General features: G+C 42.9%; 1 protein-coding gene across 2 annotated transcripts; it reads left to right on the forward strand.

The window, feature by feature from the left end:
* Nucleotides 1-12,511: 12,511 nt before the first annotated feature.
* LOC112214231 (monocarboxylate transporter 2) lies at nt 12,512-32,011 on the forward strand. Of its 2 annotated transcripts, none has more exons than XM_024372832.2 (5): nt 12,512-12,766; nt 24,779-25,030; nt 29,044-29,187; nt 29,545-30,354; nt 30,785-32,011. In XM_024372832.2, the coding sequence occupies exons 2-5, from the start codon at nt 24,814-24,816 to the stop codon at nt 31,057-31,059; spliced, it is 1,446 nt and encodes a 481-aa protein (XP_024228600.2). In that variant the 5' UTR covers nt 12,512-12,766; nt 24,779-24,813; the 3' UTR covers nt 31,060-32,011. The 2 variants fall into 2 exon arrangements, with proteins under 2 accessions (XP_024228600.2, XP_042167380.1); XM_042311446.1 differs by lacking the exon at nt 12,512-12,766 and adding an exon at nt 16,906-16,924.
* The last annotated feature ends 40,078 nt before the right edge of the window (nt 32,012-72,089 follow it).

The following is a 72,089-nucleotide window of genomic DNA, read 5'->3' on the forward strand; positions in this document are numbered from 1 at the left end:
ACCTGCTGGAGCGTGTGCTACGGGTGGGTGCTGTTATGGTGATCAGTGAGCTGAGATAAGGCAGGGCTTTACCTAGCAAAGACTTATAGATGACCTGGAGCCAGTGGGTTTGGCGACGAATATAAAGTGAGGGCCAGCCAACGAGAGCATACAGGTCGCAGTGGTGGGTAGTATATGAGGTGTTGGTGACAAAACGTATGGCACTGTGATAGACTGCATCCAATTTACTGAGTAGAGTGTTGGAGGCTATTTTGTAAATTACATCGCCGAAGTCAAGCATCGGTAGGATAGTCAGTTTTATGAGGGTATGTTTGGCAGCATGAGTGAAGGATGCTTTGTTACGAAATAGGAAGCCGATTCTAGATTTCATTTTGGATTGGAGATGCTTAATGTGAGTCTGGAAGGAGAGTTTACAGTCTAAGCAGACACCTAGGTATTTGTAGTTGTCCACATATTCTAAGTCAGAACCGTCCAGAGTAGTGATGCTGGACAGGCGGGCAGGTGTGGGCGGCGATCGGTTGAAGAGCATGCATTTAGTTTTACTTGCATTTAAGAGCAGTTGGAGGCCACAGAAGGAGAGTTGTATGGCATTAAAGCTCGTCTGGAGGTTAGTTAACACAGTGTCCAAAGAAGGACCAGAAGTAAACAGAATGGTGTCGTCTGGGTAGAGGTGGATCAGAGAATCCGGAGAAAAGATTCTGCCCGAGAATTGAACCCTGTGGCTCCCCCATAGAGACTGCCAGAGGTCCGGACAATAGGCCCTCCAATTTGACACACGGAACTCTGTCTGTGAAGTCGTTGGTGAACCAGGCGAGGCAGTCATTTGAGAAACCAAAGCTGTTGAGTCTGCCGATAAGAATGTGGTGATTGACAGAGTCGAAAGGCTTGGCCAGGTCGATAAATACAGCTGCACAGTATTGTCTCTTATCGATGGCGGTTATGATATAGTTTAGGACCTTGAGCATGGCTGAGGTGCACCCAAGACCAGCTCGGAAACCAGATTGCATAGCGGAGAAGGTACGGTGGGATTCAAAATGGTCGGTTGGCTTTCGAAGAGCTTAGAAAGGCAGGGTAGGATAGATATAAGTCTGTAGCAGTTTGGGTCTAGAGTGTCTCCCCCTTTGAGGAGGGGTTGACCGCGGCAGCTTTCAAATCTTTGGGGAACTCAGACAATACAAAAGAGAGGTTGAACAGTCTAGAAATGGGGTTTGCAACAATTTCGGCGGATAATTTTAGAAAGAGAGTGTCCAGATTGTCTAGCAAGTTGCTGTGGGGGGTGCAGGGCTGTTGACTGGGGTAGGGGTAGCCAGGTGGAAAGCATGGCCAGCCATAGAAAAATGCTTATTGAAATTCTCATTTATTGTGGATTTATCGGTGGTGACAGTGTTTCCTAGCCTCAGTGCAGTGGGCAGCTGGGAGCAGGTGCTCTTATTCTCCATGGACTTTACAGTGTCCCAGAACTTTTTGGAGTTTGTGCTACAGGATGCAAATTTCTGTTTGAAAAAGCTAGCCTTTGCTTTCCTAATTGCATGTGTATATTGGTTCCTAACTTCCCTGAAAAGTTGCATATCGCGCGGGATATTCGATGCTAATGCAGTACGCCACAGGATGTTTTTGTGCTGGTCAAGGGCAGTCAGGTCTGGAGTGAACCAAGGGCTATATCTGTTCCTGGTTCTACATTTTTTTGAATGGGGCATGCTTATTTAAGATGGTGAGGAAAGCAGTTTTAAAGAATAACCAGGCATCCTCTACTGACGGAATGAGGTCAATATCCTTCCAGGATACCCAGGCCAGGTCAATTAGAAAGGCCTGCTCGCTGAAGTGTTTTAGGGAGCGTTTGACAGTGATTAGAGGTGGTCGTTTGACCCATTACAGATGCAGGCAATGAAGCAGTGATCACTGAGATCCTGGTTGAAGACAGCAGAGGTGTACTTGTAGGGCAGGTTGGTTAGGATGATATAAATGAGGGTGCCCGTGTTTACGGATCTGGGGTTGTACCTGGTAGGTTCATTGATAACTTGTGTGAGATTGAGGGCATCAAGCTTAGATTGTGGGATGGCCGGGGTGTTAAGCATGTCCCAGTTTAGGTCACCTAACAGTACGAGCTCTGAAGATAGATGGGGGGCAATCATTTCACATATGGTGTCCAGGGCACAGCTCTTCACACACCTGTATGCCATTATCCCACACTATTTAGTTCAGTTCTTTGCACTCCATCACTGTGAGGTATTGTGTGTTTTGCGCTACATGTCTTTCAGAGCTCTGGTTTTCCTGTGATTTACTGCTCCCGTGTATGATAGTTTTTGCCTGCCTCAGGAAAGACGCCTTTGGCCTATTCCCTGCCTGTACTTTAGCCTGTACTTTAATCGGATTTCCTGTTATCTACCTATTGCCTGATCTCCCAGACTACGTTAGACTACGTTACTAGCCTTCCTGTACTGTTGCCCTTTTGGACCCCCTGTGTATGACCTTCTGCCTGCCCCTGGACCCAGCTACCTGCCTCCTCATGTGGTCCTTTGCAATAAACACCTGCAGTGCCCTGCGCTTGAAACCAGCTCTCTGTCTCCCCTAGTGTTCATTACACCCAAGCCTAAAAAAGCCCAAATGATTGTGCCATTATCCGTATACATTTTCTGTATGATATAGGTTACTGCCCATTATTATTATATATATATATATATATATTTTTTTACCTTTATTTAACTAGGTAAGTCAGTTGAGAACAAATTCTTATTTACAATGACGGCCTACCCCGGCCAACGCAGGTCCAATAACGACCCCCCCTATGCACAATAGAAAAACATAAAAGCTAATTTATGTAGACAGATATATGCTCTCTTGGGTAAATTAATTAAGTTAGCTTCAGTAGGCTAATATTTTTGAGTGTGAACTGTATTACTGTACTGTATTGTATTATATAGATTGGAATTACGCACATCGTTCAAAAAATGATAAAGCAGGGAGAGAACATGAGATTCTGGTGCAGCACATGCGGCCTATAGGATAGCGAATTTCATTTGAAATATAATAAGGCCTAATTGTGTAATTAGTAGGCTGACGCATATATACAGTTGAAGTCTGAAGTTTACATACACCTTAGCCAAATACATTCAAACTCAGTTTTTCACAATTCCTGACATTTAATCCTAATAAAGATTCCCTGTTTTAGGTCAGTTAGGATCACCACTTTATTTTAAGAATGTGTAATGTCAGAATAATAGTAGAGAGAATTATTTATTTCAGCTTTTATTTCTTTCATCACATTCCCAGTGGGTCAGAAATGTACATAGACTCAATTAGTATTTGGTAGCATTGCCTTTAAATTGTTAACTTTTGTTTAACGTTTCAGGTAGTCTTCCACAAGTTTCCCACAATAAATTTGGTGAATTTTGGCCCATTCCTCTTGACAGAGCTGGTGTAACTGAGTCAGGTTTGTAGGCCTCCTTGCTTGCACACACTTTTTCAGTTCTGCCCACAAATTTTCTATAGGATTGAGGTCAAGGCTTTGTGATGGTCACTCCAATACCTTGACTTTGTTGTCCTTAAGCCATTTTGCCACAACTTTGGACGTATGCTTGGGGTCATTGTCCATTTGGAAGACCAATTTGCAACCAAGCTTTAACTTCCTGACTGATGTCTTGAGATGTTGCTTAAATATATCCACATAATTTGCTTCCCTCATGACGCCATTTATTTTGTGAAGTGCACCAGTCCCTCCTGCAGCAAAGCACCCCCACAACATGATGCTGCCACCCCTGTGCTTCACGTTTCGGATGGTTTTCTTCAGCTTGCAAGCCTCTCCCTTTTTCCTCCAAACATAACGATGGTCATTATGGCCAAACAGTTCTATTTTTGTTTCATCAGACCAGCGGACATTTCTCCAAAAAGTATGATCTTTGTCCCTGTGGGCAGTTGCAAACCGTAGTCTAGCTTTTTTATGGTGGTTTTGGAGCAGTGGCTTCTTCCTTGCTGAGCAGCCTTTCAGGTTATGTCGATATAGGACTCGTTTTACTGTGGATATAGATACTTCTGTACCTGTTCCCTCCAGCATCTTTACAAGGTCCTTTGCTGTTTTACTGGGATTGATTTGCACCAAAGTACGTTCATCTCTAGGTCACAGAACGCGTCTCCTTCCTGAGCGGTATGACGGTTGCGTGGTCCCATGGTGTTTATACTTGCATACTATTGTTTGTACAGATGAACGTGGTACCTTCAGGCGTTTGGAAATTGCTCCCATGGATGAACCAGACTTGTGGAGGTCTACAATGTTTTTTGATTTTCCCATGATGTCAAGCAAAGAGGCACTGAGTTTGAAGGTAGGCCTTGAAATACATCCACAGGTACACCTCCAATTGACTCAAATGATGTCAATTAGCCTATCAGAAGCTTCTAAAGCCATGACATAATTTTCGGGAAATTTCCAAGCTGGTTGAAGGCACAGTCAACGTAGTGTATGTAAACTTCTGACCCACTAGAATTGTGATACAGTGAATTATAAGTGAAATTATCTGTCTGTAAACTATTGTTGGAAAAATTACTTGTGCCTTGCACAAAGTAGATGTCCTAACTGACTTGCCAAAACTATAGTTTGGGGCGGCAGGGTAGCCTAGTGGTTAGAGTTAACCCACTGTTCCTAGGCCGTCATTGAAAATAATAATTTTTTCTTAACTGACTTGCCTAGTTAAATAAAGGTTAAAAAAAAAATAATAATAAAAAAAATATATTAAAAAAATTGTGGAGTGGTTGAAAATGAGTTTTAATGACTCCAACCTAAGTGTACAGTGCCTTGCGAAAGTATTCGGCCCCCTTGAACTTTGCGACCTTTTGCCACATTTCAGGCTTCAAACATAAAGATATAAAACTGTATTTTTTTGTGAAGAATCAACAACAAGTGGGACACAATCATGAAGTGGAACGACATTTATTGGATATTTCAAACTTTTTTAACAAATCAAAAACTGAAAAATTGGGCATGCAAAATTATTCAGCCTCCTTAAGTTAATACTTTGTTAATACTTTTAAACTTCTGACTTCAACTTTACTTTTCATAATATTTCCACTAATGTTATTAGCCTACCCCCTCTTTCTCTATTGTTGCTTCATTCCTTCCTCGCTTTCAACAGTTAAATTAAATATGTTTCATTGTCCTTATCTTAATCATTCTAATGACTTCTCTTTACGAAGATTGAATGGTTATGGGTTTGAATAAATAACTGCTATGGCCATACCGCCATTGAGTGTTCACTCTTCTGTCATGTTCTATTGGCTGCTGTATTTAACATTTAGAAAAAAATAGCTTGTGTCCGTCTTCGAATAGTCTACTGGTATAAGAAATGCAACACAAAAAAAATACCCAGCAAGCTATTCCAGTCTAGCTTTTCTTGCATGGGACTCCAAGAGCTAAGGAGTATTTGTTAAGGAGAGGCCAGAGGCAGAGACTATAAGTTAGAAGCTTATTGTGCATAACCCATAAATAATTAGGCAAATATAAGGCAAATACTGCATTGAATGTATTACCTGGTAGAGGTAGGCAAGGATGTCTACAGTGCATTCAGAAAGCATTCAGACCCTCTTGACTTTTTAAACATTTTGTTATGTTACAGCCTTATTCTAACATGGATTAAATTGTCCCCCCCCCTCATCAATCTACACACAATACCCCATAATGACAAAGCAAAAACGGTTTGCAAATGTATTAAAAATAGAAAACTGAGATATCACATTTACATAAGTATTCATACCCTTTACTCAGTACTTTGTTGAAGCACCTTTGGCAGTGATTACAGCCTCGAGTCTTCAGGGGTATGACGCTACAAGCTTGGCACACCTGTTTTTGGGGAGTTTCTCCCATTTCTTCTCTGCAGATCCTCTCAAGCACTGTCAGGTTGGATGGAGAGCGTCGCTGCACAGCTATTTTCAGGTCTCTCCAAAGGTGTTAGATCGGGTTCAAGACCGGGCTCTGGCTGGGCCACTCAAGGACATTCAGAGATTTGTCCCGAAGCCACTCCTGCGTTGTCTTGGCTGTGTGCTTAGGGTTGTTGTCCTGTTGGACGGGGAACCTTCACCCCAGTCTGAGGTACTGAGCACTCTGGAGCAGGTTTTCATCAAGGATCGCTCTGTACTTTGCTCCGTTCATTTTTCCCTCGATACTGACTAGTCTCACATTCCTCGCTGCTTAAAAATAACCCCACAGCATGATGCTGTGGGGTTATGATGCTTGGCATTCAGGCCGAAGAGTTTCATCAGACCAGATAATTTTGTTTGTCATGGTCTGAGAGTCCTTTAGCTGCTTTTTGGCAAAATCCAAGCGGGCTGGCATGTGCTTTTTACTGAGGAGTGGTTCCGTCTGGCCAATCCACCATAAAGGCCTGATTGGTGGAGTGCTGCAGAGATGGTTGTCCTTCTGGAAGATTCACCCGGAACTCTGGAGCTCTGTAAGAGTGACCATCAGGTTCTTGGTCACCTCCCTGACCAAGGCCTTTCTCCCCCGATTGCTCTGTTTAGCCAGGCGGCCAGCTCTAGGAAGAGTTCCAAACTTCTTCCATTTAAGAATGATGGAGGCCAGTGTGTTCTTGGGGACCTTCAATGCTGCATAAATGTTTTGGGTACCCTTCCCTAGATCTGTGCCTCGACACAATCCTGTCTCAGAGCTCTACGAACAGTTCCTATGACATCATGGCTTGGTTTTTCCTCTGACATGCACTGTCAACTGTGGGACCTTATAAACTGTAGACAGGTGTGTGCCTTTCCAAATCATGTCCAACCAAGTTGTAGACACATCTCGAGGATTATCAATGGAAACAGGATGCACCTGAGCTCAATTTCGAGACTCATAGCAAAGGGTCTGAACACTGCTGTAAATAAGTTTAAAAAACTTTTTTTTACTATACATTTGCAAAAATGTCTAAAAACCTGTTTTTGCTTGTCATTATAGGGTATTGTGTGTAGATTGATGATGGATTTGTTTTAATCTAATCCATTTTATAATAAGGCTGTAACTTAACAACATGTGGAAAGAGTCTAGGGGTCTGAATACTTTCCGAATGCACTGTAATTTTTATATGAACTCAGCAAAAAAAGAAATGTCCTCTCACTGTCAACTGCGGTTATTTTCAGCAAACTTAACGTGTAAATATTTGTATGAACATAACAAGATTCAACAACTGAGACATAAACTGAACAAGTTCCACAGACATGTGACTAACAAGAATGGAATGATGTGTCCCTGAACAAAGGGGGGGGGGGTCCAAATCAAAAGTAACAGTCAGTATCTGGTGTGGCCACCAGCTGCATTAAGTACTGCGGTGCATCTCCTCCTCATGGACTGCACCATATTTGCTAGTTCTTGCTGTGAGATGTTACCCCACTCTTCCACCAAGGCACTTGCAAGTTCCCAGACATTTCTGGGGGAATGGCCCTAGCCCTCACCCTCCGATCCAGACGTGCTCAATGGGATTGAGATCCGGGCTCTTCGCTGGACATGGCAGAACACTGACCTCCCTGTCTTGCAGGAAATCATGCACAGAACGAGCAGTATGGCTGGTTGCATTGTCATGCTGGAGGGTCATGTCAGGATGAGCCTGCAGGAAGGGTACCACATGAGGGAGGAGGATGTCTTCCCTGTAACGCACAGTGTTGAGATTGCCTTCAATGACAACAAGCTCAGTCCGATGATGCTGTGACACACCGCCCCAGACTATGACGGACCCTCCACCTCCAAATCTCTCCCGCTCCACAGTACAAGCCTCGGTGTCACGCTCATTCCTTTGACAATAAACATGAATCCGATCATCACCCCTGGTGAGACAAAACCGTGACTCGTCAGTGAAGAGCACTTTTTGCCAGTCCTGTCTGGTCCAGCGATGGTGGGTTTGTACCCATAGGCGGCGTTGATGCCGGTTATGTCTGGTGAGGACCTGCCTTACAACAGGACTACAAGCCCTCAGTCCAGCCTCTCTCAGCCTATTGTGGACAGTCTGCGCACTGATGGAGGGGTTGTGCGTTCCTGGAGTAACTCGGGCAGTTGTTGTTGCCATCCTGTACCTGTCCCGCAGGTGTGATACTCAGATGTCACCATCCTGTGCAGGTGTTGTTACACGTGGTCTGCCACCATGAGGATGATCAGCTGTCCTTCCTGTCTCCCTGTAGCGCTGTCTTAGGCGTATCACAGTACGGACATTGCAATTTATTGCCCTGGCCACATCTGCAGTCCTCATGCCTCCTTGCAGCAAGCCTAAGGCATGTTCACACAGATGAGCAGAGACCCTGGGCATCTTTCTTTTGGTGTTTTTTTCAGTCAGTAGAAAGGCCTCTTTAGTGTCCTAAGTTTTCATAACTGTGACCTTAATTGCCTACCGTCTGTAAGCTGTGAGTTTCTTAACGACCGTTCCACAGGTGCATGTTCATTAATTGCTTATGGTTCATTGAACAAGCATGGGAAACAGTGTTTAAACCCTTTACAATGAAGATCTCTGAAGTTATTTGGATTTTTACGAATTATTTTTGAAAGACAGGGTTCTAAAAAAGGGCTGTTTCTTTTTTTGCTGAGTTTGAAAAGGGCTATATGTGAATTGGATGCAATTGCAATGGAGTTGATGGAGACAGAGAAAGACTGTGAGAGAGAGTGTGCACTGATTTTAAGCAACAATATTCAAGTGAGAGGCTGTTTTAAAACTCTGCAGCTGCAATAAAAAATATATATATTTACAATTAAAAAACAAGGTGACCCCCGAAAGTCAGATGGAGATGTGTAAATTAGAAGCGCATTCGGTCTTAATATTACTGTAGTACAGGCTATGCTGCAGCAAATGTAGGCCTATCTGTCACAAGAAAAAAAATTACCATGATGAGATGATTGATCTACATGCATTGTGAACTGCGCTCCATACTGAGATGGGTCTGTCCCCACCCTGAGTGTTGATTCATCAAGCAGAGGCCACATAGAAGCTAGATTTAGACATTGCATATCATTGAACAGTTCCATTTCATGCCATGCTGCTCATATAAATAATATATTATAATTTACCGGTTTCTTGCAGTTATTTATCCCGGTAAAGGGGAGTGGTTTTGGGTGGTAAATCTCGGTAACCGGATTCCCGCCATTCAACCCTACCATTGGCCTAGTGGTGGAATCCCTGAGTGGTTTCCTTCCTCTTGAGCAACTGCGTTAGGAAGGACGCCTGTATATTTGTAGTGTATTGATACATCATCCAAAGTGTAATTAATAACTTTACCATTCAAAGGGATATTCAATGTCTGCTTTTTAAAAAATGTTTTTACTCATCTACCATTAGGTGCTCTTATTCACGAGACATTGGAAAAACTCCCTGGTCTTTGTGGTTGAATTTGTGTTTGAAATTCAGTGCTTGACTGAGGGACCTTACATATAATTGTCTGTGTGGGGTAGAGAGATGAGGTAGTCATAAAAAAAATCCCACTATTATTGCCCAAAGAGTGAGTCCATGCAACGTATTATGTGACTTGTTAAGCATATTTTTTTTACTCCAAACTTATTTAGGCTTGCCTTAACAAAGGGGTTGGATACTTAAAGAGATTTAAGATTTCATTTTTTTAATTTGTAAAAAATTATAATGGGGCATTGTGTTAAGGCCAGTGACAAAGAAATCTACATTTTATCCATTTTAAATTCAGGCTGTAACACAATAAAATGTGGAGCCAAGGGGTGCGAATACTTTCTGAAGGCACTATAGTACTTTTGACTACCTGTGTTATTATTTTCTGTTTATTCCTTGTGTTATTATTATAATTATTGTTATATATAATAGATACAGTATCAGTCAAATGTTTGGACATACCTACTCATTGCAGAGTTTTTCGTTATTTTTACTATTTTCTACATTGTAGAATAAGTGAAGACATCAAACCTATGAAATAACACACATGGGAATCATGTAGTAAGCAAACAAATGTTAAACAAATAAAAATATATTTTAGATTCTTCAAAGTAGCCACCCATTGCCTTAAAGACAGCTTTGAACAACCTTGGTATTCTCTCAACCAGCTTCACCTGGAATGCTTTTCCAACAGTCTTGAAGGAGTTCCCACATATGCTGACCACTTGTTGTCTGTTTTTCCTTCCTTTTCCGTCCAACTCAACCCAAACCATCTCAATTGGGTTGAGGTCAGGTGATTGTGGAGGCCAGGCCATCTGATGCAGAACTACATCACTCTTCTTCTTGGTCAAATAGCCCTGACACAGCCTGAATAGCCCATATGTGTTATTTCATTGTTTTGATGTCTTCACTACTTTTTTACAATGTAGAAAATAGTACAAATAAAGAAAAACCCTTCATCGAGTAGGTGTGTCCAAACCTTTGACTGGAACTGTACATATCTCCCTGGCATATTACATAAATTATGCAGCAGCATACAATACATTTTTGGACTTTGTGGTGCTGTGCTCACTTCCTTACACACCACTCATTGTTGAATTTGCAATTTCCAACTTGTGTAATGTTTACGTCCAATGGCCGATGAGCACCGATAGGTTTTATCTATAATTTCTCTTCATTATTTATCTTCATATGACAAGGATTGAAAAAGATTTGCCAGTAGATCAACTTGATTCATGATAAAAGCTACTGTACATATAACGTGATTTCATGTTATTTTATCTGTGGCCAATGACCTTGAGCCTTCTTTGATGTGCACTTCTAATGTAACTCTATGTCAGCACCCAAATGGCTAGAATTTTTGAGGTCTCTTAGACTTCGCGGTGACGTAGTTTCCCCATGAGTGATAGAACACTGAGTCAATCACAACGCAATGCTATGTATTTTCTGCTGGCTTGCCCCACCAGCACAGAAAGCACTGAGCTGGGCTGAAGCACCTGCATTTTGGAGCTGCCTTACTCAAGAAAACAAAAAAGAGACCATGTTTGTATGCGGCTTTATTAACTCAATGATATACACTACCGTTCAAAAGTTTGGGTTCATTTAGAAATGTCCTTGTTTTTGAAAGAAAGGCACATTTTTGTACATTAAAATAACATCAAATTGATCAGAAATACAGTGTAGACATTGTTAATGTTGTAAATGATGTAGCTGGAAACGGCTGATTTTTAATGGAATATCTAAATAGGCGTACAGAGGCCCATTATCAGCAACCATCACTCCTGTGTCCCAAAAGCACATTGTGTTAGCTAATCCAAGTTTATCATTTTAAAAGGCTAATTGATCATTAGAAAACACTTTTGCAATTATGTTAGCACAGCTGAAAACTGTGGTGCTCATTAAAGAAGCAATAAAACTGTCCTTCTTTAGACTAGTTGAGTATCTGGAGCATCAGCATTTGTGGGTTCGATTATAGGCTCAAAATGGCCAGAAACAAAGAACTTTCTTCTGAAACTCGTCAGTCTATTCTTGTTCTAAGAAATGAAGGCTATTCCATGCGAGAAATTGGCAAGAAACTGAAGATCAGGTAAAACGCTGTGTACTACTCCCTTGGGCGAGCAGTTTGCTGATGGGCGAGCGGTTTGCTGATGTCAATGTTGTGAACAGAGTGACCCCATGGTGTCGGTGGGGTTACGGTATGGGTAGGCATAAGCTATGGGCAACAAATACTATTGCATTTTATGATGGTAATTTGAATGCACAGAGATACCGTGACGAGATCCTGAGGCCCATTATCGTGCCATTCTCTGCCATCACCTCATGTTTCATCATGATAATGCACAGCCCAATGTCACAAGGATTTGTACACAATTCCTGGAAGTTGAAAATGTCCCAGTTCTTCCATGACCTGCATACTCACCAGACATGTCCCCCATTGAGCGTGTTTGGGATGCTCTGGATCGATTCCCGCCAATACCCAGCAACTTCGCACAGCCATTGAAGAGGAGTGGGACAACATTCCACAGGCCACAATCAACAACCTGATCAACTCTATGCAAATGAAATGGGTGGTGCTGCATGAGGCAAATCATGGTCACACCAGATACTGACTGGTTTTCTGATACATGACCCTACCTTTTTTTATTTAAAGGTAAAGATATCTGTGACCAACAGATGCATATGTGTATTCCCAGGCCATAGATTAGGCCTAATGATTTCATTTCGATTTACTGATTTCCTTATATGAACTGTAACTCAGTAAAACCTTTGAAATTGTTGCGTTTATATTTTTTGTTCTGTGTATATATAAATGTGTATCACAATATGGGCGATTGGCACTCTGGGTTTCAATTGCTTTTCAAACAGATAAACTGGTCAAATTGGCCAACATAAGTGATGTGAAATGATATTCGCTAAGATATTTTGATGCATAGTTTACTAGCATGAAACAAGCGTTTTGACAGCTCTCTCATTACACGACTGTTGAAATGAATCCCCGTGATAAAACGGATGACCTACTTCGAGCTTGTTTTGAAGTGTTGAATGGGGGCACAACACGCGGACTCGTTCTCCAGTGGAAGCGAAACCACATAAGGTTTCAATAACAAAAGAATGAGAAACTCCCTCAAACAAATTGTCGAACGCCCCCCTCTCCTCCCAACGGCCGCAAGCCGGCTGGTTTTACTTGATGCTCTGTCTGGTCTCTTGTCTCCAGCGCTAGGCTACCCGTGGTCAAGAATAGCAACAGTAGCAGCAGGATGGACCGCCTTCTTTCAACGCTGTACGTCACATTCAGCTTCCTAGTAAGGGAATTCAAATAGAATACAGCCCCATCTTCCCGCAACACTGACAAGGTCAGCGACCAAGGACCACATACCACATTTGGAGATAGACCGCGCCTATATTCGCAAAAGGTAATATGCGTTTCCTGAAAGTTATGCGTGATGGAATAACACTTACGAAACTGCCCGTGTGTTTTTTTTTTTGTCCTACAATGAAACGCTTTGCTTCGTCGGCATTGAGAGAGCTGCTTGGTCATCGGGCAAGAATAGCCTACAACACAGAAACAGGCTTAATGCTTTATAAAACAAACAATCGGCTGGATTTTGAATTATATTATGTTACAGTTTGAAATTCACATATATTGTGCGTAATCACGGAGTTAACCCAATGTGGCACCGACAGACATGTTATTCGTTACACTTAGAATACTCCCAAGATTGTGCGAATGATGCTTATAGACTACAGTAGTCTAGAGAATTATGAGTACTTTTTTTATGTAGGCCCAGTGTAAATTATGGTATGCATATTTGGCTGGTTCCATCCGGTTTGTATCAGCAGCACACGCACACAGAGTATCTGACCACACGGATTAGGATCTACACGCGCGTAGTGCATCCTCGTTTGAGTCGTCACTGATCAATCAGTAGGTCTATTGTACATCTCTCTTCTCATCACGTGCGTCTCGATACCTAATGTGAAGTAGCCATTTTCCCACTGAGAGATGACACAGAGATGACACAGTTACTAAATCCTACTAGTCTATTATTATCTAAGGATCTGATCTGAAGGTTTTTCCTTAAGCAGGTTTGGGCCAAGCAGAGGATGTTTCAATTCCAGGGTCAGCTGGTGGGCTTTAAATATAACACCGGTCAGTCACATTTGGCCTGCCTTGTTTCCACCTTGATTTGATATAGGGAAGGGAAAGGGGGATATTTAGCATGAGATAAACCTGTTTTTTTACAAAATGACCTGCGAAGTCTGCCTGGTTCTTGGGTAATGCAGATGTTATGGGAAATTGGGCAATTTATGACTTGCATTGTTGAAAGAAATGTAGACAAAGAACAATGGGCCATAGATCTGGCTATGTGCACATATTGATTATGAATTAATAATGCACTTGAGGTGTTTTCACGTTCCTCCCCAGGTCATACTTTGCTCTTTGCTCTATGGTAGGCCTATTGGAGAAGTTCTGGTACTGGCGTAGGCTGGTTCTGCCTCTGGTACTGGACTACTTTCTTTGGGTTACTAAAGGCAGGGTAGTATGTAGACATTGCAGACATGATAATCCTTTGTAGCATTGGTGTACTGTAACCCATATATGGGCATCTCCACTTTGTAGAGCCACCACTTCATAGTTGACCTGACAAATGGCTAGGAACCATTAAAATCCCAATAGAAATGGTGCATGCTAGTGAGCTAGTCTATGTAGCTAAATAATACATGGATGGTTATTTTCATGCTTAGCTGACTCATCTCCACAGCCCTTTTGTCATCAGCCTCGTAGCCTCACCATCCATCTCCATCTGACTTCCCAACCCCTCTGGTGATAAATCAGTTTTATAGACAGCCAACTCACTGGGGAAAGGGTTTGTAATCTGGACTAAAACAAGCAGTGACCAGCCAGCCATCGTCAGCAGCCCGTAGGCCGTCATTCACTGGTGTGATTAGGGTAATATGACTTCTGACTCGATCCTAAATACTGGACTGTTGTCATAGCCCTCAAGCCACATTCATTGTCCTCTGCACTAATGTGGTTCACTGTTTTCATGTCAACAAAAAGCAGTGTTCCCCCTGAGCATGTGTGTAGAAAATCAATTCTTAGGGCTGCTGAGTTGCTGAGGTTTTAGCCCTAATGTGTTACAATAATTCCCAAACAAGTTTGTGGTGTTGACATAGTATTTACAAAGCAGTAGTTATGATTATTGTTGCACACACAATAGTGATGGGGGAAAAATCCATAGAGTTACATTTCGCAATATTGTTTTGGACAAATGTATAGATGTAATAATGATTTTCTAATCAGCGTTAGCTAGCACTAGTCAGCTGTACCTGCGCCAGAACTCTGGTATTGTTCATCCTTAAGCTTGTTCTCTATCTTCTTTTTAAATATTGAAACAACATGTTTCCAACATGTTTCCAGCACTAATCAACACAAATTTTCTCATGCTCTCTTGTCTCTGCAGCAGATTTAGTGAGCAATATGTTCCCATATGTTTGAAAATTTGGAACATCAAATCGTATCGAATCGCAATACATCTAGAATTATGAGAATCACAATACATATCGTATAAGCAGCTTACCGTAAATATCCTGATAATATTTCATGAGCTCTCTGGCAATTTCCAGCCCTAGTATACATGATGTTTAAAAAGTGCTTGCAATATTCAATATGAAACCCTTTCCAGTATCCTACACCACAGACTATTAGGCATACAAATGCATTTGATGTATACCCTGTATTATGTCAACTGGAGTCAGGTATGTATTAGGTTGCATACCTTCAGTAAGTCCCTAGCCTGGCACAAGAACCCTTGATCAACAACGTGGCTTAGGTGCTGTGTCCAGTGCTCCAGTCCCATGGTGCTGTCGTAGAAAACAGGGAGGGAAGTGGAGCTCAGACTCTAATCCCCTGTGAGTAGTTGAGCAGTCCTCTACAGCCGTAGCTTATTAAAAGAAGTTGTAAGAGACAGTTCATGTTCAGTCAGAGCCCAGTTTGTTTATGCTTTTTCTCCAGTTATGAATGTCCTGTTTGGTGTTTACTTAGCCTAACACTTACTCAGTGGTCCCCTTTGACCCCCTCTCAAACAAATACTTGGATTAAATGTCCCTCAAATCAATGTAAACTAATTAAAAAATGTTTGTTGTAGAAGAATTTAGAAGAATCCTCTACACACCGTTATCAAACTACTAAAACTTTACTCTTAAAATGTGTGGTGTAATATGTTTTCCCATACCATTACTTAGGCGTTGACGCTGCAGCAAATATTGGCATGGATTAACAGGTTGGTTCTTGGCATTGGAAGCACTGGATGTTGCTCCAGGGGCCATGACACTCTGCCTAGACAGAAATCACCACTTGATTTAGCTCGCTCTGTGCGCCAGGAGGGCAGGGCTGGCACTTAAAGACCAATAGAACAGTTCCAAAAGTTACACCACCTACCTGGCGTGCTGGGTGAGCTAAATCAATCGCACCTGCTGACTATGCACAAACACCGCTCAAGGCCTTCCATGGTAATTAAAGGTACTTACTTAGCAGCTGAAGACATGTCTAATAAGTAGTCTAAGTGGGTGTGGTTAACTGGTAGAGGGTAGATTAGTCACCACCCATGCATTTGAACAAAATCAGCTTGGTAATGGGTTAAGAGAACCTGTAGTAAAAGGTATCCGGTAACACTTTACACTAAGTTGTTCTCATACCTGTGTAGTAACTTGGTATTTACTCTTGTAATGCCATTATATTAACAGGTATATTGTTGCTCAAAATGTCTCCTTATAGCCCTAAATGTGGTAGATAGACTTATTGTGTGCTTTGCCATTACCAGTTGTTCATGTAAGACTACTTTCTGTGTGTGTTGCCCTAGAAGTTAGAAAGCAGAAACTACAAAAATAAGGTATCGGACACCTATTGATTATTTTCATGGAAAGACCCCTGACTGCTGGGCAGGGTGTGTCTACTCTGGCTGTCAATGTCCCCATTTGTCTCTCAGTAGTCTTTCTTCTATTGAGAAATCATTGAGGTTGTAGTTCCTTTACTATACAGGTCTTCAAAGAGGCAACTGTATACTGGATCAGTGTTTCTGGTAGATTACTTTCCATCTTGATGAATGTCTATGTCAACGTTGAATCACTTTGTGTGACGTGAGAGTTGGCAGTTGTGGTTAATAATGAACTAGTTGTACTAATACACTTTAGCTACAGTACATGCATTACTTTAAGGTGACGTCGAGGTCAGGTGCCTGCTATCAAAAAGGCTTCAAGCCCCTTCAACCCTGGCTTACACTTTTGACATGCCAAGTCCTAGAATTAATGTATTGAGAGAATGAGAGTTCATTTGTTTGCTTTCAGTTTGCTTTCATTATATCATTGAAACACATTCTTATTTTCATTGACGGCCTAGGAACGGTGGGTTAACTGCCTTGTTCAGGGGCAGAACGACAGATTTTTACCTTGTCAGCTCGGGGATTCTATCTTGCAACCTTACAGTTAACAAGTCCAACTCTCTAACCACCTGCCTCTCATTGCACTCCACGAGGAGACTGCCTGTTACGCGAATGCAGTAAGAAGCCAAGGTAAGTTGCTAGCTAGCATTAAACTTATCTTATAAAAAAACAATCAATCAATCAATTATAATCACTAGTTAACTACACATGGTTGATGATATTACTAGTTTATCTAGCGTGTCCTGCGTTGCATATAATCGATGCGATGCGCATTCGCGAAAAAGGACTGTCGTTGCTCCATCGTGTACCTAACCATAAACATCAATGCCTTTCTTAAAATCAATACACAAGTAAAAATTTTTAAACCTGCATATTTAGTTAATATTGCCTGCTAACATGAATTTTGTTTAACTAGGGAGATTGTGTCACTTCTCTTGCGACAGAGTCGGGGTATATGCAGCAGTTTGGGCTGCCTGGCTCGTTGCGAACTGTGTGAAGACTATTTCTTCATAACAAAGACAGCCAACTTCGCCAAACGGGGGATGATTTAACAAAAGCGCATTTGCGAAAAAAAGCACAGTCGTTGCACGACTGTACCTAACCATAAACGCCAATGCATTTCTTAAAATCAATACACAGAAGTATATATTATAAACCTGCATATTTAGCTAAAAGAAATCCAGGTTAGCAGGCAATATTAACCAGGTGAAATTGTGTCACTTCTCTTGCGTTCATTGCACGCAGAGGCAGGGTATATGCAACAGTTTGGGCCTCCTGGCTCAATTTGCCAGAATTTTACGTAATTATGACATAACATTGAAGGTTGTACAATGTAACAGCAATATTTAGACTTAGGGATGCCACCCGTTAGATAAAATACGAAACGGTTCCATGTTTCACTGAAATAATAAACGTTTTGTTTTCGAAATGATAGTTTCCGGATCCGACCATATTAATGACGAAAGGCTCGTATTTCACTGTGTTATTATGTTATAATTAAGTCTATGATTTGATATTTGATAGAGTGGTCTGACTGAGTCGTGGTAGGTAGCAGCAGGCTCGTAAGCATTCATTCAAACAGCACTTTAGTGCACTTTGCCAGCAGCTCTTCGCTGTGCTTCAAGCATTGGGGCGGCAGGGTACCCTAGTGGTTAGAGTGTTGGACTAGTAACCGGGAGGTTGCAAGTTCAAACCCCTGAGCTGACAAGGTACAAATCTGTCGTTCTGCCCCTGAACAGGCAGTTAACCCACTGTTCCTAGGCTGTCCTTGAAAATAAGAATTTGTTCTTAACTGACTTGCCTAGTTAAATAAAGGTAAAATATATATATTTTTAAATGGAGCTGTTTATGACTTCAAGCCTATCAACTCCTGAGATTAGGCTGGTGTAACCGATGTGAAATGGCTAGCTAGTTAGCGGGGTGTGCGCTAATAGCATTTTAAACGTCACTCGCTCTGACTTGGAGTAGTTGTTTCCCTTGCTCTGCAAGGGCCGTGGATTTTGTGGAGCGATGGGTAACGATGCTTCGAGTGCCTGTAAGTGCCTGTAAGAACATCCAATAGTCAAAGGTATATGAAATACAAATGGTATAGAGATAAATAGTCCTATAAATACTATATTAACTACAACCTAAAACCTCTTACCTTGGAATATTGAAGTCTCATGTTAAAAGGAACCACCAGCTTTCATATGTTCTCATGTTCTGAGCAAGGAACTTAAAAGTTAGCTTTTTTACATGGCACGTATTGTCACGCCTGAACCTTAGAGATACTTTTTATTCTCTATTTTGGTTAGGTCAGGGTGTGACTAGGGTGGGTAGTTTAGTTCTTTCATTTCTATGTTGGCCTGGTATGGTTCCCAATCAGAGGCAGCTGTCTATCGTTGTCTCTGATAGGAGATCATATTTAGGCAGCCTTTTCCCACTGGGTTTTTGTGGGATCTTGTCTATGTATAGTTGTCTGTGAGCACTACATTGGCTTCACGTTTCGTTTTTGCGCTTTATTGTTTTCTGTGGGTTTCATCAAATAAACATGTGGAGAGCAGTTATTGATGGTCCATTAATTCAACCAACGTTTGTGACACATATTGCACTTTTACTTTCTTCTCCAAAACTTTGTTTTTGCATTATTTAAACCAAATTGAACATGTTTCATTATTTATTTGAGGCTAAATAGATTTTTATTGATGTATTATATTAAGTTAAAATAAGTGTTCATTCAGTATTGTTGTAATTGTCATAATTACAAATACATTTTTAAAAATCGTCCGATTAATCGGTATCGGCTTTTTTTGGTCCTCCAATAATCGGTATCGGCGTTGAAAAATCATAATCTGAACCGAGGGCACACTGATATTTTATTGATGACCTTATGAGCTTTGTATGAATTCATTCACCCAGTGTCTGGTGGAAAGCAGCTGGCAAAGTTACTGTCTTTTGTCGTGACTTTGTACAAGACTCTCTGGCTGTTGTTTAGAGAACATTGGTGCTGTGAGATAAAATAAAAAGGGGGTGGGGGGAATATGTTTAATTGTCACATACAGTGAAATGTGTTGCTTTAACAGGGTCAGCCATAGTAGTACGACACCCCTGGAACAAATTAGGGTTAAGTGCCTTGCTCAAGGTCACTTTGACAGGTTTTACACCTTTGTCAGCTCAGGTATTCGAACCAGCGACATTTAGAGAAGGCGGAGTAGACATTCTTTTGACTTCTGCTCTGGAGATGTTCTCCCTGAATTGATGTGATCAATAACTGCTCTCCATTTTGTTCTCCTGGAAAGTCCCCTTTACAAGCACTCATCTTCTCCCTCTCTATCAATCTATTTGCTCTCCATCTCTTCCTCATGTCTTCCTCTCCCACAGGCTATTCAGACCACATAATCAGGTAGTGTATGATGCTTATGAAAACACTTGGCTCAAATCTCCTTGTCAGTTTCATCCAAGGTGACACAAGATTCCTTGGGGACTAGACTGTCACAGGAGTGGCCTGTACCTGCCTGAAGGCCTGTGGATACACAAACCAGAGTACAGCATGGCGACGTTAGTGACCTCGCAATGCCTGAATGCCATTCATACCTCTGTGCAAGGGCCCAACAAGAAACTTCTACACTGCCAGTTTTACATTTAGGCAGTGACTAGATATGAGAAAAATGTATGTGTTTTTTTAATCATTGTTTTACTTCAACTCTACGACGGTGGCAAATGGAGTAGCTGCTATTTATAAAACCAAAATTATAACACAATGTCAATGGAAAAAAGGGTGATTATCCTGTAAATTGCACAGCTCAAAACCACAACCAGCCTCAGAGTGGCTCTATATTTACTAAAATTGTTCTGTCAGTGTGGTGCCAAGATAGCTCTGAGTAGGTTACCTATCCATTTTTGTTTTCACTCTGCACACTCTATCCTACATAATCCTGTTGGGTGTACCAAGAGACACAAAGCCACCAATCTTGCTCGTCATGTGGCTCATGGGCAGTCAGTCGTGTTGCTGCAGGTGGTGCATTGTGTCCGTTAACTCAGTTACACGTCTTCTCTGTGTCAGGCTCCATGGTTACTCAATGTAGCTCACCTGAAACAGAACACAGACAGATTCACACACACACACTATTGTGTTACATGCTTTGATCAGCTTGTCATTGAGATAATTCAATTAGAGGAATGCTGTTGTAGTTGTTGGCTGCCTGCCTCTGCATTCTAATTCTAAGGCTCCATTGTCCATTTAACCTTCCCTGAAGTTTAAGATAACAGGAGTGTTTTGAGCACAGGTAGGCCTAAGGTAGGCACACTGTTTGCTCAGTTCAACAACGGGCAAGGAAAGGCATCTGAGGTGTCTTGTGATTGGCTTAGACGGGACACATCCCTCTGGTTGGGTGGGACTGTGGTTGGTTGTCTCTGGCTGTGAAAGCATCTGCCCATCCCTCTGTGTCAGCTGCTATTCTGAGACACCAAACAGAGGAAAGACACATTACAGAGGACACATGATGACATCATGGGGAGAAACTACTGTGGAGCACAAAGAATGAATAAACTTCTCTTGAAAAACAGTAGACTCATGTATGTCAAATAGCCTAAACCAACTTGTTTTGTTTACTCACAGAAAGTTTTTTTTGTGCGTGACCGCACATTTTTGTGTGACTTATCATCGCTTACACTGTGTGTTTTGGTATTTTCAGTATACTATTCAGATTTATAAACCTAAGCAGCTTATGAGTCCTGAGACCATGTTATGCATTGTCGTCACGTTTAATCAATCAGCCCCACTATCAACCCCAGACAATAATCAGATTAACCTTTATTACCATATGGATGTTTTGAAAAATAGACAATCTCTTGAGTTGAATTAAAAGAGCAACACGTGGGAATATGCACAGAGGATTAAACAGAATATTTTAGTGATTAGCAACATTTTTAGCTTAAGTTAGAATTGTAAAAAAAATAAAGTAAGTCAAGCACCTGAACAGAGTGACGGGAAGATGCCCAGAATGCCTGTAAGAATACATTTTCAGGACCACTTCACCCTCCGTTAAGCCCTCATAATACAGGTCACAAATACTCATGGTGTCTGTTAAATAACAACCGTGTTTACATAGTTGTGATGAAACAAAACCTTTATTTAGAAAAGCTAGGCTGGAGGTATTCCTTACCTAAACAATGTTGTGTGTGTGTGTGTGTGTCAGAAGTCATGTAGTAGTTATAAACCAGCTGATCAAATCTCAAATTTCAACTACTATCAGTTTTAGCATTAAACTGAAATAGACTTTTTAATGTCTTTATAGTGACGTTGAGCACAGACCAACTGGCAAGTGTCTTCACTGACAGTTTCAACCTTTCCCTTACCCAGTCTGTAATACCTACATGTTTCAAGCAGACCACCATAGTCCCTGTGCCCAAGGAAGCGAAGGTAACCTGCCAAAATGATTACCGCCCCCTGGCACTCACGTCAGTAGCCATGAAGTGCTTTGAAAGGCTGGTCACGGCTCACATCAACAGCATCCTCCCGGACACCCAAGACCCCACTCCAATTTGCATACCGCCCCAACAGATCCACAGATGACGCAATCTCAATCACACTCCACACTGCCCTTTCTCACCTGGACAAAAGGAACACCTATGTGAGAATTCTGTTCATTGACTACAGCTCAGTGTTCAACACCATAGTAACCACAAAGCTCATCACTAAGCTAAAGACTCTGGGTCTAAACACCTCCCTCTGCAACTGAATCCTGGACTCCCTGACGGGCCGCCCCCCCCAGGTGGTAAGAGTAGGGAACAACATGTCTGCCACGCTGATCCTTAACACTGGGACGCCTCAGGGGTGTGTACTCAGTCCCCTCCTGTATTCCCTGTTCACCCACGACTGCGTGGCCAAACACGACTACAACACCATCATTAAGTTTGCTGACGACACAACGGTGGTAGGCCTAATCACCGACAACGATGTGACGGCCTATAGGGAGGAGGTCATACAACTGTCAGTGTGGTGCCAGGACAACAACCGTGCCCTCAATGTGAGCAAGACAAAGGAGCTGATCGTGGAGTACAGGAAAAGGCGGGCCGAACAGGCCCCCATTAACATTGATGGGGCTGTAGTGGAGCGGGTCGAGAGTTTTAAGTTCCTTGGTGTCCACATCACCAACGGACTATCGTGGTCCAAACATACCAAGGCAGTCGGGAAGAGTGCATGACAAACCCTTTTTTTCCCCTCAGGAGACTGAAAAGATTTGGCGTGGGTCCCCAGATCCTCAAAAGGTTCTACAGCTGCACATTCGAGAGGATCCTGGCCGGTTGTATCACCGCCTGGTATGGCAACTGCTCGGCATCTGACCGTAAGGCGCCACACAGGGTAGTGCATCACTGGGGCCAAGCTTCCTGCCATCCAGGACCAATATAATAGGTCAGAGTGTCAGAGGAGTGTCAGTGTCAGAGGAAAGCCATAAAATTGTCAGAGACTCTAGTTTCCCAAGTTATAGACTGTTCTACCCCCAAGCCATAAGACTGCTGAAGAATTCATAAGATCGCCACCGGACAATTTACATTGACATTGCTTTGTTTTCTATGCATCGTCACTTCGCCCCCACCTGCATGCACAGATTACCTCAACAAGCCTGTACCCCCTCACACTGACTCGATACCAGGGCCCCCTGTATGTAGCCTCGTTATTCTTATTGTGTTACTTTGTATTATTACTTTTTATTTTAGCCTACTTGGTCAATATTTTCTTCTTCTTGAACTGCACTGTTGGTTAAGGACTTGTAAGTAAGCATTACACAGGAAAGTCTACACTTGTTGTATTCGGCACATGTGACAAATAAAGTTTGATTTGATTTGAGTAACTGTCTTCATTCACGGTTTCCTTTTTCCTTCTGAGAGGTCAACCAATCACAGCACATGGCGACTAGTTTAGCTAATTGCCTGCCATTGACAGCTGACACAGGGCTGAATATGAATGAGGCTCCACAGCAGTGCAATCTGATCTGGCCACATCTTGATGAGAGACAGAGACGATATAATTTATTGATGCCACTGACTTCAGTGCACCCTGTTGTTGTCATGGAGCCTGTTTTACAGCCACTCTTGAGATTGAAATGGGAGGTTCTAGTTTTAGTGTTTTTGTGCCCTTCTGGTTTGGTTGGAACTTCAACCACTTTCCTCAACACTTTACCTTGAATTAAAAAAAAAAAAATGTTTTACCTTCATTTAATTAGGCAAGTCAGTTAATAACAAATTCTTATTTTTTGAATAGAGTTAGTGTGCTATGGGTCGCCTTTAGACCTATGTGTCTCCATTCAATCTTCTAACCCACCTAATCAAAGCCATGCCATACCCCTGTTAAGCTTTATCGTCTCTAGAGTATGGCTGTGCATGTTTTACTAAACTACGATAATCCCATTTGAATAAGCTTTTACTTGTGATGTTGAAATGCCTCCATAAGCCAGTGGTTAGTTGTGTCATGTCAACGTATGTGAAATCAGAATTATATAATTGATGCAATATTTTTGTTGTTGTTGATTAAGCTCATTGGATCACGGAGGCACATATCAATATCACTCATCAGGTGTTGTAGATTGTGTGCCTGGAACTAAGCAGCTGCCTCTTACCCATGATATCTCTTGAACAATTTAGAAAGTGTGTATGTGTGGTGTATGTGTTTATATACGATCAGAGACATGTTTGCTTTGTCAATAAAGACAAGTGATCTTGGTCACTGCTGCCCGTACACCTCTCCCCTGTCACACCAGGGGGATACCCTCAAGGTGAAAAGTGGGTGGGGCAAGGGCTGGTCTGGTTTCAGGTAGAAACTCAACCTTGTGACAAGGGTGATTAACTCTGTTAGTGTGTGTGTGCCCACGTGCATTCTGGAGCTGAGATTTGGTCTTATGACCCAACAGTCAAGAGTTTAAATGACAAAAGGGACATGGCCTCAACCGGTGGGAAACAATAGGGCATACACTTAAAACATGCCATTGTCAATGTGGTATTGGTGTTAGCTACAATTGTCTCCAAACAACCTTTAACCTGAATATAGTGCGTAATGGTCCACATAAGTGGTCCACCTTATGTGGGAGAGAATAGTCCACAAGTAGTCCACATATGAGACCTTTTTTTGTTACACATTTTTTATAACTTACACTTTTTATTTGTTTTTCAAGCCTAAGTTTACAGTACAGAAATTCATCTTAGAAGGAATGGAGACGTCATTATCATCATTATTGTTCAGTTCCCCAACCAAGAGAGCTTTTCAACGGTTTCTCTTCCTCTTCATGTTTCCCCTGTACCGACCCTCTCTTTCCTCTTCATGTCTCCCCTGTACCGACCCTCTCTTTCCTCTTCATGTCTCCCCTGTACCGACCCTCTCTTTCCTCTTCATGTCTCCCCTGTACCGACCCTCTCTTTCCTCTTCATGTCTCCCCTGTACCGACCCTCTCTTTCCTCTTCATGTCTCCCCTGTACTGACCCCTCTCCTCTTCGTCTTTCCCCCTCCAGTAAACAGTGAGCGCTGAGAGCCAGCCGGGCCAGAGATGCCACCCCCTGCCGCAGGCCCCCCAGCAGTGACCCCTCCGGACGGGGGCTGGGGCTGGGCCGTGGTGCTGGGATCCTTCATCTCTATCGGCTTCTCCTACGCCTTCCCCAAGGCCATCACCGTCTACTTCAAGGACATCCAGAAGATCTTCGATTGCTCCTACAGCCAGATAGCATGGATCTCCTCCATCATGCTGGCCGTCATGTACGCAGGAGGTAAGACCAAGACAAGAAGTTGGTGTCCAGGTAGTCTCTTGAGGAAGTCGTCTGTCTGATTTGTTAAGAAGAGTTGGGTTTCTGTATATGTCGTGCCCTGAGATTATCTTCACCATGTGACCTGTCCAGGGAAAACTCAGGCCCCAAGTATGGGGCAAGGTACCTGTTCTGATCTGATTGTGTGTCTCCTATGAGAACCTATGACCATATTTAAATTGACATTCAAGAAGAACACACGGTTTCTGTGACTAGTCATAAGCGTATTTTAGTAATAATGCATCACGTTCTCCTTCTCAGCATGACTTTACCCCTCACTAGGTTAGCCAGTAGGCACCTTGCTTGGCAATGCCACGCTGGCCATCTGTTAGCGGATGCCATCCTATCCAGTCATTTCTAATTGTTGCTGTCAACAGGGTTTGTTGTATCCTAGACCGTTGTTGTGATGATGGTGACAGTGATGGCCAGTTGGCCATAGAGAGCCAAGGACACCCAATACCATCCTCTATATGTGACAAGCCTGTACAAGGCACTTGTCCCTCATTAAAATGTTTAGTGTAATTCATTCATATTGATCTCTGAGCAAAGGGGAGAACAGAGCTTCATCAGCTATTCATTAAACACCTGCTCTCTTGTCCTATGTGTTTGCACCAGCTGTAGGCTGATAAAGCAATTGCCCATTCAGTGTTTAATGCATTCTTTATTTCTACAAGCAACGGACATATGCTGCTCTCTGGAATAACATGGCGGAAAAACAATCACGCATCACCAAATATTTACCCCAACCAGCTTAATTGAGGGTGTTTGTCCTCTTGGTAGAGGAAGGAGACTTGTGGCTATTTTACAACGTACCTGTTGTTTTCACATCGCTTGCTGTCTGTGCGGTTGACGCAACTGCCACCTCCACCACGAGTTCAGAGGTCAGACACTTACTGAATTCTCCAGGGCAGTCATCAGGCAGACAGACTCCCTAACTGATAAGATAGCAGTGCCACTTATGATGCTGATTGGACCGAATCACAGAGCAAACAAACTGGAAATGCTTGCCATATCCTCAAACATCAGGATATGCCAATGTGTGGCTCTTGCTGATTTCAAACAGCAGCCAACCTATTTTTTATGATGAACGGCCTCACACACATATAATTAGACACGACAACAAATGCGCAACAACTGTAAGTGAAGGCAACTATTTCATATCTTCCTGGATGTTTGTCTCTATAACCCAGGGTGTAACACAGACACTGAGATGAATGATTAGTAATGATGATGATTGGTACAGAAAAGAGCCCAAAGGGTATTATTGTGAAATATTGCACACTATTGCATCATCTATATGCCTACTGCAGATGTCATGTTCTCCCGTCCCTCCCTTCTAGCCTGGCTGAGTGTCGCTCTGCAGTGACGTGCTAATATGGAGGCTGTGTGTGTGTGTCAGTGTTGGATCAATGTCACTAATCCACACAGAGAGAGGGAGAGTTGACCTTGACTAGGCTAGGCAGCATGGCTACATACAGTACCTTCCTCTGTTGACAGTCAGCACAGCAGAGCTCTCTCACGGCCAGGCACATTAGCCTCAATGCTAACTGAACTGTCCAGAAGAAATATGGCTAGCTAAGCTGTGTTATTAGTCTATCAACCACTGATAGAATTCATGTTTGCGTCCTTGTATAACTGCTCTGGAAAACAACTCTAAGCTTCATATATCAGCGCTTTATTCCGTAATGAGAGAGACATTAATAGTATGATGGATTGCAAACATCAGTTTCCTGCATAGTCAGCTGTCTTGATGGTTTATCAACCTTTTCTTTTCCAACCTCACAAATCAGGGAGCGGTCGGCAAATGTGTTACACAAACTTCCATCTTTCTGCTGTCTAGCTTTTATGTCCTGTGAAATAAATCACAGCTGGAAGGGTAAATGACGGGTGTACCCATCCTCTTGTAGGTATTTGTTTCCATGATTGAGCCCATATTTTGCCTCAAGTCTAGACACAAGCAACATTAAGTTATGGTATCTGATCATACTTCAATAAAATGTTTTATTAATGAGCCGAAGGATGTTGGTAGGGGCTGAGATACAGTATGTTCAAAGATGCCATGTTGAATGTCAATAGTAGTCAAATTGTTTGTCCTTATAATTACTTTCAAAACAAACTCCTAATTTGCTTTTGGTAACCTGGAAAGTGTGTCCAGCTATTGCAGCAATTAAACTTCACTTATGAATTCTTTTTTAAAATGAGCTAATATGAAACCTCAAGGGCTCCCTCCACTTGGCCTATCCAGGTTTCACCACCAGACTCAGGAGAATACTGATAAGTGCTCTGTATGCAAATGAGGAGGGCTCCTCTCCTCAAGGTCGGAAAAAGATTCACGCAGAGCAAATGAAGTCAGGCGACTTCTTCCCCAACCTGTTTTTAAATAGCACCACTCTCTGAGTCCGACACAGATACGGCACATCTTCTGCTTGCTAATGGGGGCATTATTCAAAAAAGGGGAAAATCTTTCATTACTCTTATCGTTTCTTATTCAATTTACTCTTCCTTTTGTTTAAAGTCTGTCATGAAAGGGGACATTGTGACATGCCATAGAAGCAGAGTCATGCCTCACCCTATCAGGTAATGGAGACCAGAGGTTCAAACATAACAGGACTTTAGAAATACAAAGGACAAAGTTTCCCTCAACAACAACTTTTAGAAATTTGACAAGGACACAATTTAAAAGGAATTGTTTGGACCTTTCAGATTGATGTACTATCAATGACCATAGAGAGGGTTCAATAACAGGGGTTGACCCACTAAAACCAAAATCTGCTAAGATTCACTTCCTGCCCGTTGTCTTGTGTTGTATGCCTCTAAGAAGAAGTTGTGTGGCAAGCCCTTATTGAAGGTAACAAGGAAATGGAAAGTGCAGTGTGGCATAGTAGCGCGATGCTGGTCGGCCCCACTCAACTCATCTGTACGTTTACTACCAATATCAAGTGCTTACTGTTACTCATGGAAAATTGTGAATTACAGAGAAACTGAGCTGAGGGACAAATGGGCCATGGAGCCAAGGTCTTCAGCTCACTTCAAGGTGTGTGTGTATCATAGTTCATGATTCCCCCTCTTTTCAGATATGAAAACATTGCATTGCAGTGCACTTTCAGCAAATATATCTGGGGATGCTCCAATTCAACAAAGTCCATTTACGTTAACCTGCATTCTCTCGCTGTCACATATGAAACCTATCTATGCCCATACAGTGTGTATTCATACAGTCAGTGTCTATTATCCACTTCATAAGATAACTGGTTGCCACGTTGGGTCTCTGTTTCGCATTAGCATGGCAGCTGTGCCTTGAAAGCTTATGAGACAGAGAGACCCATTGCGTGTCCAACCAGAGCTCAGTTCAATGTCTTCGCTCAGCGTGTCGATGAGGCTTGACGGGCTTGATCGATTCTGACTCATTCCGTTTGACTAACACTCTCTGTTTGGCCCTCAGCTCTCAGTGCAACCTGTCCAAGGCTGACAGGCACCCATTGGTTAATTGTCTAGGTCCTGAGTTATGTCCAAGACCTCACATGCACTCTGTGTCATTGGTCTTGCTGGTCCAACAGTACATGTATTGCTTGTCGTGATGGGATCTCTGATACATATGTAGCTAAGCTAGAAAATAACAGATGTTTTGTCAACGTGCTCTGTACTTATTGGCAATAAGGCCATTTGTTTGTTTGACTACTAAGATAATCCTGTGTTATACCCATGCCTGTTTGTTACTGATCTCTCAATGCAGCCCTCGCCCCCTTAAGAATACATGCAGAACACACAACACGATGTTGTACATTGTTTACCAGTATCAACAAGGTCTTGTTACAGTACCTCTATTTCCAGAGCTGGGAAGTTTCACGCTGTCTTTCAACGCTAACAAGCTTAAACCGTTAAGTAATCACTACATGATTACCCGAGTCTATTGCAGGCTGAATGTATGGGTTGGATGAAAGACCATGTTTTTAGTATCTCATTTGTTTCTCTTCCAGGTCCCATAAGCAGTGTACTGGTAAACACATATGGCTGCAGACCTGTCATGATCATGGGGGGAGTACTGTCTTCTATCGGGTTGATATCCGCTTCCTTCTGCAACAGCGTGGTGGAGCTTTATGTTTGTATCGGTCTTATAGGAGGTAATTCCGATGAAATCCATTTCACCTCATTCAGAGTTAATTTGATTATAGTGTCAAACTCCTTAAGTGGCCGGTTGAAAATAGGCCTATAACTGATTCTGAGTTTTCCATTCTGTGTTTCACAAAGATCATGGTAAAATACTATAGATACATTACAAGAGTACAGTTAAGCTTGATTTGTCAAATCATTTAATGACCACTGTCTGGCTACTTGAAGAAAATGTATATTGTTCCGAATGTGTACTTTATGCTCACTGTCATATATGCCTGAATTATCTTATCAGATAATTTTCTTGTTAGAAATGTATGTTATTTTTTTAAAACTCTAAATCATATTATTCCTCTCTCCTCACAAAGGCCTGGGCCTAGCCTTTAACCTTCAGCCAGCACTGACTATGATTGGCAAGTACTTCTATAAGAAGCGCCCCATCGCTAACGGAATAGCCATGGCCGGTAGCCCAGTGTTCCTGAGCAGCCTAGCCCCTTTCAACCAGTACCTGTTCAACTCCTTCGGCTGGAGGGGCAGCTTCCTCATCCTGGGGGGCATACTGCTCAATTGCTGTGTGGCTGGCTCCCTGATGAGGCCTCTGGGGCCACCACTGGGCAAGATCAAGAAGGATGAGGAGTTGGTCGTTGCCAAAACTGCCACCAAGAAGAAGGAGACGACCACTTGTTTGGGGACTGTCAACAAGTTCATTGACCTGTCGCTTTTCAAGCACCGCGGTTTCCTCATCTACCTGTCGGGCAACGTCATCATGTTCTTGGGCTTTTTCTCACCAATAGTCTTCCTGACGGCCTACGCCAAGGACATAGGCGTGGATGAGTACTCGGCCGCCTTCCTCCTCTCCATCCTAGCCTTCGTGGACATGTTTGCTCGGCCCTCCATGGGGCTCCTGGCCAACTCCAAGTGGATCCGGCCCAGGATCCAGTACTTCTTCAGCTTTGCCGTGCTCTACAACGGGGTGTGCCACATCCTCTGCCCCCTGGTGGAGAGTTACACAGGCCTGGTGGTGTATGCCGTATTCTTTGGCTTTGCCTTCGGCATGGTCAGCTCGGTGCTGTTTGAGACCCTGATGGACCTGGTGGGGGCTCAGAGGTTCTCCAGTGCCGTGGGGCTCACCACCATTGTGGAGTGCTGCCCTGTCCTCATTGGTCCACCCCTGGCAGGTATGTCACTGATCTCTCAACTCATTACTACTTAATTCAGCTGTGAGACATTGCTTACTTTTTAAGCAGTTGATATGCCAAAGGAATAAATTAAAGTCACTCAATTATAGTTTTATTGAGTGCTATTGCTTAGTAGTCATTCACTTGGTTTGATCTTGGTTATAGAGTTTGCTGATTTAGAGTGGAAAAGCAATATTACATTTTGGCATTCTTATAATATGTGCTTATTTGTCTAATTACAATAACAACAAATGGAAAGTTAATTCTGTGATTATTGGTCCATGACAAAATGCTTCATTTATTTGAGATAATGTTCCTCATTAAAGATCAGTAGACATGAAGAAACTGATAAAGGCATATTTGGAAATGCAGAAAATAGCAATATGACAGGCCTTCATCACATTTATCCTTTCTATGCTCTTATTTACAGGTAAACTGGTGGACATCACCAAAAACTACAAGTACATGTATTTCTGCTGTGGGGCTGTGGTGATCATGGCCAGCATTTGGCTGTTCATCGGCAACTTCATCAACTACAGACTCCTGGCCAAGGAGCGCAAGCAGGAGGAGATGTACAAACGGACTGAAACCGAGGACCCCGACCGGGACCAGGACCAAAAGGAGACAGACGGGGACGCCCAGGCCTTGGAGGACATGGTAGACCCCAAAGATGAGGACGCCATGCAGAGGGAGACCAACATCTAGAGCCCCTCCCTACTGCCAACCACACCCCCCTTCACCACCACCCTCACGTCCCCCTCTGCCACTATCAAACTGCAGACTGAGCTCAAGGGGGTTGCCTCCTGGTCTTTCCCTCTCCAGGGTTCCGCTCGGGGGCCTCCCCGCAGTGGCCCCTCTGTTTCCGAAACACTCAAACTGCCAGAGTAACACTGACAACCATGTTGTGGGATACTGCAAGGTGTATTGCTGGAGGAAGGGGTGACTGCCCTGACTAATACTCAGACATCAGACTAGCCGGAGATAATGGTGTAAGATACAGAACGCATGTTAGGAGGCCACAAGGCTTGGAATATGAGAAAGAAGCTTTTGTCGCGTATCTAGGAATCTGTGAAATGCGACCTGTCGACAGAAATCTAGTACTGCTCATGTATTTAGCATGTGCCACTAAACCTACCACACCAGCAGCCCAATTCAACTGTTCTGATTGAAATCAATACAGGTTAATATCCTAGCTTCCTATGCTGGGAGCTGACATGCGAGGACACATAATGTCCGTTAGTACCAGGGTTTTGGTGAGAGACAGATATCGTTGCAACACAGGAACAGAGATGAGTTCATGGTTTGGTGGCTCCAATGACCATGTATTATACTGTTCTTTAGCGCACTGTGTCAGTTGTGTTCGTTAGCTAAACCTGCAAAACTGCCATGCTTCTAATCTAACGATAACACCCACTGTTTTATTCACTATTGCATATTGCACATGGAGTCCGTATACGCTGCACTACTTCTAAACTGGCCATGTTTAGGCCTCATCCAAAACAACAATGAAACAAATGCAATTTAATTATATTTAATGAGGTTGGATGTAAATTTGTTTTATTGGCTGTGTTTCCAAGGGCCTTATTCACAATCAATATAATCTATAAATGTGCATATTGTTGGTTTATACCAAATAAAGAATCCATGAGCAATATAACCTATTCCTTGCCATTGTATTGATGTACGTATATACAGGGATATTCATTTTTGTAGTCAATGGTCATTTCTGGGAGTAGCTGTTTAACTTACACCAATGATACATTGCCTTACGTAAAGAATGCAACTAAGTTGTGTCAAATATACAGTACCAGTCAAAAGTTTGGAGTGTTTTTCTTTATTTTCTACATTGTAGAATAATAGTGAAGACATCAAAACTATGAAATAACACATATGGAATCATGTAGTAACCAAAAAAGGGTTAAACAAATCAAAATATATTTTATATTTAAGATTCTTCAAAGTAGCCACTTTGCCTTGATGACAGGTTTTCACACTCTTGGCATTCTCTCAACCAGCTTCACCTGGAATGCTTTTCCAAAAGCCTTGAAAGAGTTTCCACATATGCTGAGCACTTGTTGGCTGCTTTTACTTCCCTCTGCTGTCCAACCATCCCAAACCATCTCATTTGGGTTGAGGTCGGGTGTGGAGGCCAGGTCATCTGATGCAGCATCTCATCACTCTCCTTCTTGTTCAAATAGGTCTTACACAGCCTGGAGTTGTGCTGGGTCATTGTCCTGTTGAAAACAAATTATAGTCCCACTAAGCGCAAACCAGATGGGATGGCGTATCGCTGCAGAATGCTGTGGTAGCCATGCTGGTTAAATGTGCCTTGAACTCTAAATAAATCACTCACAGTGTCACCAGAAAAGCCTACTCTGCATCTCACAAAGACACAGTGGTTGGAACCAAAAATCTCACATTTGCACTCATCAGACCAAAGGACAGATTTCCACCGGTCTGATGTCCATTGCTTGTGTTTCTTGGCCCAAGCAAGTGTCTTCTTCTTATTGGTGTCCTTTAGTAGTGGTTTCTTTGCAGCAATTTGGCCTGATTTACGCAGTCTTCTCTGAACAGTTGATTTTGAGATGTGTCTGTTTCTTGAACTGAAACATTTATTTGGGCTGCAATTTCTGAGGCTGGTAACTCTTATCCTCTGCAGCAGAGGTAACTCTGGGTCTTCCCTTCCTGTGGCGGTCCTCGTGAGAGACATTTTAATCATAGCGCTTGATGGTTTTTGTGACTGCACTTGAAGAAACGTTCAAAGTTCTTGACATTTTCTGAATTGACTGACCTTCATGTCTTAAAATAATGATGGATTGTCGTTTCTCTTTGCCTATTACAGTTGTTCTTGACATAATATGAACTCAGTATTTTACCAAATAGGGATATCTTCTGTATACCACCCCTACCTTGTGACAACACAACTGATTGGCTCAAAAGCATTAAGAAGGAAAGAAATTCCACAAATGAACTTTTAACAAGACACACCTGTTAATTGAAATGCATTATAGGATACTACCACATAAAGCTGGTAGAGAGAATGTCAAGAGTGTGCAAAGCTGTCATCAAGGCAAAGGGTGGTTACTTTGAAGAATCTCAAATGTAAAATATATTTTGATTTGTTTAACACTTTTTTTTACTACATGGTTCCATATGTGTTATTTCATAGTTTTTATGTCTTCACTATTATTCTACAATGTAGAAAATAGCCAAGATAAAGAAAAATCCTTGAATGAGTGGATGTGTCCAAACTTTTGACTGGTACTGTGTGTACATGAAAAAGTATTTATTGAAGTGTTATAGAAATTACCAAATTAACATGCCTATTGTGAAACGGTAAAACAGCTTCTTGTGTGACCTTCATTTTTAAGTACAGTATTTCTTCCTTTCAACTCTAACTCTCTGAAATGGCTTTTTGAGGGAAGTTGTAGTGAGCATAATGTTTGCTTGAAGAATCTTGTCAGCAATTTCTATTAACATAATAATGAACAACGTTCATGTGCAGTACCGTATTTACACAATTCAAAGTAAGCTTCACTTAATTAATAATATCTCTTTCACTGCACCACAAATGTCAATATGATTTAATATATGTTTAATTATAATTTGTGCAAATAATTACCTAAATTAACAGTAATTAACTATATAATGTTATATGCAATATATTTTAATGTGCAATATACCATAACATTGTTTGACATTGATTCTAAATGCGCCGTTGGCTGGATGCCATCCACAGAGGTGATTATTCATATTTTTTTTAGAATTCTTAACATCCATCACTTCTTGTGTTCTGGTCAAATAGCTCAACACAGCTTGAAACAGATTTATACACTTGTTAGATTGTGGTAATTTGCTTACCGTCCCAATTTATGTGTAGCCTATTTCATATTTAGAAATATATTTTTTCATATCATTATGTGGTTCCTGGTAGTTTTTAACTTGACTGTGGGCTCGAATTACATTGGCAAGTGTCACTTGTTATCTGGCCTACTTTTCGCTTGTGGCTGCAGAGTCTCTATTCCCAGTCACTGACAACAGGGGTCAGTATGCAGTAGTTCTTAAAGGATGAATGAACTGTACAATCATTTTTATATATCAAATAGCACTGCCCCCTACTGGTTTCAAAAGACCTAGACCAAATGTTACAATCTGAGCTGCCCTCAAATAGCAGAGCGACACATTGTTCTCAGTGGCTGCTCTTGTGTGATGTCAAAAGATAAGAAATTCCAAAATGAAATAAGTAATAAATAAAAAATGATCTCTCTTTAGAGATAGTGTGAAATGTTCTGAATTTTAAGTTTTTATTTTTGTAATTTTTTTTTATGGCCATTCAATATATTTTCTTTGTACTTTGATTTTCCTTCTATAGCTTCAACAGGTGTGTATAAACTAGTATTTCACAGGGTGTACATTAACGGTAGATTGACTTAATAAACACACTGCATTCATGTGCTGCTGTGGCAAAGCCATTTGTAGGCAATTATGTTTGTTCTGGAGCAAAATCATGTTTGTTTCCATTTTCAACCATGTGTAGTATGTGTATGATTTAAGTTTGTGTTTTGTATAATCAGAAGCATTATTTCTAAAATAATAAAATCCTAGTGTTGCTTTTCCCTTAAGCTACCATATCAATTGCTTATTGTCATTCCATAGACAATGTGGATGAGCTAAACTGAAGGATTTGTTGTGCTGTTTTTGGAATTATTTAACTCTTCAATATTCAGCGGTTTCTTTCCCTTTCTTATAAGTTATATCCTGTTTTTATTGTGAAGGAAACATAATCAAATAAGGTTGTAACACTTTCACTTATATAGTCTTTTCTTTATTCCAATGCAACACAGTATAACGACCAGGCTGTAACTTTGATTTGTGCCACAATTAAGTATAATATATATGACTTATATTGAAAAAAAATAATACTTCACTATACTCATTATATACAATGAATCTACAGTATCCAGATTGTTCTGTACATAGTAATGTGAAGGCGATGTGATGCGTTTTTAAATGTGTCATGCTGAAATGATTTGCATATTATTTGAGGGCCAAAAGGAAATTATATTGATTCAGACTATTATTAATGTCAATATTTAAATTTGGGTCAATTGAATAACAATTATGCACAATTAGCCTTATCAAATACACTTGGCTCCTATGTATGAAGGATTCTGTATTATAATGTTGTATTTTGGGCATGTTTGGTATGTCGGTGACTTATAAATATATATTTTTTCTGTACAGGTTAATCTGTAGGAAATGCTAAGCCTAAATAGTTATACATGGTATCAGATGGTCAAACAGCATCTGATACATCACAAGGAATTTCAATGAATGTTTCTACTTTTTATTTTTGTTAATGCATTTTCAGTTTTTATCTCTTATATCGCACATGTCTTTTATCCTGCTGTAGTTATTGAACATATGGCCTAATATGGTAAGGCTGTAACTCTAGTAATTATGTATTTAAAGATGGAGTTCTCTTGATGTGCTGACTCTGGACATAATGTAATCGACTCGGGTTGTGTCATAGCGTAACGGAAATTGTTTTTGGAAGTAAAACAATCCTCTTTTGATTAATTCACAGCTTAGACTGTATCTCAATTATGACTCATACAGGACTTGTGACAAAACACTTTAATAGCCATTCTTCTTTAATCAGGAGGGCTGAAAAACACTTAGCAGCTTAACCGCGCAATGGACAGTGTTGGTGTGGCAAGGAAAACACTCTATAAGTATGAAAATACATATTTAGCCGCAATCAATTTTTATTTCACACATCTGTTTTCACAGATGGATCTGGATATCAACATGGGGGATTAAAAACTGCAGATGATTTGCAATTGCAGAAATGTCTTGCTGTACTAAGAGGCTAAAAGCTGTCATTCATTTCACACTATTGAAAAGGTATTATAAATAAATGTTTAAATTAGCAAGTTACTGTGCCTTATTAGACCCTGATGAATATTGCATTTAAATATTATCCATCCATAAGCAATTAACAATTAATTAATTTGGCTATAATCAACCTTGTTTAATTGGTGTTGACACTGCATTTTGTGAGTCAACTGTGACTGTATTTCTTTTTTTGAATTTGTCTATTTTTTCTCAGTTTACTCCTTGATGTTTACAAATCCTTATCCATCATCTGATCTAATGTGAGTAATTCATTTGGAGAAATTAATGTGACATTTATTTTTATTTTCAGTCTTCCACAGTTATTATGTTCAGCACATTTTGAGACCATACCCTTGGATTAATGTGGTAGGGAACCCAGCCACAGTGACAAACAAAAATCCTAACATTTCAGTACTTGAATGTCTGCCTTACATAAGGGCTCCTGATTGGCACCGCGGTCTAAGGCACTGCAAGAGGTGTTGCTGCAGTTCCTGGTTCAAATCCATCCCATAGGGTGGTGCACAATTGGCCCAGCGTGGTCCGGGTTTGGCCGGGGTAGGCTGTCATTGTAAATAAGAATTTGTTCTTAACTGATTTGCATAGTTAAATAAAGATTAAATCAAAAATAAGGACACAAAGAAGTCAATGAGCATAACACCTTATTGATAATGCCTCTTAAACAATATAAAAGGCCATGTTTTCAACTACATTGGTTGTATGCATAACAACACATACATTACCATACTAGTCTAAGGATGCAAGCACGTAGGAAAGTTTAATGCACCGATTCTGAGCGAATGATGTATATGATATGGTTTTGTGTGCCCACTTCAACGATTTCACTTAAGCAGGTACAAGCATTAGCTTCTGTCAGTAGCTGAGTCCCAGTGTTGTAATAGAATAGAGAATCATACTGTATGTCAGATTGTGTCAGTAATTCCACTACCTCTGCAATTGTCATTTCAAGGCAAGGATAAGTATCACACGGGTTACGCGGACGACCAATTACATTTTTGTAATTGTAATATAAAGAAGTTGCATCACAATAGTCAAATAAAAGATTATGGGAACACATCCTCTGTTCACCGCACAGTGTTTCATTTATTCTGTCTGTATAATTGGTGTGAATCTCTGATTGATCGTCTGGGCATGATTTGCTTAATGAAAATGCTAATACTGGCTACATTGACTTTCATTGTTTGTTGTTTGAAAATGCTCATGTTAGCGACTTGTAAAAGTGGCTAGATGTAGAAAACGAAAGCATGGATTACTGACTCTCCTTGTCCATAGACTGCGTTCAGGGTAAGGAAATAAATAAGTATTAAGAAATGTTGATGAACTATCCCTTTAAACCTATAGTCTTGACAGGCGCCTCATGATGATCCCAAAATCAAAATGTGAAGTGGTATTTTGAGAGAGGCAAATCAGCTGTCACTCTTGTCGTGTCTTTGGCTATGCCGGATTAAGTGATATGACATGCTATTCTATAAATAATTTCTCCGTAATTAATATTACCTGATTGAGCTAATCATGTAAATGTAATTAACTAGAGAGTCGGGCACCACAAAATAATATTTATAGAGCTGTTATCTTCTGAATAAACTCTTAAAGACCTAGTAATATTTTACATCAATAGCAGTCAATATTAATCGTCATCTTAATTCAGTCTCATCTGAAAGTTGTAAATTCTTGGTTATCTGCACGAACCCTGGCTAACAAGTTGAATCAGCAATACAAAATTGGGTTTAATTATTTATTTACTAAATACCTAACTAATCACACAGAATTACACATACACATATTTAAATCATAACTTGATTACAAATTACGTCATAAAGGAAAACGTCCCTAGCGGACGGAACATATATGACAGCTGGTTACACAAAAGAAAAGAGGCTAGGTTTGAATGAAAGAGCGGGAAGACTGAGGAACAAAGGGTGAAGCTGTGCTATCGTAAATACAGTATCTTATGCATTCTAAATTACCGCCCATTTGGAAAAGGAAAATGCAATAAATATTTACTCTGAGCTGCGCTTCGGTAGGTTGGTGGTAGATGCAAGGCCGTGTTGTCCTTTGACCTAAGAAGAATGTCTGCTGGTAAATTGAATACGTTGTAGTAACTTCGTTGTGTGGTAGATGGGATACTCTGTCTGTTCCTCCCTAACCCTCGTTTGCAGCGGCTGTTGCTAACTCAACGGCTAGGAGGTATCACTTCTGTAGTGAATAAGAGTTCAAAGTTCATACCATTCGCAACCAAAGCTCACGCTGATGTTGGCTTCGTTCTGTAGTTATTATCTGAACCATTCTGACATCGGACCGTCGTCCTCACTTCCTCGGAACAGGAGGTTATATTGTCGTCAAGGGCTTATATAGAAAGGGGGAGGAGGGCGTGTTTGAAAAGTTTTATAGCCCATGTCCCTTCACAGGGGCGGGCCACTGGTTGAGTGAAAACCCAAATCTCACATTTTAGAAGCTGAAATCACATTTCATCCCATCACGAATAATTTCATATTCAAACATTTCATTTGAACAATTCCAAATGAATCCGATAACTCTGATGTGTAGACTTTCCACTGTAGAGTTTATGTCATCTTATCATTGATGAGAATGTCTCAGATGACAACCGAACTGTCATCATATTCATTAAGTATCACAACAAATATGTTCAATTGGTCGGATTACCAGAATATTGTTAATTTCCCCCCACTTTCTGATGTTCCCAGAATCTCTATGTTAACCAAGGGTTTGCAAATGTAACATCAGTAGGGTAGAGAGAGGAAAAAGGGGGGGGAGAGGTATTTATGACTGTCATAAACCTACCCCCATGCCAACGTCATGACACCCTTCTAGGGCCTGAAACATTCTAAACCATCAACCACCTGATAACCCTATCAGTGAACAGTGTGTTTGTGGAGTAGCATTGACTTTTATTCCCTAACATTCACCATACAGGTAGCTTTACATTTGTATTCTATCAGTAGTCAATGTGAAAGTGCATGAAAGCTTTCAGCTCGCCAGTCCCCAGTTCTGATTCAGCATTTGCCTATAAGTATGAGAGATCGTTTCTATTGTCACATTTTAGGATGCAAGCCACAGTCTCCTCCAACTCTGCGCATACCCTCTCGTTAGTATGCAATGCTGTTTACCAAGGCATGCGTGCCGATGATGGCTGAAGACCCTCAGGCTGGGTTTCAGGCTAGATTTTAATGGGGCGGTAAGGGTCAACAGGAGAGGGGAGAACAATGAGCCTCTCTAGTTTCCTGTGATAGGCATTTTAACAGGGCAGGGGACCCCAAGGGGATGGTATGGGGTTTGAATGCAGGAGGAATTGACCTTCAAAACAGTGTCAAACTATTCCCTGGTAAACTGCAGAGCCTCAGTTCAACACCATTCCCCCACGGCTTCATTTAGTCCTCATAGTTTGCAGTTAATTGTCCCCATTGTGTTTCGACGTAGACACAGAACCTATTTTCTTGACGTTGTTGTGATAAGTTGATGTACTAAAGGGGGGCCCCTGGCATATTAGGGGCAAGTTACACATTTCTTTAATGTGTCACAGACAGGACAGGGTTTTTACAATGACTCAGCTCCACGTATCTCATGTAACAATTGTGTAGCATTCAATTGCTCCATATTGCCAAGCAAAACAAATAAATTGCATTCTCATTTTCAAAATCATTCTGGATGTGCCAAATACAGCAAGTACATGAAAAGGGCCCATCTGTCCATGTCTTAATTAGTGATAAGAATACATAGATCTTTGAAGCACTGTACATATACCTAATACTTTACACCACTATATGTATCTAATACCCCTACACCACTACATCTATCTAACACCTCTACACCACTACATCTACCTAATACGCCTACACCACTACATCTACCAAAGAACCTTACACCACTACATCTACCTAATACCCATACACCACTACATCTACCTAATAACCCTACACCACTATATCTACCTAATACCTCTATATCTACCTAATAGCCCTACATCTACCTAATACCCCTACACCACTGCATTTACCTAAAACCTCTACACCACTACATCTACCTAATAACCCTACACCACTACATCGACCTAATACGCCTACACCACTACATCTACCAAAGAACCCTACACTACTACATCTACCTAATACACATACACCACTACATCGACCACTTCAACCTCAGGAGGCTGAAGAAATTCGGCTTGTCACCAAAAGCACTCTCAAACTTCTACAGATGCACAATCGAGAGCATCCTGTCGGGCTAATGCTGCCTCCTTGCTGTCCCCAGTCCATCTGGCCATGCTGCTGCTCTAGTTTCAACTTCCACCTGACTGTGCTGCTGCTCCAGTTTCAACTGTTCTGCCTTATTATTATTCGACCATGCTGGTCATTTATGAACATTTGAACATCTTGGCCATGTTCTGTTATAATCTCCACCACAGCCAGAAGAGGACCCACCCCACATAGCCTGGTTCCTCTCTAGGTTTCTTCCTAGGTTTTGGCCTTTCTAGGGAGTTTTTCCTAGCCACCGTGCTTCTACACCTGCATTGCTTGCTGTTTGGGGTTTTAGGCTGGGTTTCTGTACAGCACTTTGAGATATCAGCTGATGTACGAAGGGCTATATAAATAAATTTGATTTGATTTGATTTGATCTGTATCACCGCCTGGTACGGCAACTGTTCCGCCCACAACTGTAAGGCTCTCCAGAGGGTAGTGAGGTCTGCACAACGCATCACCGGGGGCAAACTACCTGCCCTCCAGGACACCTACACCACCCGATGTCACAGGAAGGCCATAAAGATCATCAAGGACAACAACCACCCGAGCCACTGCCTGTTCACCCCGCTATCATCCAGAAGGCGAGGTCAGTACAGGTGCATCAAAGCTGGGACCGAGAGACTGAAAAACAGCTTCTATCTCAAGGCCATCAGACTGTTAAACAGCCACCACTAACATTGAGTGGCTGCTGCCAACACACTGACTCAACTCCAGCCACTTTAATAATGGGAATTGATGGGAATTGAGGTAAAATATATCACTAGCCACTTTAAACAATGCTACTTAATATAATGTTTACATACCCTACATTATTTATCGCATATGTATACGTATATACTGTACTCTATCATCTACTGCATCTTTATGTAATACATGTATCACTAGCCACTTTAAACTATGCCACTTTGTTTACATACTCATCTCATATGTATATACTGTACTCGATACCATCTACTGCATCTTGCCTATGCCGCTCAGTACCATCACTCATTCATATATCTTTATGTACATATTATTTATCCCTTTACACTTATGTGTATAAGGTAGTAGTTTTGGAATTGTTAGCTAGATTACTTGTTGGTTATTACTGCATTATCGGAACTAGAAGCACAAGCATTTCGCTACACTCGCATTAACATCTGCTAACCATGTGTATGTGACAAATAAAAATAAAATTTGATTTGATTTGATTTTTAATACGCCTACACCACTACATCTATCCAATACCCCTACACCACTACATCTACCTAATACCCTTACACCACTACATCTATCCAATACCCCTACACCACTACATCTACCTAATACCCTACACCTCATCTATCCAATACCCCTACACCACTACATCTACCTAATACCCTTACACCACTACATCTATCCAATACCCCTACACCACTACATCTATCCAATACCCCTACATCTCCTAATTCCCCTACACCACTGCATCTACCTAATACGCCTACACCACGACATCTACCTAAAAACTCTACACCACCACATCTATCTAATACCCCGACACCACTACATCTCCTAATTCCCCTACACCACTATATCTACCTAATACCCCTAACACACTATATCTACCTAATACTCTACACTACTACATCTACCTAAAAACTATATTTCTACATAATAGCCCTACATCTACCTAATACCCCTACACCACTACATCTACCTAATACCCCTAACACACTATATCTACCTAATACTCTACACTACTACATCTACCTAAAAACTATATTTCTACATAATAGCCCTACATCTACCTAATGCTCTACACTACTACATCTACCAAATACCCTTTCAGAACTACATCGACCTAATATCCCTACACCCCTACATCTACCTAATATCGCTACACCACTACATCTACCTAATACCCCTACACCACTACATCTACCTAACACCTCTACACCACTACATCTACCTAATATCCCTACACCCCTACATCGACCTAATATCCCTACACCACTACATCTACCTAACACCTCTACACCACTACATCTACCTAATATCCCTACACCCCTACATCTACCTAATAACTCTACACCCCTACATCTACCTAATAACTCTACAGCCCTACATCTACCTAATACGCCTACAGCCCTACATCTACCTAATAACTCTACACCCCTACATCTACCTAATAACTCTACACCCCTACATCTACCTAATAACTCTACACCCCTACATCTACCTAATAACTCTACACCCCTACATCTACCTAATAACTCTACACCACTACATCTACCTAATACCCCTACATGTAACGATCTGAGTGTAATGGGTGAGGAGTCAAGCGCAGGAAGCAGAGAGTTCAGGTGAGTGCTATTTTAATGCACCGACAAACGGCGAACATAAGCCAACCCTCACGAACACACAGGGCGTAATGAACAAACAAATGCCCCCAAACAGGGGGACTTAAACGGTCCAGGGAAAACCCACAAAATGGGAAAAACACAAAACCCATAGACGTGCACACAAGCACACTAAAACAGATGGTCATAATAATTAATCCCGCACAAGGAACTCTGCGGGCCGACGGGAAGGGAGTGTCCTTGGGTCGGAGTTGTGACAGTACCCCCTTGACGCGTGGCTCCCGCAGCGCGCCGACACCGGCCTCGAGGTCGACCCGGAGGACGAGGCGCAGGGCGATCCGGATGGAGGCGATGGAAATCCCTCAACATTGACGGATCTAAAATGTCCCTGGTGGGTACCCAGCACCTCTCCTCCGGACCGTACCCCTCCCAGTCCACGAGGTACTGCAGGCCCCTCACCCGGCGTCTCGAGTCCAGAATGGCCCGTATCGTATACGCCGGGGACCCCTCGATGTCCAGAGGGGGAGGAGGGACCTCCAGTACCTCACCGTCCTGTAGGGGACCAGCTACCACCGGCCTGAGGAGAGACACATGAAACGAGGGGTTAATACGATAATAGGAAGGGAGTTGTAATCGGCCCTACACACTGCGGCCCAAGCTTCCGGCAGGGCACGCGGAGGGGTAGGTTTCGGGTCGAGAGCAAGACCCTGTCCCCTGGTACAAACACGGGGGCCTCACTGCGGTGGCGGTCAGCACTCCTTTTCTGCCGTCCACTAGCCTGTTGAAGGGATTCCTGGACGGCCCTCCAGGTCTCTTTGGAGCGCTGCACCCATTCCTCCACCGCAGGAGCCTCGGTCTGGCTCGGATGCCACGGTGCCAGGACCGGCTGGTACCCCAACACACACTGAAAGGGGGACACATTAGTAGAGGAGTGGCGTAGTGGGTTCTGGGCCATTTCAGCCCAGGGGATGTATCTCGCCCACTCCCCTGGCCGGTCCTGGCAGTACGACCGCAGAAACCTACCCACCTCCTGGTTTACTCTCTCCACCTGCCCATTACTTTCGGGGTGAAAACCGGAGGTCAGGCTGACCGAGACCCCCAGACGCTCCATGAACGCCCTCCATACTCGGGACGTGAACTAGGGGCCCCGATCAGAAACGATGTCCTCCGGCACCCCGTAGTGCCGGAAGACGTGGGTGAATAATGCCTCCGCAGTCTGTAGGGCTGTTGGGATACCGGACAACGGGAGGAGACGGCAGGACTAAGAGAACCGATCCACAATCACCAGAACCGTGGTGTTGCCCTGAGACGGGGAAGGTCGGTCAGGAAATCTACGGATAGATGTGACCATGGCCGTTGTGGAACGGGAAGCGTTGTAACTTCCCTCTAGGAAGGTGCCTAGGAGCCTTACTCTGGGCGCATACCGAACAGGAGGAGACATAAACCTTAACGTCCCTAGCCAAGGTAGGCCACCAATACCTCCCCGAAAAACATGGCCCACCTTGCCTGCCGCGGGTTCAGTCTCCTAGCTGCCCGAATATACTCCAGATTTTGGTGGTCGGTCCAGATGAGAAAGGGGTGCTTAGCCCCCTCAAGCCAGTGTCTCCACACCTTCAGAGCCCTGACCACCGCTAACAACTCCCGGTCCCCCACATCATAGTTACGCTCCGCTGGGCTGAGCTTACTCGAGAAGAAAGCGCAGGGGCGGAGTTTTGGTGGCGTACCCGTAATAGCACGGCACCCACCCCAGCCTCGGACGCGTCCACCTCCACTATGAATGCTAGAGAGGGGTCCAGATGCGCCAACACGGGTGCATCCGTGAACAGCGCCCTCAACCTGTTGAAAGCTCTGTCCGCCTCTGCTGACCATCGCAACCGCACCGGGCCCCCCTTTAGCAGTGAGGTAATTGGAGCCGCTACCTGGCCAAAACCCCGGATAAACCTCAGGTAGTAGTTGGCAAAACCCAAAAACCACTGCACCTCTTTTACCGTGGTTGGAGTCGGCCAATTACGCACAGCCTTACTGCGGTCAGCACTCCTTTTCTCTTCCATCGATGGGAGGGGAGTGGCTGTTGCTCCTGCTGACTCCATTCTCCAGTGGTGTGGGATTCTGTAACGATCTGAGTGTAATGGGTGAGGAGTCAAGCGCAGGAAGCAGAGAGTTCAGGTGAGTGCTATTTTAATGCACCGACAAACGGCGAACATAAGCCAACCCTCACTGTCACGCCCTGGTCAAAGTATTTTGTGTTTATCTTTATGTATTTGGTCAGGCCAGGGTGTGGCATGGGGTTTTTGTAATTGTGGTGTGTTTGTCTTGGGGTTTTGGTGGTGGTATTGGGATTGTAGCTTAGTGGGTTGTCTAGCAAGGTCTATGGCTGTCTGGAGTGGTTCTCAATCAGAGGCAGGTGCTTATCGTTGTCTCTGATTGGGAACCATATTTAGGCAGCCATATTCTTTGAGTTTGTCGTGGGTGATTGTCCTGAGTGTCTTAATGTCCTTGTTTGATGTTAGTTGACACAAGTATAGGCTGTTTTCGGTTTTCGTTTCGTTTATTGTTTGTAGTGTTCGTGTTTAGTCGTGTTTACGTTTGTTTAAATAAACATGGATCGCAATCGACACGCTGCAGTTTGGTCCGACTCTCCTTCACTATATGAAAACCGTTACAGAATCACCCACCACCAACGGACCAAGCGGCGTGTCAACAGGCAGGAGCAGCCGAAAAGGAGATGCTCAACAAGGATTTCTGGTCATGGAAGGAGATCTTCGACGGGAGAGGACCCTGGGCTAAACCAGGGGAGTGTAGCCGCCCAAAGGAGCAGCAGGAACAGAGGCAACAGAGGCAACAGAGGCAGCAACAGCAGGAGCAGCAGCTGCAGTGGGAGAGGCTGCACTACCTGGAGAAATGGACATGGGAGGACGTACTGGACGGTAAAGGACCCTGGGATCAGCCTGGAGATTATTGTCGCCCCAAAGCCGAGCTGGAGGCAGCAAAAGCAGAGAGGCGGCATTATGAGGAGCTAGCACGGCAGAGCGGATGGAAGCCCGAGAGTCAGCCCCAAAAATTTCTTGGGGGGCTCACAGGGAGTATGGCTATGCCAGGTAGGAGACCTGCGCAAACTCCCTGTGCTTACCGGGGGCTGGAGAGACCGGGCAGGCACCGTGTTATGCTGTGGAGCGCACGGTGTCTCCAGTGCGGGTGCACAGCCCGGTTCTCCAGCTCCTCGTATCGGCCGGGCTAGAGTGGGCATCGAGCCAGGTAAGGTTGGGCAGGCTCGGTGCTCAAGAGCTCCAGTGCGCCTGCACGGTCCGGTCTATCCAGTACCACCTCCACACCCCAGCCCTCCGGTAGCAGCTCCCCGTACCAGGCTTCCTGTGCGTGTCCTCGGTCCAGTACCACCAGTACCAGCACCACGCATCAGGCCTACAGTGCGCCTCGCCTCTCCAGCGCTGTCGGAGCCTTTCTCCTCCCTGCGCTGCCGGAGTCTCCCGCCTATCTAGCGCTGTTAGAGCTTTCCTCATCTCCAGCGCTGCCGGAGTCTCCCGCCTGTTCAGCGCAGCCAGAGCCTTCCTCCGACACAGCGCTGCAGGAGTCTCCCGCCTGTTCAGCGCAGCCAGAGCTGCCAGTCTGCATGAAGCAGCCAGAGCTGTCAGTCTGCATGGAGCAGTCAGAGCTGTCAGTCTGCATGGAGCAGCCAGAGCTGTCAGTCTACATGAAGCAGCCCGAGCTGCCAGTCTGCATGAAGCAGCCAGTCTACATGGAGCAGCCAGAGCTGTCAGTCCGCATGGAGCAGCCAGAGCTGTCAGTCTACATGAAGCAGCCCGAGCTGCCAGTCTGCATGAAGCAGTCAGTCTACATGGAGCAGCCAGAGCTGTCAGTCTGCATGAAGCAGCCAGAGCTGTCAGTCTGCATAGAGCAGCCAGTCTGCATGGAGCTGCCAGTCTGCATGGAGCTGCCAGTCTGCATGGAGCTGCCAGTCTGCATGGAGCTGCCAGTCTGCAAGGAGCTGTCAGTCTGCACGGAGCTGTCAGTCTGTAAGGAGCTGCCAGTCTGCAAGGAGCTGCCAGTCAGCACGGAGCCGCCAGAGCGGTCAGTCTGTAAGAAGCCGCCAGAGCTGTCAGCCTATATGGAGCAGCTAGTGCCGCCAGTCTGCCCAGCGCCGCCAGGGCCCCCAGTCTGCCCAGCGTCGCCAGTCTGCCCAGCGCCGTCAGTCTGCCCAGCACGCCAGTCTGCCCAGCATCGCCAGTCGGCCCAGCACCGCCAGTCTGCCCAGCACCGCCAGTCTGCCCAGCGCCGCCAGTCTGCCCAGCGCCGCCAGTCTGCCCAGCGCCGCCAGTCTGCCCAGCGCCGCCAGATCTGCCAGTCAGCCAGACTCTTCCAGATCTGCCAGTCAGCCAGACTCTTCCAGATCTGCCAGTCAGCCAGACTCTTCCACATCTGCCAGTCAACCAGACTCTTCCAGATCTGCCAGTCAACCTGACTCTTCCAGATCTGCCAGTCAACCTGACTCTTCCAGATCTGCCAGTCAACCTGACTCTTCCAGATCTGCCAGTCAACCAGACTCTTCCAGATCTGCCAGTCAGCCAGGATCTGCCAGTCAGCCAGGATCTGCCAGCCAGCCAGGAGCTGGTAGATCTATCTACCTGCCTGAGCTTCCTCTCACTCCTGAGCTTCCTCTCACTCCTGAGCTTCCTCTCACTCCTGAGCTTCCTCTCACTCCTGAGCTTTCTCTCACTCCTGAGCTTTCTCTCACTCCTGAGCTTTCTCTCACTCCCGAGCTTCCCCTCAGTCCCGAGCTGCCTCGGTCCCGAGCTGTCCTTCAGTCCCGATCTGCTCCTCAGTCCAGTGGGGTTCTGGGTGAGGACTACTAGGCCATGGTCGGCGGCGAGGGTGGACTATCCAGGGACGAAGGGAGAGGGGACTAAGACATTAAAGGAGTGGGGTCCACGTCCCGCGCCGGAGCCGCCACCATGGACAGACGCCCACCCGGACCTCCCTATTGTTTTGAGGTGCGTTCGGGAGTCCGCACCTTAGGGGGTTCTGTCACGCCCTGGTCAAAGTATTTTGTGTTTATCTTTATGTATTTGGTCAGGCCAGGGTGTGGCATGGGGTTTTTGTAATTGTGGTGTGTTTGTCTTGGGGTTTTGGTGGTGGTATTGGGATTGTAGCTTAGTGGGTTGTCTAGCAAGGTCTATGGCTGTCTGGAGTGGTTCTCAATCAGAGGCAGGTGCTTATCGTTGTCTCTGATTGGGAACCATATTTAGGCAGCCATATTCTTTGAGTTTGTCGTGGGTGATTGTCCTGAGTGTCTTAATGTCCTTGTTTGATGTTAGTTGACACAAGTATAGGCTGTTTTCGGTTTTCGTTTCGTTTATTGTTTGTAGTGTTCGTGTTTAGTCGTGTTTACGTTTGTTTAAATAAACATGGATCGCAATCGACACGCTGCAGTTTGGTCCGACTCTCCTTCACTATATGAAACCGTTACACTCACGAACACATAGGGCGTAATGAACCAACAAATGCCCCCAAACAGGGGGACTTAAACGGTCCAGGGAAAACCCACAAAATGGGAAAAACACAAAAACCATAGACGTGCACACAAGCACACTAAAACAGATGGTCACAATAATTAATCCCGCACAAGGAACTCTGCGGGCCGGCTGACTAATAAAGCCTACTACCTAATTCAAAACAGGTGCACTCAATCAACACATAAGGAGGGGGAGGAAATAATCAGTAGCAGCTAGTAGGCCGGCGACACGACCGCCGAGCGCCACCCGAACGGGAAGGGGAGTGTCCTTTGGTCGGAGTCGTGACACTACACCCATACATCTACCTAATACACCTACACCACTACATCTACCTAATAACTCTACACCCCTACATCTACCTAATACCCCTACACCACTACATCTCCTAATTCCCCATACACCACTATATCTACCTAATACCCCTACCCCACTATATCTACCTAATTCTCTACACTACGACATCTACATAATAACTCTATTTCTACCTAATAGCCCTACATCTACCTAATACCTCTACACCACTACATCTACCTAATACCCCTACACCACTACATCTACCTAATACCTCTACACCACTACATCTACCTAATACCCTTACACCACTACATCTACCTAATACCCCTACACCACTACATCTACCTAATACCCCTACACCACTACATCTACCTAATACCCCTACACCACTACATCTACCTAATACCCTTACACCACTACATCTACCTAATACCCCTACACCACTACATCTACCTAATACCCCTACATCTACCTAATACCCAATACACCACTATATCTACCTAATACCCCTACACCACTACACCTATCTAATACACTTACACCACTACATCTACCTAATACCCCTACACCACTATATCTACCTAATACCCCTACATCCCTACATCTACCTAATACCCTTACACCACTACATCTACCTAATACCCCTACACCACTATATCTACCTAATACCCCTACACCACTACATCTACTTAATAACCCTACACCACTATATCTCCTAATTCCTCTACACCACTGCATTTACCTAAAACCTCTACACCACTACATCTACCTAATAACCCTACACCACTACATCGACCTAATACGCCTACACCACTACATCTACCAAAGAACCCTACACTACTACATCTACCTAATACACATACACCACTACATCGACCACTTCAACCTCAGGAGGCTGAAGAAATTCGGCTTGTCACCAAAAGCACTCACAAACTTCTACAGATGCACAATCGAGAGCATCCTGTCGGGCTGTATCACCGCCTGGTACGGCAACTGTTCCGCCCACAACTGTAAGGCTCTCCAGAGGGTAGTGAGGTCTGCACAACGCATCACCGGGGGCAAACTACCTGCCCTCCAGGACACCTACACCACCCGATGTCACAGGAAGGCCATAAAGATCATCAAGGACAACAACCACCCGAGCCACTGCCTGTTCACCCCGCTATCATCCAGAAGGTGAGGTCAGTACAGGTGCATCAAAGCTGGGACCGAGAGACTGAAAAACAGCTTCTATCTCAAGGCCATCAGACTGTTAAACAGCCACCACTAACATTGAGTGGCTGCTGCCAACACACTGACTCAACTCCAGCCACTTTAATAATGGGAATTGATGGGAATTGAGGTAAAATATATCACTAGCCACTTTAAACAATGCTACTTAATATAATGTTTACATACCCTACATTATTTATCGCATATGTATACGTATATACTGTACTCTATATCATCTACTGCATCTTTATGTAATACATGTATCACTAGCCACTTTAAACTATGCCACTTTGTTTACATACTCATCTCATATGTATATACTGTACTCGATACCATCTACTGTATCTTGCCTATGCCGCTCAGTACCATCACTCATTCATATATCTTTATGTACATATTATTTATCCCTTTACACTTATGTGTATAAGGTAGTAGTTTTGGAATTGTTAGCTAGATTACTCGTTGGTTATTACTGCATTATCGGAACTAGAAGCACAAGCATTTCGCTACACTCGCATTAACATCTGCTAACCATGTGTATGTGACAAATAAAAATAAAATTTGATTTGATTTGATTTTTAATACGCCTACACCACTACATCTATCCAATACCCCTACACCACTACATCTACCTAATACCCTTACACCACTACATCTATCCAATACCCCTACACCACTACATCTACCTAATACCCTTACACCACTACATCTATCCAATACCCCTACACCACTACATCTACCTAATACCCTTACACCACTACATCTATCCAATACCCCTACACCACTACATCTACCTAATACCCTTACACCACTACATCTATCCAATACCCCTACACCACTACATCTACCTAATACCCTTACACCACTACATCTATCCAATACCCCTACACCACTACATCTATCCAATACCCCTACATCTCCTAATTCCCCTACACCACTGCATCTACCTAATACGCCTACACCACTATATCTACCTAATACCCCTAACACACTATATCTACCTAATACTCTACACTACTACATCTACCTAAAAACTATATTTCTACATAATAGCCCTACATCTACCTAATACCCCTACACCACTACATCTACCTAATACCCCTAACACACTATATCTGCCTAATACTCTACACTACTACATCTACCTAAAAACTATATTTCTACATAATAGCCCTACATCTACCTAATGCTCTACACTACTACATCTACCTAATACCCTTACAGAACTACATCGACCTAATATCCCTACACCCCTACATCTACCTAATACCCCAACACCACTACATCTACCTAATACCCCTACACCACTACATCTACCTAATACCCCTACACCACTACATCTACCTAATACCCCTACACCACTACATCTACCTAATACCCCTACACTACTACATCTACCTAATTTCTCTAAACCAACATCATCCCTTCCTCTTTTCCCACCTGATAATGACAGGTCAGTATCACCAGCAGCAGAAGGGGATGTTGGACACATAAGGTAGAACAGGCTGTGTGACCATCCCTCCGTGCTGCTGAGTTATCATCCCAGCTTTTGAGGCATTGAAGTAGTTGCAGCATCAACCAAGAGGGGATTGGGTGAAAACTGCCGTCTCAAGCCATTTGTGAAAAACCCTATTTATGTGCTAGCCGTCGTTGTTACTGGGTAAATGATACCTGTATTGCCAGGCCCTGAGGCAGTCGGCCCAAACTGGACCTCAGACTTGCCATACCCAAAAGCTACAAGCTGCTCAGCTGTCTCAACAACACACACATTAACCTTTTTTGTTATATTTCTGTGGAGGATCTCCCACTTTGAAGTGCTTCCATTTAACCTTCATTTAACTTTTGTGTTGTGCGCTCCCCGGTGCTTCGTTTCTGACAGTGGAAGCCTTTAGAACTGTTGAAAATGCCTGGGGGCAATCGATGGCATATTCCTCTGCACATCTGTCTCCTCTGCGGCGCCAGGTTCCAACTCGGAACTGGAAGCATCACATTATTCTGCTGTTGGTCGACACGCCTGATCCTTTTATTAATCTCAATCCTGTTCGTGAGTCGAACTGTTGAGGACTTTCCTCTTTCAATAGGATGTTTACTGCATGCCTGGGGTTCACCTACATTTGAACAGATTTTGTTCACATTTGGTTTACTTGCTAATTCCCCTGCATTAAATGCAAATGCTTACAATGTTATTTGTTTGCTTGATCAGGTTTTGTGCATCATGTGCTCCCTACTAGTATTAACTACCAATTGTGCATTTTAATTTGGCTAAACTTCCAAGTGAAAAAGGGAATAATTAATTCAAGGTGATAGGTGTATTTGGAGCCGTTTGATTGCCCTCTAGAGACTACATGACAAAAACACTCAAAATCACATTGCGGTCTGCACATTACACTGTGTATAACACAACACAGACCATATGTTCTCAGCAAACCATTATTTCCTTATCATGATCATTATGCTTTTCAAGAAGATCCTTGGTAATACTGTACAACCCAAGAAGATCCCTGGTAATGTTATATAACCCAAGAAGATCCCTGATAATACTATGTAACCCAAGAAGATCCGTGGTAATGCTGTATAACCCAAAAAGATCCCTGGTAATGCTATATAACCCAAGAAGATCCCTGGTAATACTATATAACCCAAGAAGATCCCTGGTAATACTGTATAACCCAAGAAGATCCCTGGTAATACTGTATAACCCAAGAAGATCCCTGGTCATACTGTATAACCCAAGATGATTCCTGGTAATACTGTATAACACAAGAAGATCCCTGGTAATACTGTATAACCCAAGAAAATCCCTGGTAATATTATATAACCCAAGATGATCCCTGGTAATACTGTATAACCCAAGATGATCCCTGGTAATACTGTATAACCCAATAAAATCCCTGGTAATACTGTATAACCCAAGAAGATCCCTGGTCATACTGTATAACCCAAGATGATTCCTGGTAATACTGTATAACCCAAGAAGATCCCTGGTAATGCTATATAACCCAAGAAGATACCTGGTAATGCTATGTAACCCAAGAAGATCCTTGGTATTGCTATATAACCCAAGAAGATCCCTGGTAATGCAATGTAACCCAAGAAGATCCCTGGTAATAATGTATAACCCAAGAAAATCCCTGGTAATACTGTATAACCCAAGAAAATCCCTGGTAATACTGCATAACCCGATTTGGGAATCCACTTATGTGCCTTATTGGATACACCTGAATGGTTTCTTTGACACATTTTTTATCAGCCATTTGTTGAATTATTGACCATTCTACTGTATTATATAAACACATATAAAATATCCTGCATGTGACGGGACTATGTATACCTGGGTTACTCAGGCATGACATAAATATAAAATGCAACAATACTGATTGAGCATTTCTTACAAAGATAAGGGCACCAATTGTAGACACCCTGAATGGTTAACGAGTTCATTTCCAATCTATATTAGCAATATGTGATTTATCTTAGCAGGCACGTCGTGGATGAGGTCTTGACAGGGTCTCTCTTGGTTTAGTGGATAAGACAGTGGAGATCTGCTGGCGGAGCTCTTTGTTCTGACCTGTCTCTTCATTTAACTCCATTTGACACTGCTCTTAGAAATGGCATTTCGAATGGGAACATTTGTGATGTACCTTTCACCTTCGGTACACCCTTATATCTGAGGGGAAGACCAAAATATGTTTCATTTAAAACTGAGTATCTGGGCTATTGGTTATTGGCTGTTGGTTAAAGCAAGAAATGTCAGGAAATGCATAAAATGAAAACCCTTGTCTGAGTAAAAGTGATTGTGTTGTTATTTGATCATTTAGAATCAATTGTAATAGGATGTATGGAACCAGTTTGATTATTGCAGAACTAAATACCAATCAGAAATAAAACCGAGGAGGAAAACATAGCCTGCATACAGGGGGCACTCTTCTCTTGTTTATTTAGTCTCTCTGTAAGCTCAGCCTGCAGATGCTCAGGATGTCATCCAGAGAGTCCACATTTAGCTTTGAAGGGAGAAAAGGTACAAATATATATATATTTAGGGAGGTGAGTTTTCTTCATGTCAGCAGAGCTACAAAGCATTTCTTACATTATAAACGTCATCAGCACAGATTACTATAAATAGCCCATATGATGAGAAACTAATGGTGCTCATACTAATCAGTGGCAAGACAGAGTATTTAAAGTGTTTGAAGTTCTGTAAAAGGATTTCAAAGGCTGTCTTTGGGAGAGATGTTCTGAAAGTGCAAACACCTTTTCTCTTGTTAAACTGTTGCATGGGGATAATTGAAATGTGCGATAACAAACGGTCAATCAAAGTATGTACCTGGAAAAATTATAAATGGGTTCAGGAATGATAGAGTAATATTTGGAGAATTATTTGGGGAATGAATTGTGCTTTGTGCTGTATAGAGTCAGACTAGTTGGTACAGTACGTCTGGGAAATGAATCATTTAGACAACATGCCTATAACAATACACTATTCTCATGCAGATAGATGACACATATTTGTATTTACATTTCCATATCATTAATTATGTCCTTCAACTCAGCTGTGCACTGATTATTCACCGCCAAAGTTGGATAAAACTGGGACACCTCTGTTCAGTTCTGCAATTTAATTACAATCAAACTGCTGACTTCAAACTAACATGCTTCAAGTCCCAGCACATTCTGTGACATTTCTGCACCATCGAAAAGAGAGACAAAAAACACCTTACTGTTGTTTGCACTGGGTCATTTGTAATTCTACCCTATTTTACCCACATAGGAATAATCCACATACATGTATTATGCAAGCTACCTACCCAGAGAACACAATTGTTGTCACAAAAGCTATCAGATAACCTTGACTCGTCTAATCACACATTTTATTTCCCGTAGATATGCTTGTTAGAGAGGTCTGCTATTCTAATTATGAAGAAGCATGCAGAACTTAAAAAGCTACAGTATTAGTTGTGAATAGTTATAAGCTGGCAGATTTTAATAGAATCAAACACTCCCTGGTAATTATCTATGGCTTCACTGTAGGGGGCGTCACCTTGGGCGAGCAGAATCCACGGGATAGGGTCACTCCAGACTCAAGTGCCAGCGTGTCTCCACCCCCTCCCATGATGCAAGGTAAAAAGGCTATCTCCATTGCTGCGCCACGAAACACAGCCTCAAATAAGTTAATGATGGTTCGCTCACTCCTTCCAAGCTATAACAGATATTCCTCCTAAAATATTTTATCCTCATTCAATAGCTGCATTTGGCAACTTAATATTCCAAGGTAGGAGCTCTGAATTAAATTGGGGAGAATCTTCAGATGTTCCAAATATTCTCCAAGTGAAAACACAGCAAGTGATTGGGTTTACAAAAGTCAGAGGACATCTAAATCAAAGAAGGCCTGTTTTTCTGACGAGGTAACCCAGACAGGCTACCCGCCGAACTGCTATCACACTGCAGGTGGCTACACTTAAGCATGTCCTCTCCGCAGGGCGAGGTTTCTCTGGATTCATCTAGCAGCAGGTTCTGGCTCTCTCCCCATGTCATTAGGTAGAAAGGTTATACCTCTGTCTGCAGTCACCTCTCTGGGAGGTGTTACAGCTCTGTTGACTATTGGTTGAAGCTGGAATTAAACCCAGGGTACGCCCTAAATTGAGCCCTATTCACTATATAGTGCACTGCTTTTGACCAGGGCCGATAGGGCTCTCCAGAACTGCAAATGTGAAATGTGGTGGATAATATCGTAGAGTAGGACACACTGTAGACTTACATGGGAATCATTAAACACTTCCTAAATGCTAATTAACCAGTAGGTAATTGTGGAAAGCAGCAGCATAGTAACTACAACCGGTTTGGCAGAATTGACCCTCTGGTGACTACTTGATAGCACACTAGGCTTTAACACTTTGTCATCATCCCTAGGGTGAGAGACAAGACGGCGCATCATTAGCTCAATGTCATCATGCCTTATCAGAATTCTGTGATATGCATAGTGTCTGTCTATACAGAAGATATCTACATTTAGTGATATTTTACTGTGGTTTATATGGTATATCTTATGAACAAACACAGAGAGAGAAGCTAGTCCTCTCCACCTCCAGCACCTGCCATGCTACCTCATCATTAAAACAGCTGAAGGATCTCGACCATTTTAGCTACGAGCCATCAGTTAGTCTTAAGTGTCTGCAAAAGCCCTTTGCCAACACAGGCATGAGAGTTACACTGTTCCTCATCCATCCACATTTATGTCCACAGGGACATGACTAAAATACACTATGTCCCACAAACCTTACAAACCCATCCTGAAGTCCCCCCAACCCTCCTCCAACTCCATTCATTTTAGCTTCATGTTGTCACACAGGATGTATAGTGCTGTAGTACCAATGATCTTGATGACATAGCGAATGTGCACAAGCTACTCTAGAGATGGTTTAGGTAAGGTCAGTATCCATGCTTTTCCCCGAGTCAGGCCAGAGTCCATGCTAACAGCTTCTCCCTGGTTCTGCTGGTGGTTTTCATGGATTCACCGTGCTTCTCTTCTGGAAGGAGCTCACCCATTGTTAATATGGCCTCCCAGGAGAATGTCCGTGCACTCAGCTCAGCAAGGAACGCTCTTCTTCGATGCCTCACTAAGCATTATCTGGCTATGATGCACACCATGCATTCAAATGGATTTATCTTCAAATGGAGCTGAACCGTTGCCTGTCCTCAGCAGTGTAAGAACAACGTGCGAGTGGGGATTAAGGGATGTCTGGAAGGTATACAGTACATCCTTCAAAAGTCAACCTTTCGTTTTCTGGAAATATTTTCTCAGATGGTGCTCAATTCTTGTCGTTTTGGAATGTCTACAGCTACATCTTCTTAAAAAATGTATTTAACTTCCATTTAGCACTAGTTTCCACTAGACACAGGTTCTCGGTTTAAAGTTTGTTATCTGAACACTTGGCCTTTGCTTACACTGTGACCAATGTGTTGATAGCCTCTCCTTGAATGGAAGCTGAACTGACAGTGAGGTAAATCTGGTGTGACCAGAGACCATAGAAGGGAGTCTTGTTAGTGCCATTGCCCTAGGACGTGAGACAGACCCAAAGGAGAGGCAAACACGGAAGGTGAAGACAGTACAGAGAAGACATTTAATGTATGCTGTTTGAAAAGCCTCTCTCTCTCCTCCTCGGCTCTCTTTCTCTTCTTGTTGAGGCAGAACTTGATGTGTCCACAGGCCAAAATAAAGTTGCACTCCAAACAGGTTCCCTGGAGCGAGTAGAGCAGAGGCCTCCACTCTATTCCACAAGGAAAATCGGACTTCCACTCAAAGACTCTGACTTGGGAATACGGGAGTACGGGAGTACGGCATGGAAATAACTTCTTCCCTTGCACTTTCCGTATTCCTTCTTTTTTCCTTCAGTGTTCCGAGTGGTTTGTTGATTTTGGGGGAACATATGCTGTTACGTACGGTGGTCCACTAGGGATTCAATGTTTTCTGTTCGTCTGGGCTTGTCATCCCAAATCTGCTGCCATCTAAGTGAAACATTCACAGGCTCATGTAAATTCTGCCATTACTGTGTTGCATTGGTCAGCTAAAAGGGTCATGTCATCTATGGTTCACAGTTCAATGACTCTGCCTAGCTCAGTGCTATCTTGTCCTTTCCTGTCCCTATTTCTGCCTTAAGTGACATTCATACATTATATTTGGTGAACATTTTTAATGTGTACTTGAGAGGCATGCTCAGTGTTACCTAGGCCTACACAAGATTGTTTTCGTGCAGCTGTGTAAGACAAACGGCTAACCATATTTCAGTGCTAATTCATGCTAATATTATTCTTATGAGCGAGTCATGCTAGATTAGCTTTTGTTTGTTATCGCAGGGGCATGCTTATATCCTAAATGTACAATCATTTCAGGTCAAAATAAATGTATGCTATTATCTACATGTGAGTGATTTCATATAGGCCTATGCTCAGCTCATGTGTCGTAAATGATGCATTAACTAATGAATGATCATTTACTAGCTAATAACATATGATAATCACAGGGAGCATGATGTATATGATATTATGTGCGTAGAATAGCAAGTGAACGCTGTGCCATTCCACTAGTCTGAGACTCCCAATTCTTCATTGTTTGTCCATGTGTTCAGCTATTCATCTCTCGAATAGAGCTAGATAGAGTCAGGGAAAATGTACTGCATTTATTAAAGCTTATGGGAGTGTTACCGACTGGCATTGAACCCTGGTTTTCAGTGTTCCACTTGTCAGAATTGACTGTACATAACAATAGACTGTAAAGCTAGCTTTGCGTTGGAGGATGCTTCTTGACATCCTAGTAGCCTACAGTACCACCTCAGGTCGGCTGCCTCCTTTAAACCCCGGAAAGTTCTCTAATCAATTCAGAGCGCATATGATATCACACCACTGGCCATTAATCAAATATTACCCTCTCCTATCTATTACAGAAATATAATGAAGTTCTGGACTGTGTCGGATTAATGGGGACAATAACTTTTTCCACATGAAGACTGTCTGTCCACTAGCTCATTTCAACTCTTTCAGGCTCCTTTTCCAATTTGAATTTCTAAGTGAATGACATCTCTATATTTAGATAGTGGCGTGTGATCCTGATCTCTAATGAACATATGATAAGACGGTCTGCAGTAGGTCTCTCTGGATCATTTCCTCAGAGTGTGTGGTGAGTGTACGGAGGTTGAGCCACGACTTACACACCTGTCCATCATTCAATACAAACCAGTTGTTCAAAACTAAATCAGTATTGAAATCACATTAAATCATTTAAAATAATTGTGTTTTCTGGAAAGTAGTTATTTAAGGAAAACGGACTGCAATTAATGATATCTGTAGGCCTACATTCACTTAGGTGAATTTGCCAAAGGCGAATGTTAACATTGGCCTGTGGAAACCCTTGCCTCAACGACTTGCCTCACAAATAGGAATATATTAGCCTGGTTGCTTCACCAACTTGTTTTTCAAACAGAGATCATCTGAAAATAGCGCCTAATGCATGAAAACATTTACATAAATAAAACGTACTGTAGGCTGTGGATAATCATTACTCAAGCCAAATTAATCTGCGTGCATTCATAATCTGTACTAACTGTGACTATGCTGATGAATTCGGAAACACAGATTTGTAAGACCTTTCTGGTTATTATTGTCCATTTGTGTGTGCGCATATATAACTGTTAATTAGCAAAACACTGTCATAGTCATAAAGATGTAATGTTCCAGAGAGACTTCAATACGTACAGCATAATATCAAACTGGATGTTGTGTTGCCTGTGTGCCTCCAAATATAGATCTATAACCCCTCCTTGTCCCTGTACTCAAGGATGGTGAGGAAACAACCTGTCAAGGTCATGTAGAGTATGAACGTGTTAGACAGAGGGATACTCTGTCACACATACACACACACACACACACACACACAGACCACACACCGAGACCTCACACACACTCACACTACTGGCGGTGCAACTGAATTTCATCTCTCACTTTATCCTGTCTGCTGCAGTATCCATTTTTCATATATGCTGCTTTGGTGCTATATTAGGCATCAATCAATGGGAGCCAAGGGCTGCTGTTACATGGAGAGGTCCTCTCTTAATTAAGGGCTGCAATTGAAACCATGAACCATGTATTTTATCGAAGGGCCCGCGAAGCAATCAGATAAACAAGGTGACTCATTCTTGTAATCGTTGTAATTCGTTTTGTTCAGAGGCCCTCATAGCACATATTAACCTGCTCAGAGAGGAAGGATTCTCCTCTACACTTCCTGTCTCTAAAAAAGCCAATTGTACAGAATATTGTCATGCACTTGTTCATCTCGAACCTATTTTTTCACTGTAATCCCAGGACAATGTGGTATGATCAACCAAAAGGGCATTCTTAGTTACTGCGAGACAGTTTTGTGGCTGCCTTGGAATGTGCAATGTGTACGGATTGAATCCTTCAGCTTTTACTGTGGTCATGAAACGTAATTTGTGTCCATGTTGTTTATAGGAACTCGCTCCTGTAGCTCAAGAACTAACCCAAAGTGAAGTGTGTATGAGTGTGTGTGTGTTCCCATCCTGGGAATTACCTGGCGTGAAAGAAATACTTGCCAAGACCAGCTGCAAGAGTATGGAGGCCACAGTCACCCAACACCAACTGCGCTGGCTCGGGCCTGTCTTCAGGATGTCTCAGGAGCGCCTGCCGCAGAAGATTGTGTATGGTCAGTTACACCGTGACCGGCGGTCTGCAGGGGGGTTAGCGTTACGAGGACCAGCTGAAAACGTAGCTGAAGAAGTACAACATCAAACCCACAGACCTGGCGGACGCTGCTGCCGAACATCCCACCTGAAGGCAGCTCTGTCAGAGCAGTGTACAGAGGTGGGAGGAGGAGAGGAACACAAAGCGACAGCAAAAACAACCTTCCCCCACCAACACAGAATACACATGCCTTCCCCCACCAACACAGAATGCACATGCCTTCCCCCACCAACACAGAATACACATGCCTTCCCCCACCAACACAGAATACACATGCCTTCCCCCACCAACACAGAATACACAACATGCCTTCCCCCACCAACACAGAATGCACATGCCTTCCCCCACCAACACAGAATACACAACATGCTTTCCCCCACCAACACAGAATACACATGCCTTCCCCCACCAACACAGAATACACATGCCTTCCCCCACCAACACAGAATACACATGCCTTCCCCCACCAACACAGAATACACATGCCTTCCCCCACCAACACAGAATACACATGCCTTCCCCCACCAACACAGAATACACATGCCTTCCCCCACCAACACAGAATACACATGCCTTCCCCCACCAACACAGAATACACATGCCTTCCCCCACCAACACAGAATACACATGCCTTCCCCCACCAACACAGAATACACATGCCTTCCCCCACCAACACAGAATACACATGCCTTCCCCCACCAACACAGAATACACATGCCTTCCCCCACCAACACAGAATACACATGCCTTCCCCCACCAACACAGAATACACAACATGCCTTCCCCCACCAACACAGAATGCACATGCCTTCCCCCACCACCAACACAGAATACACAACATGCTTTCCCCCACCAACACAGAATACACATGCCTTCCCCCACCAACACAGAATACACAAGCCTTCCACCACCAACACAGAATACACATGCCTTCCACCACCAACACAGAATACACATGCCTTCCCCACCAACACAGAATACACATGCCTTCCCCACCAACACAGAATACACATGCCTTCCCCCACCAACACAGAATACACATGCCTTCCCCCACCAACACAGAATACACAAGCCTTCCACCACCAACACAGAATACACATGCCTTCCCCACCAACACAGAATACACATGCCTTCCCCCACCAACACAGAATACACATGCCTTCCCCCACCAACACAGAATACACATGCCTTCCCCCACCAACACAGAATACACATGCCTTCCCCCACCAACACAGAATACACATGCCTTCCCCCACCAACACAGAATACACATGCCTTCCCCACCAACACAGAATACACAACATGCCTTCCCCCACCAACACAGAATGCACATGCCTTCCCCCACCAACACAGAATACACAACATGCTTTCCCCACCAACACAGAATACACATGCCTTCCCCACCAACACAGAATACACATGCCTTCCCCACCAACACAGAATACACATGCCTTCCCCACCAACACAGAATACACAAGCCTTCCACCACCAACACAGAATACACATGCCTTCCCCACCAACACAGAATACACAAGCCTTCCACCACCAACACAGAATACACATGCCTTCCACCACCAACACAGAATACACATGCCTTCCCCCACCAACACAGAATACACATGCCTTCCCCACCAACACAGAATACACATGCCTTCCCCCACCAACACAGAATACACATGCCTTCCCCACCAACACAGAATACACAAGCCTTCCACCACCAACACAGAATACACATGCCTTCCCCACCAACACAGAATACACATGCCTTCCCCACCAACACAGAATACACATGCCTTCCCCCACCAACACAGAATACACATGCCTTCCCCCACCAACACAGAATACACATGCCTTCCCCCACCAACACAGAATACACATGCCTTCCCCACCAACACAGAATACACATGCCTTCCCCACCAACACAGAATACACAACATGCCTTCCCCACCAACACAGAATGCACATGCCTTCCCCCACCAACACAGAATACACAACATGCTTTCCCCACCAACACAGAATACACATGCCTTCCCCCACCAACACAGAATACACATGCCTTCCCCCACCAACACAGAATACACATGCCTTCCCCCACCAACACAGAATACACAAGCCTTCCACCACCAACACAGAATACACATGCCTTCCCCACCAACACAGAATACACATGCCTTCCCCCACCAACACAGAATACACATGCCTTCCCCCACCAACACAGAATACACATGCCTTCCCCACCAACACAGAATACACATGCCTTCCCCACCAACACAGAATACACATGCCTTCCCCCACCAACACAGAATACACATGCCTTCCCCCACCAACACAGAATACACATGCCTTCCCCCACCAACACAGAATACACATGCCTTCCCCACCAACACAGAATGCACATGCCTTCCCCCACCAACACAAAATACACAACATGCCTTCCCCCACCAACACAGAATACACATGCCCCACCTGCAATAAAGCTTGTGGTTCTCAGATTGGACTCTACAGCCACCAAAGACTTCACCGTTACCTCAGAAGTGGAAGTCATCATGGACAACCATAAGCAAGTAAGTGTGTGCGAACATGCCCTTGACTATCTTTGGGAACAGTTTTGCTCACAACTGGAAGGGGGCATCAGGGGCATCCCTATCAGCGTGCCCAGTGTAAGGGACAGCTGGCACAGACGCCAACCAACGTCATATATTAGCCAGGTGGGTCCTCTCAATTCACCCATAAACACCGACATGAGCGATAGATGAGCAATAGAAAACAGAGAGAAGAAACTGAAGACTTCTGCACCATTCAGTCAATTAGCTGGGGGTATAAGAGTTACCATTTGGCAACCCCTGAAGAGGAAGACAATGCCTTTTGAATAATGTACTTTGTTGTGACACTAGACAGATGCAAGTTCAGAAGCTTCAAAGCTGTGGTAACTAAATCTGAAAAAGCACTTCTTGTGATTCGCAAAGAGTCGCAACATTCAACATGTCGGTTAATGGGTTTGAGTGTTCTGCATGGTGTAATATGATCAAGTCCACTCGTCAAAGACACTTCACTTATTGGTTGATACCTGAAATGCAAAGATAGCCTTTTCCATGGAAACAGAAACTACGAACATGATCTGAAGAGTGCTTTGGATTTCGTTCATGTTTACTGCTCCCATTCTTTGTTCAATCTAAATTTAAGCTTGACATCGATCAGCCTTTAAACAAAACCTATTTCAATATCAAATACTCCAAAAAATTTTTTTTAATTTTCTAGATTAATACATTCCTCCACTCAAATGTTTACCTATACATCCATTTGACACAGTCTGAAAGTGACAGTAAGCCTTATTATCAAGCAATGCTGAGGTCAGGAGGCAAACCAGTCTAGTTGATAGTGTCACCAGTTTTTCACTGAAATACCAGCTGGACTATTAAAGGGGAACAAATACTTGTTGTGCTGGCAGTGCAACACTCTCTTTCATCTCATGTGTGGATGCTGTTGCCAGGAGCTCCTCCATCTTTCTTTGGGATTTTCTGTCCACTTTAGACATTGTCCTTTGACCTCCTCTCTCGCTCTCTCTCCTATACACACTCTCTCTCTCCCAGTCTCTTTCCCTATCTCCCCCCACTCTCCCCCTCACTCTCTCTCTCTTTTGCTCTCATTCTCTCTCTCTCTCTCTCTCTCTCTCTGGCTCTCTCTCTCTGTCTCTCTCTCTCTCTCTCTCTGTCTCTCTGTCTGTCTGTCTCTCTCTCTCTCCCCTCCTCTCTCCACCTCATTCTATCTCGCTCTTTTGCTCTCTCTTTCTCCCCGTCTCTCTGTCTGTCTCCCCCCCTCTCTCCACCTCATTCTATCTCGCTCTTTTGCTCTCTCTCTGGGATGGAAAGATCCTCATTATCTTTCAGTCACATTAAAGCTTATATGCGGCAGCCAGCAGAACCCCCTCGAGGTGATGAGGGGCGAAGGGCCAAGTAAAGGGTTTCATCTCTCTCAGCCTAAATGGGTTTCATCTCTCAGCCTACAATGTGACTCCCACAGCGCACACACACCCACACACCACACACACACACACACACACACACACACACACACACACACACACACACACACACACACACACACACACATATCACATACATCATCTTGGTATTACTTGCTATTACCTGCCACATCAACTTAAAGGTACAACACCTACACCCATGCCTATACGGTATTATTCAGAATCCAATGCATGACGTTTTAAGTGTCCCTCAAGCTCACATTGAAGTTAACATACTCTTACCTTCTCTTTAATATCTTCATACCACGATACTCTCCCTATTTGTGTCCTAAATCAATCTCTCACTGTCTTTCCTCTCGCTCTCTGACACACACACAGGGGCGGCAGGGTAGCCTAGTGGTTAGAGCGTTGGACTAGTAACCGGAAGGTTGCAAGTTCAAACCCCCGAGCTGACAAGGTACAAATCTGTCGTTCTGTCCCTGAACAGGCAGTTAACCCACTGTTCCTAGGCCGTCATTGAAAATGAGAATGTGTTCTTAACTGACTTGCCTAGTTAAATAAAGGTAAAATAAAGGTACACACACACCTTGCCTTTCCCTGGCGCAGTGGCGCTGACAAGATACATGATGAACGCAACCACAGTGATTTATAATAAGTCACTTCAGAGTGATGCCATTTGCAGAAGAGGAAATTGAACAAACAGGCCATGCGATCTGTCACCAGATGACCCAGTTCAAGTTCAAGAAGCTGCCTGTCAAGTACAATTGACTGCACAAGTGATATATTAGACCTTAATGGCAGCAGAAAAAAGACTGTCTTAACGATTGCCTTTGCTGGATATGCGAAGGTCCCACTGTAGGGTGGATTGCAAAGAGGAAACAAATGATTTCCCGGTGCAGCATCTTCCCTCAAAAAACACATTCGATACACATCCAGAAATGGCACCGGCAAGGAAGTTACAGTACGTGACCACTATTCAACCTGCTTCTTGATTGAAGCAAAGCCCTTTGAGAAGGAGTTTAGGTGAACATATTACTGTAATAATATTGTACTGTACTGTACTGTACTGTACTGTATTTGTAGTTTGCTCTTTGGCATTGTAGAAGAGGGTGTGCTATGAGGAGATGACAAGATGACAAGATGAAAACCCAACAGCTGCTCAGGTGTTCTAAGTGTTACTCCTTCAGAATGTATTCACAACCCTTAACTTTTTTTACATTTATTTTTTTAAACATTTTGTTGTGTTACAAAGTGGGATTAAACTGGATTTAACTACTATTTTTTGTCAACGATTTACACAAAATACTCTGTAATGTCAAGTGAATGAACACATTTCTAACAATAATAAAAAATAAGAAGAAGAATAAAACAGTAATACAGTATATCTTGATTAGATAAGTATTCTACCCCCTGAGTCAATACATGTTAGAATCACCATGGGCAACGACTACAGCTGTGAGTCTTTCTGGGTAAATCTCTAAGAGGTTTCCACACATGGATTGTGCAACGTTTGCCATTATTCCTGTCAAAAGTCTACAAGCTCTGTCAAATTGTTTGTTGATCATTACTAGACAACCATGTTCAGGTCTTGCCAGATTTAAGTTTAAACTGTAATTTGGCCACTCAGGAATATTCACTGTCTTCTTGGTAAGCAAGTCCATGGTAGATTTGGTCTTGTGTTTTAGGTTATTGTACTGCAGAAAGGTGAATTTTTCTCCCAGTGTCTGGTGGAAAGCAGACTGAACCAGATTTTCCTCTAGGATTTTAGCTCCATTCCATTTCTTTTTTATCCTGAAAAACTCCTGTCCTTAATGATTATGAGCATACCATAGCATGATGCAGCCACCACTCTGCTTGAAAATATGGAGAGTGGAACTCAGTGATGTGTTGGATTGGATAACACTTTTCATTCCGGACAAAAACTGAATTTCTTTTCCACATTTTTTGCAAAATTACTTTAGTGCCTTCTTGCATACAGGATTCATGTTTTGGAATATATTTATTCTGTATAGGCGTACTCCTTTTCACTCTGTCAATTAGGTTAGTGTTGTGGAGTAACTAAAATGTTGTTGATTCATCCTCCTTTCACAACTGGTAAACACTGTAACTGTTTTGAAGTCACTTGTTGTGAAATCCCTGAGCGGTTTCCGTCCTCTCCGGCAACTGAGTTAGGAAGGGCGCTTTTGTATCTTTGGGTGAATTGATACACCATCCAAAGTGTAAGTTTTTGTTTTACCCCTCTACCAGTAGGTGCCCTTCTTTGCAAGGCATTTCAATACCTCCAATGTCTTTGTATATAGATGAAATTCACTGCTCGACTGAAGGACCTTACTGATAATTGTATGTGTGGGGTACAAAGATGAGGTAGTCATTCAAAAATCACATCAATCACAATTATTGCATAAAGAGTGAGTCCATGCAACTTATTATGTGACTTGCCAAACACATGTTTACTCCTGAACTTATTTAGGCTTGCCGTAACAAAGGGGTTGAAGACATTATCTTTTTGTTTGTTATTAATTTGTAAAAAAAATCCAATTCCACTTTGACATTATGGGGTATTGTTTGTAGGCCAGTGACCAAAAAATCTCTATTTAATCCAGTTTAAATGTAGGCTGTAACACAACAAAATGTGGAAAAAGTCAAGGGGTGTGACTACTTTCTGAAGGCACTGTATGTAGTGGGACCATATCCAGGGGCATGAAAATGTGTTGACAAAAGATAAAATACCATTGACTTTATTGTCCCCAAAGGGGATTTTTACTTGGACACACGGTGCTGCTGTGTCCAAACAACACAAATTATATAAGATGATCTCATACAAACATTTGAAGCAAATGGAAACTGTGGAGCGAAAGTCTTTTGATCAGCAGCTGTGCCACATACGATGCAGTGCTGTCTAATCATCATTAGAAAGCGGTCATGAAAGGCCTAGCAAAAAAGACTCATCATTTGTTCCCCTTACCAGATAACAACGATGAAAAATGGTTATGTCACAGGTGACATTCTCTAGCATCTGACATTTTCCGCTGGGGGTATAAGAGTTAAGGAGTTCTTTACAAGGTGACAATAACAAAGCAAAATTAAATTGATTGGCATTATCAGAAAGCATGGGGGAGCATATGTCGCAACAGATGGTCCAAAAAGTGGAACTATGGATTTTCCAATCAGAAGGGAGGATAGGGCTGTTTAACTTGGTTTAGAAAGTTCCCAAAACCCAGCACATGGTTGATTGTGAAATACACATTAACCTTTTCACTGAGTGCTGTGGAATGGAAGGCACAGATGTGTTGGGGAAATAGGAGAGCTGTGGAGGTGCATTCCGATTTGCATGCTAGTGGCCCCGGATGTGTAGTTGAAGCGCCCTTTTATTTATTTTTCTCATTACACTACACCAGACCTAATAATATCCCCATGCCACAGTGAGGGCAATCTAGCGACACAATTGCAGTCATGTCAAATTGCAATCAATAGACACTGAGGCCCACCCCTGGGGTCAGTTGACTGTTTCATTAGCCAATGGGAATAAAAGCCTTTAGGAGGGTCTTGTGGATTCCATTTGAATGACAACCCGTAAAATGATCACTTTTCCCGTTGACACAGCAACCCCTCTGTACGTTCGCCACTTCCTCTTTGATCCTTGCAGAGGATTTCCTTTCTGATGTGAATTTAGCATATGATGATGCCTATCTGATCTATAGTACTTCAGTTATTAAATCTGTTATATGAGTGTGATTGGTTAATGCATGTCTAAATGTTTTCATTGTTATTTCCTACCTTGAAATACTGCTGAGTCAGACAGTAAGTCAGACCTTTTATGATAGGCTTTGCTTCAGTAACTTCTCCATAAATATGAATTATTTTAAACAATGATTTGCCCAGTGAGGCTTGGTCCACCCTGAAAATAGAAATGAATGATGGATTAAAAATATTTTATATGAATCAGCATACAAGGCCCAAACGTTCAAGTGTTTACCTTGAATAGACTTACTTTGAAACGATGAACTCCATTGTATTCCTAAAGCAGACAGTGCAAACAGAGCAGCAATGGTGTTAGTCCTCACACACCTAAATCAGCCTCCTTGCTCTTAAAAACAGGAGAACAGTTGAAGTCAGAAGTTTACATACACTTTGGTTGGAGTCCTTAAACCTTGTTTTTCAACCACTCCACAAAGTTCTTGTTAACAAACTATAGTTTTGGCAAGTCGGTTAGGACATCTACTTTGTGCAAGACACAAGTCATTTTTCCAACAATTGTTTACAGACAGATTATTTCACTTATAATTCACTGTATCACAATTCCAATGGGTCAGAAGTTTACATACACTAAGTTGACTGTGCCTTTAAACAGCTTGGAAAATTCCAGAAAATTATGTCATAGCTTTAGAAGCTTCTGATAGGCTAATTGACATCATTTGAGTCAATTGGAGGTGTACCTGTGGATGTATTTCAAGGCCTACCTTCAAACCCATTGCCTCTTTGCTTGACATCATGGGAAAATCAAAAGAAATCAGCCAAAAATTGTAGACCTCCAAAAGTCTGGTTCATCCTTGGGAGCAATTTCCAAACGCCTGAAGGTACCACGTTCATCTGTCCAAACAATAGTACGCAAGTATAAACACCATGGGACCACGCAGCTGTCATACCGCTCAGGAAGGAGACACCTTCTGTCTTCTAGAGATGAACATACTTTGGTGTGAAAAGTGCAAATCAATCCCAGAACAACAGCAAAGGACCTTGTGAAGATGCTGGAGGAAACAGGTACAAAAGTATCTATATCCACAGTAAAACGAGTCCTATAACGACATAACCTGAAAGGCCGCTCAGCAAGGAAGAAGCCAATGCTCTAAAACCGCCATTAAAAAAAGCCAGACTACGGTTTGCAACTGCACATGGGGACAAAGATCATACTTTTGGAGAACTGTCCTCTGATCTGATGAAACAAAAATGGTATGGATATATTGAAGCAACATCTCAAGACATCAGTCAGGAAGTTAAAGCTTGGTTGCAAATGGGTCTTCCAAATGGACAATGACCCCAAGCATACTTCCAAAGTTGTGGCAAAATGGCTTAAGGACAACAAAGTCAAGGTATTGGAGTGGCCATCACAAAGCCCTGACCTCAATCCTATGGAAAATTTGTGGGCAGAACTGAGAAAGCATGTGCGAGCAAGGAGGCCTACAAACCTGACTCAGTTACACCAGCTCTGTCAGGAGGAAAGGGCCAGAATTCACCCAGCTGATTGTCGGAAGCTTGTGGGAGGCTACCTGAAACGTTTGACCGAAGTTAGACAGTTTAAAGGCAATGCTACCAAATACTAATTGAGTGTATGTAAACGTCTGACCCACTGAAAATGTGATGAAAGAAATAAAAGCTGAAGTAAGTCATTCTCCCAGCTATTATTATTCTTCAAATAAAGTGGTGATCCTAACTGACCTAAGACATGGAATTTTGACTAGTATTAAATGTCAGGAATTGTGAAAAACTGAGTTTAAATGTATATGGCTAAGGTGTATGTAAACCTCCGACTTCAACTGTAAATGTGATTTTAGAATGTCTCTCTGTGTTATCCATACCACAGCAGGAGGTAAGACAGCTCTCAGACAAACACTAGTAAATAGTCATTCATCGCATAAAAGCAAATGTCTTTGGAGGAGGCGGGGTGAGTTGTAACTCTGTTGGTGGAAGATAGAGGACGAGAGGCTTGAGGGTTGCTCATCTTTAAATAATCCCTTCCTTGTGTTCTCTTGTTTCATACAGCAGTGCATTTATTATCTGTACGCAAATTACTTCAAGAGTTCAATCAATTATTAATATATGTGAATGTTTCATGAATCATAGTGTTGGCAAACTGCAGATAAATTAGAGTTGTCTGGGCTATTGTGTAGCATGTCCTTTATAACTCAGCATTTCAAGGTAATACACACACGAGAGGGTTGTGACTGAGGTCGATTTTCACCTTCCCAGACATTGGGAAGACAGACACATGAGACAGCCCTGAGTCTCTGTGCTTGCAGGCAGAGAAAGCATTAAGTCACTCCTTTCCAGGTAAGACTGCCAAAGCAGGATCAATATGACGCTCTCCAAATGGGAACAAGTGCTTTCTCCACTCAGAACTAATCTATTTGTTACAAATTATTCCGGGAGACATTGGGGGGGGGGGTTGACGACAAGATGGATGTAGATGTCTACCCAGAATATTGGGAACATATATGCATCTGTAAATGAAGTTCCATTGTCATTATTTTACAGCAACACTGTCATTATTACTGTCATAAATTGAAGTTATGGACTCATGAAAATCTATTTCTGTCTGGAAATAGCTGGGTTTAATTTATATGTAAATGTGCTCTGTGTACATTATTTGTCAGCAAATTGTTTGTTGAATTGTGACATGGGAGGAAAAGAGCTGGATTGGAGGCCTGCTCTCAAAGTAAAGGGGGGGGGGGAAGAAATCCCAACATAAACATTTATACTCAAACCCCAAAGGAATTCATCACTGCTTTGAAGTATAAAACCAATCTATCCAACCCATATTAAACAACCAAATTCAACAGCTTTTCAATGGATGGAAAAATACAGATTACTCAAACCCTTTGCTTTGTGTATTTTTAAGAGAAGACAATGAGATCATTATGGAAACGAATATAGGGGCACGGGATTGGAAACAAATTTAGTGAAGAAGAAAATAAACAATATTGCAGTAGAGCTCACTGCAGCATTGAGCATTGAGTAAATTCTCCATTCTAGCTCTGGGAATAGAGATAAGCTTCACGTAAAGTATTACAATATTGCCCTGTATTAGTCTGTAATGACCATCGCCTCAAGTCACAAACCCACTCATAGTAAAGAGCTGTGGAAATATTGCAGTTAGAGGATCAGGGGGCCTTTGGCTTGTGGAACTATACTCTGTGGAATCACAAACAGAATTGTTTTATGGTTCAGATTGTATTATCTTAATGTCTATCTAGTGCCCTGGGACAATAGTGTCAGGCTCGGCCTGTAACAGTCAAACTGAGTGTGTTCTGGGTTTAGGAACCATTTTAGATACTGAGGTGTAGGATCTTAATCATGTGACAGAGTGCAGTGTGAAAGCATGGGAATTTGTTCAGTGAGCTGATCTAGCTGATTGACTATCGAGCACAAAGGAAATTGAACTCAGCTTGAACTAATGTTCTTTCAAGACTCTTAACAAGTCTCGGATGTTGTGTCCTACCTAGCAGACTGCAATCTAAGGAGGATGTTCTTTGAGGTTCCGACTATCTGTTCAACCAGAGAAATGAGACTCTTGCATAGATCACTGCATTTCCTTTCGTCTCTGCACATTTCAATCCGATCTAACCTGTAAACCGAATAAGGACACGCAGACTTAGAGTCAAAACACCTTTAAGTGGAGGTGTCAATGTCCTCAACCACTCAGATTCATTATTGAAACAAACCATTACACACTTATCAAGACATGACCTCCTGATTGTGCTCATGTTAATTGACTCGATGCATTTCACAAAGGACAAAGGATAAGTGTCTGTATTCAATCAAATCTATTGAGAGCCTGGAGAATGGTTGGGGTCGAATATGCAAGGTAAACATGGAATTATGAGGATTCTATTTTCAGTCTTGGGGGTCGCCGGTGATGCTATCTCATATCTGGACTCAGTGATCTGCACAGCGCTCTGATTCCAGGGTTAATCAGATTAGTTTAGCGCCGAGGCCCAGATTATTTGATTGAGATTAGTTTAAATGTCAGCTTCCATAAATGGTCTCAAATGTCAGTGCTCTCTGAGGTGAGATTCCATTTCGTTAAAAAAATAAAATACACGCCTAAAACAATCTTTCAGCTTTAATTAAGTTATGATCCTTTCATTGGTGTGTGTGTGTGTGTGTGTGTGTGTGTGTGTGTGTGTGTGTGTGTGTGTGTGTGTGTGTGTGTGTGAAGAGAGAGAGAGAGAGAGAGAGAGAGAGAGAGAGAGAGAGAGAG

Source organism: Oncorhynchus tshawytscha, linkage group LG33 (genome assembly GCF_018296145.1).
Source record: "Oncorhynchus tshawytscha isolate Ot180627B linkage group LG33, Otsh_v2.0, whole genome shotgun sequence".
Lineage (NCBI taxonomy): Eukaryota > Metazoa > Chordata > Actinopteri > Salmoniformes > Salmonidae > Oncorhynchus > Oncorhynchus tshawytscha.

Coding starts and splice junctions, on each gene's coding strand:
- LOC112214231 (XM_024372832.2), top strand. CDS start 24,814: ATGCCACCCCCTGCCGCAGGCCCCCCAGCAGTGACCCCTCCGGACGGG. Junction 25,031..29,043: donor GGCCGTCATGTACGCAGGAG/GTAAGACCAAGA, acceptor TTTCTCTTCCAG/GTCCCATAAGCAGTGTACTG. Junction 29,188..29,544: donor TTGTATCGGTCTTATAGGAG/GTAATTCCGATG, acceptor CTCCTCACAAAG/GCCTGGGCCTAGCCTTTAAC.